The 72,089-nt window shown below is 36.7% G+C and overlaps 2 protein-coding genes and 1 long non-coding RNA gene across 3 annotated transcripts; 2 read left to right on the top strand and 1 right to left on the bottom strand.

Moving 5' to 3' along the window:
- Positions 1 to 37,405: 37,405 nt before the first annotated feature.
- LOC145777681 (uncharacterized) lies at positions 37,406 to 39,435 on the top strand. The gene is made up of 3 exons (XR_014290348.1): positions 37,406 to 37,539; positions 37,782 to 37,907; positions 39,197 to 39,435. It is a non-coding gene; the product is annotated as an uncharacterized LOC145777681 (long non-coding RNA).
- A 4,757-nt stretch (positions 39,436 to 44,192) lies between these two features.
- On the bottom strand, positions 44,193 to 49,401 carry LOC145776743 (uncharacterized). Its single transcript, XM_082587970.1, has 3 exons — positions 48,531 to 49,401; positions 45,904 to 46,020; positions 44,193 to 44,909 (listed from the first exon to the last, which is right to left on the bottom strand). The coding sequence occupies exons 1-3, from the start codon at positions 49,399 to 49,401 to the stop codon at positions 44,512 to 44,514; spliced, it is 1,386 nt and encodes a 461-aa protein (XP_082444096.1). The 3' UTR covers positions 44,193 to 44,511.
- An 11,522-nt stretch (positions 49,402 to 60,923) lies between these two features.
- On the top strand, positions 60,924 to 66,604 carry LOC145776742 (uncharacterized). Its single transcript, XM_082587969.1, has 2 exons — positions 60,924 to 61,332; positions 66,351 to 66,604. Exons 1-2 carry the CDS (start codon positions 60,924 to 60,926, stop codon positions 66,602 to 66,604), a joined length of 663 nt encoding a protein of 220 aa, XP_082444095.1.
- Positions 66,605 to 72,089: the final 5,485 nt, after the last annotated feature.

Genomic DNA, 72,089 nt, shown 5'->3' with positions numbered 1-72,089 from the left:
TGGACTGGGGTGGACATGTCCACCCCACTCCTATTTAGGGTCAATTTTGTAATTTGTCAAGATCCGATGAGAAAACTTGGGGGTGTATGCAGGGGGTTAGGGGGGCCTAGTGACTGCGTCATAAATTAATTTCAGCTTCTTACGTATGAATTACTTTTACAGCATTGACATAAGAAGAAATGAAGAATCTTCATTGTTATCGCTCTGTTGTATTGATTGATTGTAGTCTAATTTTACCATTTTGAGGTGATGGCTTTTATCACAGCTGAGACACAAGCTTTGTAAGACCTAATAGACAAATGCTTTGATGGGGCCACCAACATGTCAGGCAAGGATTGAAGGTTCACAGCAACACCTAGTTGCAGCGGGTGTCAAACTGTCGGTATATTTTCATTGTTTTGCACACCGATTACATCTTGTGCTTGAGCACAGTGTTGAAAACGTAGCGACAGTCAAAAATTTTTGAAACAATTGGTAACATCTACCACTTTATGCTGGACTGTTCTCCCAAGAGACATTTTTTGTATAAAGAGCATTTGAAAAGGGAGGGATCATGTCTGGAAAAATTGCATTGCACTCGTTATCTGATAGGCTACTAGATGGTCTACAGATTTAGATGATCTGGATGTTGTTATTAATGTAGGCTATATCCAGCACTGCTGTCAATGTTCCAACAAATGTCAAACGAAGGTAATGGTGTAGCTACTGGTTTGTTGTTCCTCGTCAAGCAAACTGAATTTGTTACTGCTAGTCTTATTTCTCATAAATTATTTTCGTTAAATAAACAGGCTTCAGATTATTTAAAAAGTGAAGAAATGGATCTCACCACTGGGGTTGCTGCTATCAACGACTTGACAAGAGCATTTGACTTACTGCGTTCAGAGAAAGATTTTAACAAATTGGTTTTCAACTCATCGCTGTTTGCGGATAGAAATCAAATTACCAGTGAAACCACCACGCCGGCTAAGCGGTGCCGCTATACCTACCAAGCTATTGCCGGGATGGTCAGATATTATTGATAGGTTGCAACAGTCTTCCGTGGAGTGAATCTGAATCCATTACAGAAAAGTTAAAAAGAGATTTTTCTTTACCCTTTGACAGAATGCTAAATGAACTTAAAAAGCGTTACTCGGATCAAGCATGTGAATTAATGTCAAATGCAGCTGCATTTTATTTCACGCACTTGTCTCCATCAAATTTGCCTAAAGTTGAGTATTTAGTCAAATTGTATAATTTCAATGAAAATCAGTTTGGGCAGCAATAGGATCTTTTTTTGAGGTCAGCTATAATTGTCACAAGTGGAAACTAGAATTTAAAAAACACCAAAGTGGATTGACCAAGACCGCGTGGTTGTGTTTGTCTTCACTTTTGAAATTGTGTGGACAAAACGATCTTAAATCATTTGTACAGCCATTTGTTTCAAATTATTGCTACTTTGCCCATGACTGTGGCGTCTTGTGAACGTATTCACAGCAAAGTTAAGACAATAAACAATTATCTGCGACCTGCCGTGTCATCACAAAGACTTGAACATCTGGTGCAGATCAGCAGTGAGCGAGACATTGCCGATAGCACTGATCTTCAAAAATTGGTGGAAGCTTTTAAGCTAACTTGCGAGCGCAAAATAAAACTTTAGTGCAGTGATTCTTAACCTATGCCTATGGGCATTATTGGGTAATAGGTAAGTTTTTTAAAATTCTGTTTAGGGGCCACCCAATAAATTTTTATGAGGCCGCCTATCATTGCAGTAGCTCCATGACATAAAATAACGACAAGCTTGCTAACATCAAGATCGTAGTCGGCAATTCCATGGACCACATAGGAAATGGGAGGGTTTGGCTCCATTCTATTCTTTTGTTCATAATTTAGAGTGCGCTCAATGGAAAACAAGCTTTCACCCCCTTTCAATTTCCTTTGTTTATTTTTCAATAAATTTCACAACCGAGCTGCAGTGAATCACTTCGCAATCGGTAATCTTAGTGACCATATGTTACGGTAGCATTTTACCTCGAAATATTTTTGTCCACTCCACTCATTTTTGGCTGGCGCCGCCCCTGCCCTCCCCTGTTGCAATGTCTGACCGACATGACAGAAGATAGTGCAATGGAAAGAGACGCACGTGCAAAGATAGCCTATTCAGCTTGGTAAAATAAGCACACACGATGCGGCTTTATTTTGCGATTACCTGCAGAGGTGAAGTTTTTCAGCCTGCAGAAGCCGTCGCTAGACAGCTCCAAACAAGAAGATCTCCGCTTCTTCAGCTTTGGATCCATCACCAGTTTCCGCGAACGGATCAAAAATCTCAGAAAAGATGAATCCGTTTCCAAGCTTGTGGAAGCAGCGAACGTCCCAGCGTCTGCCAATAGCCTAAAGACGCCAAAGGATTTCCGAGTGAGCAAAACTTCAGAAAAATTTTGAAACACAGAGGAATCGGATGCTTTGTCGTCTGCGGGAGAAGGAGCGTGGAAACGGCAATACATCAAAGCCCTTGAGTTGTTCAAGCTGAGCTTGATCGAAGATTCGACCAGGTGGATCTGCTTACAGCAGCCACCAGAGAAAAGGCCCTTCTGAGCTGTGCAAACGGTGAGGAAGGATCTGATACTGAGATCAGCTTACCGGATGCCATCAGAAAAGATCGCCTAAAACGGAACTTACCTTGCTCAGCGATACTGTATAAGTGGAAAAACCGCAAACTCCGTTCAAAAGGTTGCTGAGATACTATCGCAACCAAACCCTCCAACACTGATCTTTTCAAAGAATTAACGTGAAAATTCGTGGAGCTCTGCCTTTGCCTCCCGGTTTCAGCTGCATCATCAGAAAGTTCTTTTTCTGCTCTAAGACGTCTGAAAACGTAGTTGAGAAGCTCAATGACACAATACAGACTTACCGTACTCATCTTGCGTTGATGTATGTCCACCAAAACATTTTGAACACTGTCGATGTCAAAAAGCTCATGACACAGTTCATATAAGTTAGAGAAAAACCTGAGCGAAAAGCAATCTTCGAAAGAGTGTGAGAACTCATTTCCACAAACTGTCGTTTTCACATCACTTTCTAATTTGTTCGTTTACTTTTTAATTTCCTGAACAGCTGCTTTGTTGTTGCCGTTCTTCGTTTCTTACAACTTACAATGTGTGTGTTTTGGCGTCGTTTTACACACAGGAGGGACCTATAAAAGTTGCTACCAGTTTTAAACGTTCTCCTACACAAGGGGGGTCTGGGGGGCGAAGCCCCCCAGAAGCTCACAACACTAATGGCAGCTTCAGCCCCCCCCTAGAGAAAAATAGTTCCCGCGCCACTGCCTTAAACTGTCTCTTTTTAATTCCACGCTTGATTTTGTTGACCGAGTTAAGTAGCCTACTTATAAGTGTGCGTTTTAAGAAGTGACTTGCATGACGGTTATGCATGATTATGACATCACAAGACAAATTTGCTTCTTTTAATGCTCTGCAAATAAATTAAGAGCTAGATTTTCTAGGTGTTCTTAACTGGCCAAATATATCTGACTTCGATTGTATTGTATGCAACTATGATGCATATGCATGGAAGCCAACTATGCATGAAAGAAGCCTATGCATGAAAGCCAACTATGGAGTAAATTCTAGTGTTCATCGTCTTCGATTGGCGTATAACAATTTGTTTCGTATTGTATATCGACGGCCTCGTCACATCAACATCAGCGAGCTCCGATAGCTCAATTAGCACGTGACTTCGTGAATGAAGAAGCTTCAACATCAAGTTTCAAAATCGGCGCTGGTTCGACTCTCGGAGTGCGCGCTTGGGCAACGCATTCTAAGGACTGCTCTCCATTCAGCGGCACATAATGGATAGAATAATTCCCCGGCAACAACACTTCAACAAAAGAAAAACTTTAACTGTCAATCTCGGCATCCGGTCCTGCGTCAAAAGCCTCTACAAGTTTGCGAAACTACCAGGGATAGGCTACCTACCAAGGCTTTGTCAGTCTGAGGATAGAGATTCAAAACCAACCAACCAGCATCAATTCTCTTGTCGTATAGGGTAACTACAGCCTTTTTGCTCTTTAAGATCTCAGTTACGGTAATAGTTTAATTTTGTCGCTCATGAGATCGGATTGTTTCTTGTTGTTAATCTTTTCACGAATAGGCTACTACAAACAACCAATGTAGCTTATCTAGTATAACCTTATTCTGAATGTGTCTACTTGCTTAATCTTATGCTTGCATAGCCTATGTCGTATAGTGCATGTTGCATGCAAGTGAATTTGTTAAAACATTCTCTTCGCTTTATATAGATTCTTCTGAAATAAACGTTTTTAATAACCAGAGGTGGGCAGTAACTAGTTACAAAAGTAACTAGTTACTGTAACTAGTTACTTTTTGAGTAACTGTAACGGTAACTTCGTTACTATTTTCCAAAAGTAACGAAACGCGGTAACTAGTTCCTATTTTAGCACTTTTTCAACAGTTACAGTTACAAGTTACTTTTGTATTGAAATTTTAGTTTTTAATTGCCGTTTATTTCTCTGCACGTGTTTGTGTCTTGTTTAGTGCGTGTTTGCTGCGTTTTGCGCAATAATGCATTTTTCTCGCACAGGTAGCGGCGCAGCACTGCGCAATGCGCATGCGCGGTTCTACTTTTGTTTTGTGGTTTGGTGGAGAAGGGTTGCCATATTGGCGAATTTATCGCCAAAGTCCAGAAATCTGGCGATTTTTTAAGACGTTTAGCTTCATATTTATGATTTGGCTCTTTTTTGGCAATTTTTGATAACTGATTTGGCTAAATTAATTGTTTTTGGCGATTAATCAATATGTACCAAAGACAGGCAAGACACAACAATACAACAGGGTTGAGCATTATAATAATATATTTTACTGTACATATTTACAAATGAGTTTAACAGTCAAACATTTTCGGTTTAACTTAAGCCCTCATCAGGAACCCTGAAAATATTTACGTACACTTACGACAGTTACTTGCATGATTACAGTCTCTAACCATATGCTGGCGCAAACAATTCAAGCATTTGCCAGCTTTCACAATGACATCTCTCCGATCTTTAGGTGTCAAGCGCAAAAATTCTTTACAATTAGACAAAAAATGATATTCAACTTGACCACGTGACGAACAACAAATACATGCCGGCAGGTCTTTTCGTCTAGCCTCACCACCGCGCGGTGCGCCAACAGCAGTCGAGTACTGCGAACTTCCTGACATGACATTATCATGGGGTTTTACAGACGTCTGCCTAACCGGACATGAAGGCAATTTTCCTTTGCCAAACTTTTTAAAATGCTGCGACTCACCAGAATCGCCCATTAGCATAATGCTAAAATCAGTCGACTTGCGCGTTTCCTCCCGTACTACAAAATCAAACAAACTCTGAAAAGTAGGTTCCTCAGTGCTACCATACTGATCACCTAAAAAGTCAAGATAACGCTGCTTAGCGTCAAACGGGAGTCGCTTAGCCAAATCCAAAACAAAACGTCCTTCTAATTTATCACGCTGACCATAAGCTTTCGCGTAAAGCAAACACTGCGACAATTCATCTTTAAACTCTTTCAAATCACTGGAAGAGATAGAAGTCAATTTGCTACCATAGCGATACTTTCTAATTTCTGGTTCTGCGAAAAGACGTCCACGAACTCCAAAACGTTGGGACAAGCGAGCTAACGACATTTCTATCCTGTCTTCCTCTGACAAGCCAGGAGTGTCGGAAACCAAATTAGCAATCGTTTGTGCAGCTGTTCTAACACAAGCTGCTTGCAACAAAGTCAAACGAGTTCCCTTAAAGGGCGAAGCTGCCATCAAGGCCATAACACGATTTTTAAAGAAGACAAATGGCATATTGTTACCATCGTAACCAATCAAGGCCGCCTTATCGAAGAACGTCCTACTGTTTTGGTATTCAAAAAAGCAATCCTGCTGTTGAGAACTCGATTTAGCGGGAGAAGACAAGCTATATCCCTTAATGGGCTGAGTGGGCTCAGTCACATGCACAGCCCGATCACGATCCTCACATACGTTAAAATCAGGAGACACGATACGCCTCTCACAACCACCCAAATTACGTGTAGCTGGGCGATCAAAAACTAGAGGCGCTGAAAACTGTGAAGGGGGCAAAGCATTACTGCTAATGGCGGCCCCGTGACCTGTACGCTCTGGGGGAGGAGTTCGGTTGTAATTTGCAGACCTTGGCTCTACAGACTTCGGAAGACCCTTAGCCGCGGCCCTGAGACCTCCTGAAACAGCTGGAAAACATGTGGATTGTACAGGTCTACTTACAGATTGAACAGGCGTCTGGAAAAGGTTAGGTAAATTAAACTGCGATTGATGTTCACTTCTGGAATGCCTAGAAGAGCCCTTCCTAGAGCTACGCCGGGAGCCCAACTCAGAACGATATTCAGCTAAAACTACCTCTTTACGTTGTTCGGCCCTCAACTGAGCGTCTTTGAGTGCGTACTCAGCAGCTCTAGCTTCGGCTCTTGCGGCGGCCTCAGCAGCTCTCGCTTCGGCCTCAGCTCTCGCGGCAGCCTCTGCTCGTGCGGCCTCAGCAGCTCTCGCGGCAGCCTCTGCTCGTGCGGCCTCAGCTCTCGCGTCGGCCTCAGCTCTCGCGGCAGCCTCAGCTCGTATGGCCTCAGCTCTTGCGATGGCCTCAGCAGCTCTAGCTTCGGCCTCAGCTTGGATCTGGAGCTCCTCTCGTCTTAACTGTAGGTTAATTTGTGCAACTATCCGTGACGAGCTCTCAGACATCCTAGTGCTTACATTTGAGGCGCTATCCTCAGGATGTATGTCAGCATCCAACCTATCTGAGAACTCACTTTCTTTTTGTTCGAAGTTATTTTTTAACGAGTTAAATTCGGGATCTACCCTATCACGAAGTTCTGCTAAGATTGCAGAGTTAAAAATTTTACTCAAGAGAGCATGGAAATGCCGTAATTCCTCTTCTAAAGTAGATAAGTTAGATCGAAAAATTAACAGTTCCTGCTTATCACTCAAAGAACCTAGGGCCACAGAAAGTTTCCCAATTTGAATCAAAATATCCCGTCTAAGATGCCGGGCCTCTCGAACTGACTTAGCCTCATCGTTAATGGGTCCCTCCCCAGAATGGCCTGCCCGACCGCAAAGAACATCATCAGGCTTAAACTCAGTCGAGTCGACGGCGGTCGAGTCCCTGTCGCCACCGAGTGTAGACATATTAAATGTTGGGGCTAAATTTTACAATTAAAAAATTAAGTTACACAAACACACAAAATTATTACAGTAGTTATAAAAAACTTAACTGCAAGACCGTAAAAAATACAAAAAAGAATTTAAATGCACGATACCGTATCTGTACGAGTATGAAGTCCTAAAATCCACAAAACTTGCTTGGATTCTTCGACTTGAATCTTCAAGCACAGATGGATTGCCTTTAATCTTCTTTCTTGCCAATGAATGTCAAAGTTATTTTTCTTCAATACCAAACTGAGAAGAAATGTCTTTAAGTTTCTTTGCTTCTGTAGACTACCAACTAACAAGATCTTCTTTTATTATTTCTTTGCTTTTGTAGCCTACCAACCAACAACTTCGTCTTTTATTTTTTGCTTCTAAGTGCTTCTGTGCCAAACACTAGACAGAGAATCGTCTTTTATTTTTTTATGCTTCTAAGTGCTTCTTGGCCTACCAGCTAACAAAAACGTCTTTTATTTTTTATGGTCACAGCGGTAAACCATAATCTCTTCTTGGGAAAATTTTAACATAAAGTTCCCGAATCCGTTCGTCTGTATATAATGACCGAAGAAACACACACTTGAACTTCTTTTCAAACAGTGTATTTCTGTAAAATTAGCCCGAGGCTATCGAAAACGAGGGGGGTGCAACGCCGTACACCACTGAAAAACTGTCACTACAGAACAGATTACTTGGATAAAAGACGGAACTTTTGTCCAGCTAGCAAGCACTAAGCCAACAGTTAAATGTGCGGCCAACTTTCAAACAATCATTTTACGAATGACCAGAATAGATAGCAATATCTCAAATTCACGTATGCAGTACTGTGACGCAATAATGAAAGACAATTATGAAGTCATTCCAACAGGTGTTTAAAGCTGATGTAATATTTCCTGTTTAAACAGGCCCAAACAAGTCCAAACAGGTTTGACACAAGTCTATGAACGATGGTGCAATTTTGGCACATTTTCTAGCAACTTCCATGACGTAATATTCAGTAGACTTGAACGGTTTTTATATGACGTTTGATTAGGTGAACCATTGTCTGGAACACATCTATTACAGTAGATGCCACTAAATAGAGAGCAGTCCTCAACGTGCGTTGCTCAAGCGCATGCCCTGAGAGTCGAACCAGTGTCGCTTGATCTTGAAGCTTCTTCGTTCCAGAAGTGACGCGCTAACCAATTGAACTATCAGGGCGGACATCATCAATGACTGTAACATCTTCAAGCCACCTAACGGAGTGGAAGGTCTGCGTGTCATGAATGATGAAACCAAAGACTGACTGCTCTCTAGTAGCCTTCCAGTGTAGTCCGGGAACATTGTGAATCTGGGCCGGTAAAAGGATAGACTCTCGGCCCCAGAGGCTCACACGACGACGACGATTGGGCAAGGACATTTTAAAGCCCAAAAGGGCAGGCCTGAGTGACGAGCACTTTGAAATGCTCGTATTTCTCAAAGGAAATAAACATATAAGCCACTGAGTATTTTTTTTAAATAAAACCTTGTTGGTTTTGTATTTGTGCTGTTATGTTAGCATGGATGGCTCTAACACTATATATCAAACATTGCGGTTAAACTGGACTTGCATGCAGAGCTGGCCAGGTGCAGAATTTTATGTTCAGATTTGTGAGTAACTGAAAGTAACTAGTAGCTGTAACTAGTAACGGTAACTAGTTACTTTTTAAAATCGGTAACTGTAACGGTAACTCAGTTACTATTTTGGCCAAGTAACTGTAACTCAGTTACTTTTGAAAGTAACTTTGCCCACCTATGTTAATAACTAAGCGCCTATAGCTTCATGAAAAAACGGAAAGATCAAGCGTCGTTTTTTCGACTCTCGAGTTGTGCGATTGATTGCGCACGATATACGCCAAAATCAAGAAGTGATGGTTTTAACACTAGGGTGTGCCCTGGAGCAACGCAATTTTTTCATGATTAATGGAGCTCTCAGCTCAGCAACACCAAGTGGATGGAATAATTTACAGCGGAATACTTCATTTTTGTAAAACTTAATTCAATAGGCTACAATTTTTTTCTTTCTTTGCTGGCGCAAACATGTAGAAAACTTCAAAGTAGCCTAAACATACGCATTGACCTAGGTTGAACGTTCATCAGTAGTTGAAAGTCTTTAGGCTTACATCGCTATGAATATAGGAAAAAAAATTAAGCTACCAAACAGGCTCTTTCCGTTTGACAATAGAACTTTCCACAACCAACCAACTGATCCATGTTTTAACCTGCATCGGTCTAATAACTAATAAAAAAATCAATCATCATACTGTATTTGAAGAGTTGATTGGTGACACAAAACTTAAACATTGCGAGTAGAAGGTTACACATAGCTCGAAGTTGCAGGTTTTCGAGCTCATTTGTTAACTTGTATTGGCTGTTTATGGCACTGTTGTTTTTTATATTTTTTCTTAGTTTCATATTTCATTTCATATTCTTTCGTCCAAGCTTGCTGATATTTTGTTTTATATTTGTGGCCTGGGCACTAAAGTGGCCACACTCCACTTTCCTTGAGTTTAGTAATTCACTCCTACTTTTGCAAAGGAATATAGCCTTGTATATTTTGTGTATCTGTAAGTATATTGAATATTGTAAGCATATTTTGCATTAGCTATGTTACTCGGATCCCTAGTTTACAAGTGAAAGCGTCCTTTGTAACTTATTTAACCCTTAGCTGTTGCAGGCTTTTTTTTTGGTTTACCTGTCTACTTCATTCAGTTTGTTATTAGTTATCTATATTCTATACCCTACATATCGCAATTAACCAACACTATGCTTTGCGATCTTCTCAAAAATTACCATGCAGCCTTTCGTACCATGAAAACGACTGATAGCCTATAGCCATGGCGTACTTAACAGAGGCCAAACCAACGTGCGTGCTGGAGTCTAAACTGGAGGCGAACATTTTCATTGCCATATTGCATTGCAAACACAGTATATTTAAACCTAAAACAATTATAATGAAAATTTTGCTTTCAAATTTCAAAATGTAAAATACATTTTCATCCATGGCATTTCATATGCTTGACATAGTCTATTCCAATGAATAGTTGTTCCCGTGTGTGTTACAATAATAAAAACAATTACAATAGATGTGTAAGGTTTTAACTTTGAAGTTATTATTTTGTATAGAGCTGATTCACAAAAATACAATGTACCTACATGGTCAAAACTACTACATGAAAGGACTGTGGCCAGTAGCGCAACCAGAATTCTAGTAAAGTGGGGGGGGCTAAACCAAGCCCCCCTGGTTGCGCAACTAATGTGGTGCTACTTTAGCTCAGATAATGAACGAAAAAATTATCTGTTACGACAACTTTAAATAATATCAGTGCAAGGACTTCTCAGGAATGAAAATGGACATTTAAAGAAGTTCTATAACAGTCCTTACAGAAGTCTCAACAACAAAGAAAAACAAACAAAAACAAGTTTTTAATGCATAAGTTTTAAAATCTTTTGTTTTACTTCCTTTTCTGATACAGGTGAAAATAGACAACAATAATTTTTAAACATAATATTGGCCAATGTAGCTGCATACTTTTTGTTCACAGATAACTGGTATTGATCTGATATAAAGTGAAAAACACGACATAACGAGGTTCTGCAACAGTGGTTAACAACTTCATGAAACATGATATAACCATAAAGTACCCATTGGCAAACTGTGTCACCTGGTATATGCATATATATGGTATATTTCTCTTCAGGATTTCGAGGTAAACGAAAAGTTGTTTCTTTGTTTGCCTCATCATAATTTCCATGGCAATTAGTCACACATATATATGGTATATTTCTCTTCAGGATTTCGAGGTAAACGAAAAGTTGTTTCTTTGTTTGCCTCATCATAATTTCCATGGCAATTAGTCACACAACATTTTCTACCCATCTTAATTAAATATCAAATAACCTCTTAACATACTGTGAAATATACATGAAGATGTAATGAAAACTATGCCTGCACTAACTATCGGAATGGCCCGTTTCAGTGAGTCCGATTCGGTGAGTCCGATTCGGTTAGTCCGATTCGGTGAGTCCGATCCCTTAACGGGGGATTTTTTCAATTTTTTTTTTAAATTATCGGGTACCGTAGCCTAATTATCATTGCCGTTTTAGGGTTAGGGTTTAGGGCTTAAGGTTAGGGGTTAGAAGTTAGGAACTCACCGAATCAGACTAACCGAATCGGACTCACCGAATCAGACTCACCGAATAGTAGCAGACCCCTAACTATAGGCTACACTTTGCAATGGCACAAGTTTGACAAAATTAAGGTCAGAAATGATGCTTTGAGACCGCATGAACTGACCAAATTCAACTTATCAAACTTTAAGCAGCACAATTTAAATGCATAGTTTTTATAAGAACAATCTAAACATGGTAACGTTTTGCTTTTTTTTAAAAAACTTTGCTGGTCTCAAAATTGGAGACTAAATTTTTATTAATGCACACAAACTTAAAAGCGTTTGTTAGACTATTCCTTCTTATACCACATTAGACCATTCCTATTTATACTACATGCACAGTATAGAACAATCGGGTATTTTAGACGGCAACAAAATTTTAAAACCAGGTTCGAAAATAAGAGTGTCTCTTAATTCCTGGGTGCCTTCATGCCACATTTTTGCTGTACTGTTCTACAGTGTAGCAAAGTATTAGCCTGCACAAGTCTAGCCAGACTAAGCAATTATTTTTTTAAAGTAGAATTTCAAAATGCTGCATAGGATTTCTAGATTTGTCTGAGCCATGGCGACCTTGAAATACTGACCATGCAAGCAATTTTAGGCTCAAGAGCTGAAGGCTGACCCTGCAATCATGCGTTTAATATACTACACCTCTACTAAAAATAAAAACAGCTACACCAATTTGGAAAAAAAAAACAAAGCTAGCCTCAACAATTCCCATCATTCTCAAAGGTACCGTACAGTAAGTTACTTTTCACACAATTTCATAACACTTCTGGGTGTGCCCTCAAGTAGCCTAACATTATTTTACCAAAACCGACGCGGCTACCGGCATTCGCTAGCTAGCCTTCAGCCTCGGTACTCAATATTTGTTTGCATGGCCAGTATTTCAATAAATCAACATTTCATTTATCCAAATATCCTACCCTAAATAACATTTCAACAGCAAGCACCTTAAAAACCACCGCAAAACCTAATTCAATTATTGAACACAATATCAGTGTTGCCAGAAGTTTAAAACAATTAACTTTTTAAAGGAAATGCCATGAAAAGGAGTGCAATTTTCAAAACAAAGCTGAGTAAAATTAAAAAAATTGTTCAATATATAAATTATAAAAACCGCAGATAAAGCTGCTAAATGAAACGTTTAGTAAAGTTTCATCACATAGGAATTACATTAAAATTGAAAGAAAAAAAAAGTATTTTAAAAACTAAGACTTTTCTGCGCTTTTGGAAAGTAAAGATAGTTCTTGTAGATTTTTCCTGTTCAAAGAAGGGTATGTTAAAACAATTCTGCAAATTCAATAACAGAACAACGGGACAGTACCGATTAAAGCACACAGATATCTGTTGGGGTTTTCACACCTGGCAACTCTGCATCGTTTTAGTATGCTTGCGCAAATGGCGAATGAATATACAATTAAAAATTGATTTTCTAGCAAACTTTTTCATATAAGACAAATATTTAAGGTGAAAAACGTTCACTTCAACTTTTTATACATATCTTTTCAATATGGTATGTCAAAGTCATGAAAGCATGTTCGCCTCCAGTTTAGACTCCAGCACGCACGATGACATGGCCTCTGTTGAGTACGTCATGCCTATAGCCCACCAATGCTATTTAGCCACTTGAGAAGACAAACAGACACACATTTTACATACTTAAATTGCTCTTTCAGAAGTAGGCTACGCTGCCAAGAAAGATTGCATTTCGTATAAAACACCGCGCTGATCGACACAGGAGTATTTCTATTTGACGCTTAATTGCATTTAAATTTGTAACAGTTGATGTTCAGTTAGCTCTGAAATCGATAACATCTAAAATGTTTCTTTGTGATTTTTGTGCATTTGCAGTTTGCTATTTGCATTTTTTCGTTGTTTTGAAATGGACAGCTTTGTCTGATGTAAACAAATAATAAAATAATTTTCTTAAAATTATTAATTATAGAATTTCGTTTTGAAATAAATCAAGATAGTTTTGTTGTCGACTTGAATAAATTTAAAGTGATGTTGACATTGAAGTCAAAGATCTTGATGTTGACGCGATGCTTGCAAAAAGAGTCTTGGATAGTTATTCAGCTTTGCTGCTCAAAATAACAACAAAGTGGGCCTGATTCAAATCCCTATAGAAAACTGAAAAAATGAATATTTTGTTTCGCTGTAAAATTTCGTTACTTCGGTATCATTTCAATTTATGTCTTTCAAGTAATTTGATTTCGTTTCGAACCCATTGTTAGGTGGTACATTTTTTTTCGATTGCAACCAAAATTGTTGCAAACGATTGTATTGAAAACATTACGTTTGGAGAAGCACAATCTGTGTTTTTGGGTTGAGGCAATTGCCCCTCGCGCCCCATAAACTTCCATCCCTGATTTGTAATACAACAAAGAAATTAATCGACATTTTATCTTCATCGAAAATAGTTTTAAAAAATCAGTCTTGCAACCAGTCTAAGAGTGTATGACGTCACTTTGCAGGTAACCTGTAAGATTTTAAGAATGCAGCAAACGAGTTCTCATTCTAAGACTCAAGGGACCTGCATCATCATCGAAACTCTGGCACAGCCTTGAGATTGATGCAAAAATATAAAAGATACCACAACAAGTAAACACACGTTTAGAAAATTTCCAATTAATATAATGAAATGCGTTAAAGCGTTTTTACAAGAAAACATGCAAATTACTTCGACCCTTTAGTTTACGTGCTACCTACCCACTTTAAAATTCAAATGATCGAAAACGAAGATTTGAGATCAAATAACTCATGCAAACTGTGGCCTATACATAAACAGCGTTTGGTTTTTCCAAACATTTGTAGCTTCAAATGATCGAAAACAAAGATTTTGAATCAAATAACACATGTAAACTGTATACACAAACAGCAGCTGGTTTTTCCGAGTATTTGTACCTTCTCCTTTCTTTACAATGGTGTCGTGTGACGATTTTCGCTCAGTCGTGACCTTGCGATTGTGTTCACGTGATCCCGTCAACAAAGTCGCTTTTGTCCAACTCACATGGCATGTTCAAACGTTGAAAGATAAGGTTAAAACTACTTCAATGTGATTCCATAGCCATGCGAATGTAGCCATTAGATTTTAATGTGGATTAAAATCCAAAACAAGTAATCAACTGAGATTGATTATTGTTCATTTTCTTGTTTACAAGTAGGCTACAGCGAAATGTTTTTGTTTTTCATTTTTTTCAGGCAAAGAAAAATAAATTGAATTGAATTGATTCACACAGATAAGTTACGTGGTGCTGGCTGCAAAGTCGAGTGGCAAAATTAGCCATGGCTCGACGTTCGATGGGGGCAGGGTGCTAGTTTGACACCGCTCAAGAGAGCATGTGGCCGTGTCTTTGGCAAGACACTTGAAGGCATGCCGTCGATTGCGGAGTGGGGACCTTTCGACTATACACAACATCCCTTGACTTCTTAGTTCTTATGATAATGAACGGTACACTGTTCTAGAGAGAAATGCCTACGGTCCTTTTTAAGGCTATGGCCTACTGAACTGTTAGTTTTGTGGTTTCAACAGGCGCTTTACAGTGAAATACTCGCATGTTTGGCACAGGATACCCTGCAGTTAATACGCAACAAACCTTGAAACTATCACCATTAACCGGAAAGAGAGAGAAATGATATGGACGATTGAAGATCATCATCGTCATCGATAGTTTCTAAATTACCATCAAGCTTATGAATAACTTAAGGAACTGTGTTGTCAAAAACTGTTTTTTCTTATCAAAATATGAATTAAGTCTGATTTTTACAAAAGCCAAACATTGGCACATCTAGTCCAGACGGCACATCTAGTCCATCCAGACAAAGAAAACTGTTTCCAGTTCCAGCTTTTTGCTGTGTTCAATCGTGAAATCCTGAAAAAATTTCTAGATGATAGGCTACGCTTTGAATACTTCTGCTCAACAAATCATGCACAAAAGCTTTCAAAATTATCATGAGCATCAACAAAGGTTACATTTTGTTCTTATATCCTGCAAATCGCTATCGTATTTGAACGAGAAAAATATCCGGTCGGTAAAGTCGACCACCAATAAACTTTGTCACCCAATGTTTTCTGAATGAGAATCTGTGTTAAAAGGAATCCTTATTTCCCACTGCCAGTCAAATGCTCAGAATCAGGCCATCGCAGTGCCAAATTAAAACCTCTTAGTTACCTTATAATAGCTCGATGAAATATCGTTGTCGAGAATGCGAAAAAACATAATATTATCAAATTCAATATGCAGACTCAGTGGCGTACGCAGAATTTTCTCAAGGGGGGGGGGCATTGACAGTAGCATAGCCAGGAATTTTGAAAGGGGGGTTTTGACGACCGGCGAGCGAAGCCCGTGGCGTTTTCGCCTAAGAGGACACCCAGCGGCGGGGGGTCTGGGGGGCCTCCCCCAGAAAATTTTGAAAAATTACTTTGAATTTGGTGCATTCTAAGAGCATTTTCAACAAAAATGTGGGTATGAATATTCCTGAAAAATGGTGCTGTCAGGTGGCATAGCAAAAGGATAAGATCATGTTTTCTTCGGCATTTTTCGGAAATAAAGCTAACCTAAGTCTCTATGTTTTCTTGTTGCTTATTCCTGGCTGAGATGTTTAAATGTTCGGTATTGGCAAAACTCGCTCTTTTAATGCAGTATTGTTTAAAATTAGGTAAGTTTTTTTTAGACTGAAAGCATCATTCCCGAACATAAAGAGACTGAAAGCATGATTCTCAATATCGTGACGTCACACGCGTGCCAAAGGGGGGGTTGTAACCCCCAAACCCCCCTGGTTACGCCACTGGCCATTGATATCCTAGACATCTTCATGATATCCCAGTAGGTTTTAGTTTAGACTTTATCCATTTCTTTCTCACTATAATAGGCTTACAGAACACTATGCTATATTGGCATACCTGGGGTGGGGTAGGTGGATTGGGCCATGTATTTCGTATTGGCTTAGTCCATGGCCACCTAAAGATACGGCCTGATTTGTCACATTTTGCAGAAATTTCCCGGTTTTTCTAACTTTGGGCCAACGTTTAAATAAATTTTTCTAAAAATTAGATTTTTACGCTTTCTTTTCTCTTTTCCTTAGATGTCACAATAGGTTTTAACATCCTCACATGTTGAAAAACAAAGAAAATTTGATTTCGAAGATTTTAGTCAGACTGTTCATTTTTCAATAACAGTCTGATTTAGCGTTTTTCAACTTACTTTTTTTCATTTGCTGCTGCTTCCCCAAGGCAACAAAAAAGTTTTATGTCATTAGGAAACCTCAAAAAGTAAAAACATCTCAAAAAATATCAGTCAAGCACTAGCAGTAGCTGTAATCAAAATCTGCATAATGTGACAAATCAGGCCGGATCTCCAGGTGGCCATGCTTAGTCTATAGAACAACATTGTTAATTACTTTGACAGTGCAATCCAAAACATATTAAATGCCTTAATCTACGTTGTTAACTACTAAAACATTTTTAATGGGGGGGCCATGGCCCAATGCCCCCCCCCCCCCCCCTGCGTACGCTAGTGTGCAGACTGCTAAACAAATTTTATGTCCAATTTGTGTTAACTAGAAATCGTTTGAGCTTTCGAATGCATGCTGAAAATACAAATAAAACTCTCGGTCACATTCTCAAAAAGACCAAACTTCAGCACGTGACAATCTGTGACAAAAACAGAAAAAAAATGCTTTCTAGGAAAAGAATAGCTGAAGTTTTTAGAGTCAGACTATGTTCAAAACTGTTTTCTTCTTAGGCTATTGAGAAATGGTTAAAGGCGATTAAATCATGCTACGGGTAGAAAAAAAATGTGTTATAATACCAGACGTGAAGAAATACCTGTGGTTTCACGTCTTTCTTTTGCATATTCAAAACTCGACTCAAGTTGCAGTGCATAATATATATGTACGGTAGCCTACCAGAGAAGGAGCGTTTTTCCTGGCGTCAGCACTACCTGACTGCTCACTATAGAACAGCGAGCATTGTGTTTCGCTAACCATACCGGTCCACACTGGCCATCAAGACTTTTCCAAAAACATGTGTTTCTCGCATTCTCGGCAATCCAGTGTACAGTATAGCAAGAATCTACAGCGATAGACACGTGTTTCGCCCATGAGGCTCATCAGCTGTAGCCTATCGTACTACAAATCCATTAAGCCAGGCAGACTACTACACAAGAAAAGTGATTTTTATCTTCCTTCTACACTATAATGATACGCAATATGCTTTTAAAATTAGTTCATAAAATTATTAATATCTGAGCTACACTTTAAAATACGGAAACAATTTCCAGCACTACAAGCTACACTTTTTCAAGCAGGCGGTATTCTACCTTATGATCAAAAAGTGTACCTTATCTAAAAATTACATTGAATCGTCAACTCTAAGAATATTTTTTAAACAGAGACATCACAAGTTGTAATACAGAAAAAAAAACTTTTTTTCAATGCATGTAGGCTAATGCCAATTGTAACCATGTTTTTGCAGCACATTGCTTAAAAATGTAACATAAACAAAAGCATTTTTGCTTCATCTTACTGCACTTTTTTCGTGGTTTTTGTTAAAACTAAATACTAAACTCGTTGTACGCTACAAAGGCGTGTTTGTTTGAAACATTGCACCAACTTATCATTTTAACTCTCGTGTCCATTCATAGAATTACAGCGGGCGTTCTCAACCGGGTGTAAACTTATCTTACCTTGGCGGAAATTTTGCAAGAGAGACACTTTCATTTATTTTTTTTTTTTCAACCGTTCATAGGCTACAATTGTTTAAATATGAACGAATATTTTTTGTTGTTTCACATGTGAAAGATTGACCCCTGAGTAGTGAAAATATGTTCCTTTGCAGTTCTGCGTTGAGGAAATGATTCAGATCACACCACGCGCCTATCACATTGCCCAATGTCCACAGTGTAGATAGCTTTCAAGAGGTCGGGTTTGTTTCAATCATGTTTTTAGAATAGCACTGGTGCTGGTATACTCGTTTAAGTTTTAACTTATATTTGTTTTGAAAATGCCCTGCAGTGCTTGCTGAAGACGTAAAGCATACCGTAAAACTGTAAAATGATAAATCTTATAATTCAAACCATGGGCTCCGTTAGAGGGGGGGCGGGGGGGTGATTACCCCCCCACCAATCGGAGTGGGGGGGTAACTAATGCAAAATTACCCCCCACTAATGTAGAGATAAAAATTTCATTTTTAATATACTTTTTACTTTTGTGTTTTATTTTTATGTTTTTATTTTTTTTTGCACAACTTTTGAGGTTTTTGCTTGGAAACTCCGACTCGCAAGACAACGCCAAGTCCTCTATGGCCAAACTATGAATCCTGTCAAAAATATACGCATCGCAATGCGCTGTGTGTGACGTCATAGTTTCTCACTGCTACAAACTGTTTAATTTCGCTTTTACCACTCACGAACGAAACCCACTGCAGTTGCACTGTTTCAATGTTTTTATACTTTTGGTTGTTGTAAAAGTTAATGCATTTTAGCTTTTATTTTTATTTTTTTTGTGAATTGAATGTAGGCCTAGACCAGGGGTGCACAACCTTTTTGCTATTGTCGGCCGCATTCAGATTAATTCTACAAAGCACGGCCGCTAGTGAGTTTTAAATGATTTTTTTTTAATTTGCGTTATTAAAGAGAAGAATTTATTCGTTAATATCTACTAAACTTATCATACTTCTACCTAATAGCGCCATAACACTTTTTGAAATGAATTTATTCCGTCTGCGACATTGCAACAAGTGACTCCCTTGATTTTGCATACGAGCAGACAAAATTGCTAAGTTGAGAACCTCTCGAGATACAGTCTTAGTTCTAGTTGAGACTCCAGGTTTCCGTCCAACAATCGCGTTCGGTAGGCTACTCGTTTTTCAGGTAGGCTACTTCATTTGTGAAAAGGCAGACTCGCACACGTAGCCTAAGGGCTTCCGAAAAGAACAAGAGTTTCTCTTGCCAATTCTCGCAACATTGGATAATCAAGTGCACTTTTCCACATTTTCGACACAGATTTTCCTCGACTTGCCTAATTTTGCGTAATTGTGTGACATATGACGACGAAAATGCTGCTTTGCATTATCTCCTTTAACAGTTTTAACTACTTGACTGCATATTAGACACATCATAGTATGCGCTGCCGTCTCGATCATGAAATAATCCAACTCCCATTTGGAATTGAATACCCTTTTCTTCTCTGCTAGTGTTCTTTTTCTTTTTAAGGACATAATGCAATGTAGGCTAATGTTACAATGAAATTGGGTCGAGGAAAAAGTTTTGTCTCTAAACGATTTTAACAATACAGTCTAGCCTACAAAAAGTTACGATGAAAATGTTTTTCAAGCTCTAAAATTTGAAGGTATCCAGTGGTTCTAGATATCCTTGTAGCCTATAATATTTAAAATACATTTCATTTTTTTAATGAAATAATTTTTTTCATTTTAACCATAGGACACGGTCGCCAACACATGCTTATGAAATTAGGCTACGTGTTAACGGTCGCATAATTATTCATCGACGCCGCATGCGGCCATACGGCCGCAGGTTAAACACCGTTGGCCTAGACCCTAGATGCCGAAACTTTTTCTTTCACTGTGGATGTTATGGCACAGGTTATCGTGTTGTATTCATGCAATTGTAAATTAAGTTATAGAAAGCTTGGACCTTAACGCTTTTGATCTTTTTAAATCTAACCATTTAGCGTCTGAAGCGCAAAGTTTGGAAGACTTGAGCCAAGGAAGAATACAGAGAGGAATTTTTGCGTAGGCCTACGTCCCCTCTTCCAGTCAAATTTGTCTAAAAACCTCAAAAAATGTGGCAAATATTAAAGAGCTTTTGCTCGCGATTTTAGATTTGTTGAAATAATTTTTCGACCTTAAATCGTGCTGAAAGGCAAAAATTTTGCGCCTTCGGCGCGAAATATGCCGCCTAAGACGCTGTATAAGAAACTGAAGCTTTCAGTAATGCGAAGGAGGGTCTGGGAAGCGACCTCCCAGAAGTATATGTGATGCGATAATCCAATAAGCCCCCTGTCGATGTCAAAACATCGTTCCCGCTCTGCTTAAATTACCCCCCCACTCTCAGGAAGTGTCCGGAGCCCCTGATTCAAACTAATTATGACGATTATATTTCATAAAATCAATCACTTAGACTACTATAAAAAATTCAATTTGGTTTGTTATTTACAATAAAAAGGACACAATTTTGGGTAAGTGGCAGCTCTGCAGACTGCAAATATCCATTGAAACGTCGGAGCAATGTTTTCGAAGTGATGCTAGCAAAACCTGGTGAGAGTTCCTTTCGTCTACAGAAAACAAAGACATTCAATGGAGTTGTTTTTTGATAAATTGTACAAAACGTCACATGAGTATGAAAATAACCGTTATCCAGTCTCTCTGCCAACCGAAAGTTTCGATGCCAATCAAGTTGTGAAGAACTTTCACGTTAAACTGTGGCTTTTTGATCAGCAGATGATGTAATTGTTATAAGACAACCGTAGAGTAATTGCGCATCTGCTATTCAAAGCAGGTAGGCTATAAGCAAAGTCTATTCTGAAATACATTTATGAACGATTTAAAATTGGCGTAGGCTAGTTTCTGTTGTGTACTCAACAAATAAAGGCAACTTTAGTTCAAATGATACAAAAGCAGCCCAAGCAAACTTTTCTTATTCGTGAGATATGTTCAGTAGCCTAAAAAGCAGAGGTTTTTATATTTTTGAAGATTGAATGGATATTTTGTAAAAAAAAAACAGGTTTGAAACAGATTTAGACTTCAACAATTGTGTAAATGAATAGATCTTAGATAGTTTACTTTGTTGTGGACCTATAGCCTACCACCTAATAACAGCCCCATATAAAACTATGCAACACAGTTAGATTTAGAATTGTTTTATCTAGACATTAATTGTGCAACATAACACTTACGATTGCGTTACTTGATTTAGGCTTATATTATGTTTGTTCAGAATTGCAAGGATATTTCTATCTCAGCGGAATTGAATCCTGATCTGTTTATAAAAGCTACGTCTGATCAAATCTCTTTTCCGGGACACCAAGCTTTACAGCAAGTGTGCATTATCTTGGTTATTTCAAACTTGGGTTAGATCAGGTCACAAATACTTCATATCAGAAAAGTTCTGGATTCTAGTTGATGAGTAGGCTAGAATTACGTTGGTGATTGCATCATAGCGTAGTTTGGTAAAGCGTGGGCAACAGCCAATCAACGCTTTTCAAGTAGGCTAGTTATAAGCAATCGTGCAGTCCTAATAAGCAGACCTGAGTTTATTTCAATACTTTAGTTCACAAAATAAGCTCCAGAGATTGTGATCCAATAAGCTAAAGATGGAAAAGATCAAAATCAACTAATGCATATTCAGATATTCTATTGCATCATTTTTTTCACAGATTAGTATTCCGTTCTTTTGGGGTAAACTTATCTAGTTCTGCAATACAACAATGTTGATGATTTTTCAGAAAGTTACTGCATTAATCTTTCAGCAAAGCAGTTTATAGGAAGAGAATGAGCCAAATACTTTGAAAATTGCAACAAATCTGCGAGTTAAAAATCGAAATACGTATTTTGTCCAGATGGGTTCAATGTCAATCCGAGAAATATCTGTATTGCACTATTGCATTGAAAATAAGATGGTTTGGTGTTGTTTGATTCTTCGATACAGAAAGTTCTCATAATTCAATTAGCTTTGAAGGCAGATAAACCGACTGATACTGTAGCAGCATATTTTACTTTGTCAGAGAACAAACAGTAAAATTGTTTACATTCTGTATTTAGTTAACAGATTGGAAGTTTTACATATTCAAGTATCACCATCAAAACATATTGTGTTGACACTTAGCAGAGCGTGTTCTAACACAGAGTAAATGACAGCACTTTCGAAGAAATGATCGTTTTTAACGTCACAGCTGAAAGCGATCCACCTTTGAGTGTGTACTAAGCTCAAAATTACGTGTTGCGGAAACTTGTCAAATCAAGAGAGTGGGTATTTCCCTGGAGCTTCTACTTCTACTGATTCAACGCATAGCTATCGTTTTCTTGATTCTCCTTCAAGATAAAGCCAGCAATTTTGTTTTCAGGTGAAGCGTTGGTAAAGAGTAACGTGACCTTTTTTTTACATGTACGAGCTAGTATGACGATATTTCAGCGACCTTTTTTTCGATTTGTGCTGACTACAGCTGCCAATGTGGAAGCTGTGGCGGGCAGAGACATGACTAATCACGAAACTTGTCTATTTTCGATCGCTACAAAAAAAGCACTCAAATGTCCTGGTGATTTTGGTTATAAATATGATTCGTTTTCTGTAGTTTTCTTCACAAAGTGCATCAGACACAATTGTGAGAGCTTCATTTAATACAAAGTGTCAAGTTTAGAGCAAAATGCCGCAGCAGTGTCCGCCATACTTTCAACAAAATAAGTTATACTTCATCTTTCAACGAGGGATATTTTTATTACTACAATGCAATCTACAATCTATTCTTGCAATAATTAAAAATTTACAAAAATTAATGTAGTTGTTTAATGACAACTTCAATAAAGCATGAATAAACAAAATTTAAACTTCTCATTGCCGCTCAGGATATACTTGAGACCAAGAAAATTAATGTAAGATCATGACAATTTTAAGCGGGGTTATGTTGCCATAATTGGGAGGACTTACTTTTTAGAAGTCGGAGTTCGCACTCAAACAAATGCGAAGGAGTGGATTATGTTTGACCAACTGCAGCCCTTATTTGTGCGCAATATCTCCGAAAGAGTGCACAAAGACAACAATAAATGCCATTTTGTTTGCAGAAAGCAGTGGCGAGAATTTTGGACAGAGAAAGAACAACACATATAGAATAGAAAAGGATGTGATCTCTTTTATACTGTATATGCAGCCTTAACCCTGGGCAAGGAAAATAAAAACAGCTTTCACCAGCACAATCATATTTTTTAATTAAATTACTTTTTAACGTTGCAGAAAAAACTGTGTTGTATGTATCATGGCTAAATTTTCATGTGCTGTGGTAATGTTTCTGTTGTTTCTTACATCTAAAGCACTGGACACACAAAGATGCAGGCAAGATTGTTCAACTACAAGCACCAATCCACAAACGCCTCATCAACAAAATCCAATTTCATGCCACCTTCAAAATCGCCCATATGAGTGTGGAAATGTGACTAAACCTAACAAACCCATTTTAAAAAACAGTAGTAAACTCTGGTACCTTTATTCTCAGGAAGGAAAGCTCAAAATCGCGTTAAACATCTCTTGGAGCCCTTCTCCAGACAAATCGGTCAACTCTGTGAGAGGCTACCAAATAGTGATTTGGGGTCAAGGATATTTAAATCAACTTTACTATGGCATTGACACATCTCTCGATTTTAGAAAACATGCTTTTGCCTCATTTTACTACGATTGCTTTGGAAGGTCGAATCAGGAAAATATTAAGCCAGGACAGAAGTTTAATGTCATGGTAAAAACTTGTTCTGGTGTGGATCCTACACATTCACTTAGTTTTGAAGTGGAAATCCCAAACTGCAAAAACCCTGCAATGGAAAAGGCGCACGAATGCCAGATCCAAAAGCAAGTGTATCTTGTCGCCAACGATTCGTGCAAGAACAGAACCAAACGTGTGACTTATGATGTCCCTTCAGCATACGGAACCAAAGCCAATGCTTTGTTCTGTCGATATAATCCAACAAATTACTTTATCTGTTTGAATGAAATTCTTGTTTTACTTGATATTCCATTAAGTGGGTCTATCGATCTCCAATTGCCGGAGTCATACTTATTGAACGATTCTTACTCAATTCAGATTTGGGGAAATAAGAACAGGATACGTCAAATGAAGTTTCTCAATTTTAATGATTGCGACAAACCCGACAAAATTATTTTTTCGCCAAACTTAGTCTTAGAAATAGTCGCATCTTCCATTCTTGTGGTCTTCATAGCTTCCGTTATTTATTATACCAGTAAAGGAAAAAAGAAAGAAAAATCAACATTTTTGGTATAAAAACAGTTGTGTTTATTTATTCTTTAATTAATTGAAACGTCGACACTCGACATGACATTTCCGGAATTAGACAATTTCATGATAAAAATACTGTTTATTTGAAGAAAACTTTTAAAACCAAACTGTTCTGCATGCTACATTTAAACCCACAAGAAAGTTGTCACGAGTCACGACAATATCTTACTGTGCTGTGGCAAAAGTGCTTTTTCTGCATTGATGAATTGATAAAATTCTCTATAACCTAATGTAGGTTGATATGTCGTTTCTATAAATCGTATCCGATATGCATGTACTGTATACTGCCTAAGAATTGCCTTAAAAAATCTTCAAATTGATGCCTGTGGTCAAAGTGTTGGTGACATTTCCATTTTTCAGGTGTCCTGTAGCTGATTATCTCGACACATGAGCATTGAGCAGTGACGTATTATTTTCAAGAAGCTTTAAAGTGCGCTGTATTTTAAGCATTTTCATTGATATACAGTGATTAACATTGTTTCAAGTCAATTTGTTATTGAAGATTTGCTGGAATTGGAAAATATCATTTTTATCAGATCAAGCGAAATAACGAGCTTAGGCTTATTTTGGACCAGTGACGTAGCTAGAAAGACAATTTAAGGGGTGCAAAAGCAACTGTTGAGGGGACAAAGGTCATTCAACATAAATCCCAATGGAATTAAAAACGTTGTAATAGTATTAAAACATTTTTAAGGGGGTGCAAATAATTTTTCTGCGGGCGTTTTCCCCCAATCCTCTTCTTGGTTACTTCCCTGTTTTAGACTTGGAAATAAATCACACCAATATCTAGTATCGTGGTCGCCATGAATACAAGCTGCTGCGACCATAGTTCGCACATTTTCCTGTTTTCAATTAGCGCTAGTCTTTGTATATGTGGATGTTCGTATAGCTTATAGTTTATTGTACGTGCAGTATGTAATTTTTAAATTTTACTTTTCTCCTTTTTACCGTTTCCTTAAGCGCTACTCTGCTAGCAACAGTTAGCATTTTTACTTCGTTTTGATGTCGTTAAACGTTGAAACAATATAAAAAATGGCATATTTTGCTTCGAAACTGGTCACATAATACGTGGTTTGAAGGCTCAGTCAGTCAGACGCGTAGGCTATTATGTGACCAGTTTCGAAACTAGCGATATAAGTTCGAAAATTTTCTTAGAAACTATTTTAATTATTGTGTTTACTTTTATTTGCCCTGTGTCACAGTGTATTTTCTTCATTGTATTTTTACTTTTAGTTGAAAGAAATTTTATTTTAAAACAGAAAAATAAATTTTATCTAAAGAAAAACGCACGTTTGATAAACCGTTACAGAAAATAGTTGGTGGATTGTTTTTGTTGGAAGAACAAACACATCTTTTGACAGTCCATCCACTTTCTAGCGTAGGCTATTAAGCAGCCGATTTTAATGTGGTTGTTTCTTAAGTAGTTCAAAAGTTTCGAGTAAACATTTCTATCTTTTGATGAGTAAGTTTGGCGTCGTTTGTTTCTTTCGAGATTATTCAGTAATTCTTCGATAGAATTTTTTAAAGCAGTGCAGACCTGGAAATGCTAAAACATGTTTCCAGTAAGCTAACGAGGCTTTGGTGAAGCTATAGTAGGGCGAATCACCCGCTAGTGATAAAACTGAGTGATCACGAAATGTCAAACGAAAGACGCTATTTTTAACCCAACTGGTGCGAAATAAATTATTATCATTATTACTTAAAGATTCATAATAACTCAGCAATAAAGAAACCACATAGTGATTTAGAGTCCAAACTTTCTAAGCCTTGAAGATGAAAATCAAATTGCGTATTTACATTTTGTAACAGACATTTTGTTAGTTAATTTTGGGTTAGTACTTTGAAACCGAACTTGACATGTCATTCGCATGTTTTAAATCATTATGATTACGATTAGAGTGATTGAGTTTTTATATTTCATATTACATTGTCTTCATGTCAATGCGAGAGACAACCATCTTCTGCATATCGTAAACATGCGCACATGTTTCAATGATATAAACTATTATCCAATCAAAATACAGAAAGGTGCCGCAGTCGGTTACAAATTGGAAATTTTAACTCAAATTTTGTTCAAGACAAACCAACTTTTACGCGACCAACAACCGTTTGAAATGAAGCAAAGTTTGAACCAGTAAACTTAGTTTGAAACGAAACTAATAAAAAGTATTTTTTGTACAAACGAAACTTTGTTTCAAAATATTTTTAGTTTCGAAGAGTTCACAAAGAGTAAATAATGGGCGCCACAAACATGACTGGAAGAAATGATATCATGCATAGCCTACTCATCATTAAGCATCGTGGCAGATGCGGCTTCCGATAAACTAAATGCTGAGCTTGCAACTCGTGTCAGCATTTCCATTGCGTTTGCAATGTTCCAAAGTGTCCTAAGTGGCTTAATTGTAAATGTTAAAAATTAAACAAAATAGAGTCATGCCTCGGTTTTCAAAGATTGCTGCTACGAATTCACTCAAAGTTATGTTCGGACTCAATTTTCAGACATTCAGTCCAGTCAATTTTTAGTTTCGGGTTTCTTGAATCGAAATGCTCAATTGGGTCAACAATGACGTTTTTTTTTATTTACATTTTACCTTGACGATTTTCTTCGTCAGTCGTGTGACTCTTCTGGCAATGTCATCCTCACGCAGTATTTTTTGCTTATCTCAACAACTATCAAGCGTTCACGCATCATTGCACTAGATTTTTACAATGACGTCATTGTTGACAAGTGCAAGAACTTATCAAAACTTACACACAAACCAAAATTGTTGGAAGCTCCAGTGAATTTCAGTTTTCAATTTGTGATTTGCTGTGTCTGAATTACTATTACCTTTAAATGAACAACTCGGGGTGTAACGCAACGCATTTCAAGGACGACCTTTACAAGTAGGCTATGCAAAATTGCCAGGATAAAGCTATCTCAGTCCGAGGAGAGATATTTCAACAATCAATCCAGGAATTCAATCGATGACTTTTGACAGCGCATATCAAACGCGTGAGTTCAAAACATTTTGAGAACTTACATATCGTCAAGTTCATGACAAGGCTCATGTGGTTCAGCTTCCAACAAAAATACAACTTCTCAGCAACTCCATGAAATGGTTTGCATACCTACAATCGAAACTTGATGTTAAATAGGGGGAAAAGTAGAGTTTGTTTATACAAAAAACGAAACAAATTGAATGACCTTTTAAAAGGTCAGTGAAAATGTCAAAACTTTTTCAAGCGGAACTCTGACTAATCTATCTTTATCGAAATGACGTGCATGGCCCTCACAGCCCCAGTCTTTTGTGTGGGAAAGTTCAAATTGACTTATCAAGTTTGTCGTTCAGTACTAAGTATGATTTTATCTAGAACTTCTTTATTCTACTACTCTAATATTATTCTTTATACTAAAATAATCAACGACAAACTTGCTGAAAACTATTTTATTCAAAAAATATATTCAAAATATAAGAGTCAATGCTTTGAACAGTCAGTGTGAACAGTGCCGGTCTTTGGGGTGTGCAAACCGTGCGATCGCACAGGGCCCGCAAATTAGGGGGCCCGCAATTCACTCAGAAAATGCAGTAATTTAGTCATTTCCAATGGAAAAATTCAACAAGTGAGTTCAACAAAGGAATTAGCAACAAGAAAACATAGAGACTCAACGGGTGCAACCTATTTTGTCCCCTGAACATTTCGTACCCTGAAAAGATCGAGCAAAACAACAACAGAGCCGAAGTCGCTTATCGGAGTTGCGGCAAACATTTCAAAATTTCTCTCGATCTTTTCAGGGGACGAAATAGGTCGAAATTTTATTTTGTTACTTCGATTTAAGGGTACGATATAGGGGTACGAATTTTTCAGGGGACGAAATAGGTTGCATCCAGACTCAACATAGAGAGTTAGAGACATAGCTTTATTTCCGAAAAATGCTGAAGAAAGCATGATCTATCTTTTTGCTATGCCACTGGACAGCACCATTTAACAGTAATATTCATACCCAAATTTTTGTTGAACATGCTCTCAGAATGCCTCAAATTCAAAGTAACTTTTCAAAATTTTCTGGGGGAGGGCCCCCCAAACCTCCCGACACTGGGTGTCGCCTTCGACGATCACGCCGTCAGGCTTCGCCCGCCGAGCGTCATACCATCCCCCTCCCCTTTCAAAATACCTATAGCTACGCTACTGAATTGGATCATTGTCATTGGGGCCACCAAAGCATATTCCGCACAGGGCCCGAAATACCCTAAGACCGGCACTGGTGTGAAGCTTGTGATTGTTTTTATCTCGACAACTCATGAATATGTGGAAGAGTATTGGAAAGAGCACAACGAATATCATTCTCCACGTATAAACTGTTTTTCTGTTATGTTTTCATTAGCAAAGGAGTGTTAAATTGTAAGGAAAAAATGTTTTACATCGCAAGTTTGGGCCCTATATAATATCTTGATGGCATAAAAAAAAAAACCATTCCTTTCCTACTGTATCACTGTATCAGCTACCTAAAATTCTTTGTTTAGTTAGTGTGTGAAGCATGTTAATTTAAAAATGATTTGAACACGCTCTCAAGCTCTAGTCTAGGCCAACTTATTAGGTTTAAAATGCTTTACAATCTTAAAACCAAATTCCCCCCTGCGAGTTGTACAATTCCCCCGTAGTGGGAAATTCTCCCCTAGTTGAGAACCCCTAACCTAGAACGTAATATCAAGGGATGCAATCAATTTGCAAGGGAACAAAAAAAACTCAAAATTAGTCAAGTTGTGAATGCACACAGTAAATCAAGTTCAGAAATAAAAAAACATTCCAGGAGAAACTTCATCTCCCTGGCTTCAGTTTTTGACAGACCCGTTTTTGGGGATCCATCTGCGACATTACACATTTTTTTCTATCTTCAAAGGGTTTTGTAAGCTGGTGTAAAAACATGAAATTACAACTAAATTTATTGAGTATAACCAGGTTTTCTCCATCAATCAAAGTTGACAATTAAAACCCAAAAATTGACTAACGATGTCCTTATAGGGGTAATTAACCTTTAACCGAGTGGTTCTCAATTTTTTTTTGTTGCGACGCCTTTAAAAAAGTTTTGTTGGACTTACGACGCACCCAGCTATAGGCATTGCAGTAGGCTACGTTTTGTTTGTGTCTCCAGCCTTCATTTGTCTCGCTGCAAAGTGAATTAGAATTGTTCAATGTGATTGTTAAATCACAATCAATCCCTACAGTTTTGTAATAATGAGCTCTAATATCGCACACGTCAGGGGATGACATCCGTAAGCATTTTATTACGCAATTGCGTTTAGATACGAAACGTAATCATTGCCGATGCACTTGGAAACTCAAAACGACGCACCAGACCAGAGCGTTGGGACGCGCAGAGAATCTCTGACCAAACTTATTCGCACAAAGAAACAAGTCACATGCCATGTGTGATCCAGAATCTTTTTTGGTTATTGCTGCTTTGTTGATGGATTGGCAGTCTTTTGCATCTAAACTTTTTCACCTCCTGTCGTTCCTTGTCACATATATGCAATATCGAAAACTAGTAGCCTAAGCAAAACTATAACGCAGGCTACAAATTTTAAAATAATTTATTTTTTTAACGATTTATCAAGGTTTCGTCTTTCGATTAATTAGAAGACATAACATTGCGCAAAAGTGAATTAATAGATCTTTTGTGTTCGCCGCTTTTGTGTTCAATAGCGTTCTACAAATGCACGCAATTTTTTTCTAAATAGAACATCAAACAGAGATAATTATGGTATTTAAACAAAGTGAAGGCATCATACCATGAGAAAGGCATAATATGTTACCATAAGCTAAGAAGCACAAAAGTTCATCTGCATACACTAGATGTTCCACTGTAATTTTATCACATCTAGTGGATCGACTTAAGGGTAATTTGCATATAACATTTGTACGTTTTCAGTAGTACATCGATATTTCTCAATATTTGCATAAGCTTCAGAATCTTGGATCAACATGTCTATTCCTTTACTTGTAGGATTGTCACGCACAGAGTTTAATAAATCACCATAATAATTTTTTCACCTCTCAGTCGCAGCAGTAGACCCAATTGCTCCTCCTGCTGTTGAAGAGATAGGACCTTTAATTCTAGAGGACTAAATTTTTTGCAAAAATGATTTTCGCGAATTTCATAATGAAGAGCTTCAGCAAGAGAATCAGCTTTAAGTCTTTGATCGACATTGCCGTATGGCATATTTAAAATTTTTACTAGTTGTTTTCGTCTTGTTAATTGTCTGCACTTAAAACAAGTTGGCGTTCATAAGCGACTGCGCAGTCTTGAATTGTCATAACAAATTGTAAGTGTAAACCAGCAACTTTTATCTACACTCACTACAACAACACTTGGTGGTCACGAATCACGAGTTATGGCTATGGCGCAGTAGCGTATTCTCCATGCATGCAAGACATGCACTGCATGTCTTACAATTCTGATGAAATCAGAAATCTCTCAGGAACAACGAATTTATGCGTAGAAATTGAAAATGTTAATAACAGAACCTCCTCGCTCTCTTAATTTCAATATTCGAAACAACTGTCCGTTTTCAAAATTTGGTAACTTTGCCGACCCTGGCAACCATGCATGCTGAAGAGAGCTCAGCATGCGTTGATAATACAATTTTCCTACTCACCGCTCTTTTACAACACCATTGCGCAAATGGAGCCAAGGCATGCAGATTTGAGATTGCGTGCAAAACAAAATTCACTATCTGGAGAAAGGGTTGCCAGATTGGTTTTTTTAAGGCCAAATTTCAGAAATTGGGGATTTTTAAAAAGTGTTTAGCCGGACTATTTTTGTTAGGACGTTTGGTCTTTTTCAGTTTTCCTATTGGCATTTGTTTGACCTTTTTTCGTTTGGTCCTCATAGTTTATGTCCTTGCGGTTTTCTACTATAGATAGTATGATATTGTAACTCTACACTACAGCCTACTGTATCAAAGTTTTCACTCAAATTTCGGCATTGTCGATGTCACAGAGCACCAGGGATCGTTCGATTGGGTGATCAGTAAACTAATCCTATTTCAGCTGGTCAGGTTTAAACTGGTATTCGTTGTATTGCATTGGAGAAGCTTTAATTAGCCTAACTGATTTTGAATGTTTAACATGGCATCTTCAAAGAAGTGGAAGCCAGCTTACGATAGTCATCGAAAATATAATTCTCAGTGGGAAAAACAATTTCCACGGTTAAAAAAAGCACCCACTGAACTTGATGAAGCCTACTGAAAGCTGTGCCATTGCACTTTGAGACCTATACGCACAGTAGTTTAAAAGATCATCAAGAAAGCGGGTCGGGTGTATGCTGAAGGCCATACACCGCTGCATATAACGTTTCAAGTCCGCTTTCCTGCAATGCAGGATAAAGATATAAAATTAAAACATTGGATTCATGGTGCGTTCCAAACCTCATTTTTTGCTAAACAGCTCAAACAATTATCAGTTAAGTAAGGCTCAGATTGCAAGAAAAGCTATAAAACCTAAAGCAAATTTGCAAAAATTTCCTGGGGAAGCATGCCCCCACACCCCCCTACACTGGCTATGACTCTCTTTTCATTGCATGAATATTAAAATCAACTAGGATACGCCACTGCTATGGCGAATATCAAAATCACCTAACAAGCAGCTACGAAGAATGCCAAGGCTATTACTTCGTTTTCCAGATTTTCTCATAGCACAGTGTAATGAACAATATAGCAATCATGATGCTTTGCACAAGGCACGTGTGTCTCTCTTAAGTTTTGTTTTTCTAAAGTTCTGTTGCTCTTGTTTTATCAATGAATCATATCAACAGCCATTGACCTACCTTCTCTTTCAAGAAGAATGACTTATAATGCAAAAATGTTGCTGTAAACTTTCATCAATTAAACCATTGCTGCAAACATTTCTGTCTTCACAGCAACAAGCAAATACCCTTTTTCATCTCTATAATAGGCCTTATAGATAGAATATAGTTCATGATTAGGCCTAAGCCAGAAATCGAACCAGGATTCATTAGAGCCAGATAAGAAAATATTTCCAACTTAAAACTCGACGAAGAAAATACTGCATCATATATTGTTTCAGTTGCATCATCTTTATGCATCACCTTATATCTGATGCAGTATTTTGAAGTAATGCAAAAATCGTCATAAATCAAGTCTGGTCTAAAAGTTTTGGCCACAACTATATGTACCTTGTGACGTCACAGCGAACAGAATCACAGCTTGATGCGCAACGAGACCTCGCAAACGGGTATCAAACAAAAGCGGCCCTAGCGAGACGAGGGCAACAAAATTTGGATTTTTTTATTGCTAAAACGCATGTTGTACACAATGACATCACGCTGAAACAAAAAACTCGCAAAGTTAATTTGGGTTTCCCCGCCCTTTAAAAATAAAAAAATATTTGGTTAGTTATTTGGTTGATTTAAATCTTCATCTTCGGATTGAGAAAATCTTTGATAGGTTGTTCTTGGCAGTTTCGCATACTTGTAAAGGCTTGAAACCACTGCGCAGGCCGGCTACGAGATAGACAGAGTGAAGCTTTCGATGGTTGAAGTGTTTTCATCTATGAATTATTCCATCCACCAGGTGCCGCTGAATGGAGAGCAGTTCTTAAACGCGTTGCTCAAGTGCACACCCCAAGAGTCAAACCAGGGCCACTTAATCTTTAGGTTTCCTCGTGTACAAAGTGGGTGAATAACCAACTAAGCCATCGGGACCGACCAGTAAAATACGCAAACAATTACATAACAAGAAACAAATTTTTGTCAAAAAATTCATCGCGAGCAGACGGCGCACAACTCATTGCCGAACTGTGACCAACAGTCTGTTGGTCTTTTTGAATTTGCTGGATTTTCACATCGTTCTCGCGAAAGCTGCTTCTACTTTATTTAGGCATTCCACTGATTTTTTTTTGTATTTCCATAACTCACTGTGTGACTGTTGGTGTTTTGGAAAGTTTTGTTTTTGGAAAAATTGGAAATACTCTCTGTTTTGTTATGAACAGTCCGTTTGGTGCATTGACCAATTTTGCTAGAAAACTTGGAAGGGGTATTTTGCATGACATGAATGTTATTTTGTAGTAGCTTATGAGAGTTGCATACCAATTGATAAAGGTTACTCGATGTGCATCCAAATGTTGAGAGAGCATGTCGTCTCATTTCAAACCTTGAAAAATTAAAATAAGTTAGTTTACTTCGTGAATGTGAGTGAAGCCATCGCGTTAAATAAATTCGATTGTGGCTAACGTGACTTTATTCTTTTCAGTGTAAGTTATCTTGGTGGATTCTTATCCCTTTGATCATTCAAATCTTCAGATCTAAATTTAATCTGATTTTTTGACAAGATTTTCTTTGTGTAGTGCCTCTACCCCGAAGGCAATTTCGAAAAATAATCTATAAAACACTGAAAAGCATTTTCTCGAGAAGTGGAAATGAATCACAAGGAAAACATGTCAAGAGATAGAGATCTAAATAGCACTTTGTCATGTTTAATCTTCACAAAACGAAAGTTCATCACCCGCAAAATTATAGGTTACGGACTTACGGTACAGTACACGGGAAGGTTCAATATTCGTTAGCTTACATCTTTCTTCAATATAATGCTTTGTCATTTCAGCAAAAAAAAGTTGTTTTTTTACTTTTAGAATAAAGTAGGAAAAACCATTAGCTACGAGTTCAATTAAAATTTCAGTTCCTTGTCCAACTGTTTTCCGCTTCTTGGAAGAACCACAATGTAGTTCTTGGAAAATTCTACAGTAAAGTTCAATGTACATATCAGCAGGAGGGGCAAAGGGGAAATTGCCCTCCCCCAAATTATTTTAAATAAACATTTCAACCTGTGTTACAGCATCTTTTGACAGAGTATTACAATTTAGTTAGGCTGAAAGTATTCTCAGAATGTGCAATTTCAAAGCATTTTTCAAAATTTCCTGGGAGTGGTTCCCCACACCCCCTCCGGGTGCTTCGCCCCACTCCGAAAACGCACTATATCCAAAGAATACAGTGTGCTTTTTTTCAAACTCTTGGGCGTTTTGGAAAGATAAAATAACTTTAAAATCATATCAAGAATACAAGAGTTCTCGACGAGACTGCTTGGTTTACTCAGGGAGAACATTTTAACTCTTGAGGCAAAATAATTCTTGTGTAGTGTATTTTGCCTCTTTTGTTGACACTGTATAAACAACCCATAAATTCTATTCAAATAACATACTTCTTCTTTTTCTTTGTTGTATGTCACACTGCCGTAGCCCAGAGCATCACGCAAACTCTTGCTCTATCGTTGAACTCGGCTAAATCCTGTGCAAAGCATCTTGCTTTTAGGACAGGGCATTTGAGTTGGTGATGCATCGTTTGTTTCTGCCCACATTTGTAACTTGTGCTTTTTCAAGAATACCCCCAGTGTCGCATCAACGTCTTACATCTTCCTATGCCAGTTCCTAAGCGGTTGAGGCATTGCCTATACTTCCAGGGTTCACGCTTTTCGGGAGGAAGGTCTTCTGTGGGAGAGAGCTCCATTGAGAGGCAAGGATCTTTACTATAGCCTAGCAAATTTTCGGAGCATCAAAGCAGCAAAAATGCGGTTACACAAAAAAATGCTCCGGATTTCCTGCACCAAGAATGGCATCAATGTAGAAGAACATATGTTATGAACGGAATAATATTCGACGTCAATACTTGAAACATATTGACAAGAAAGAAGAAAATGAAGATGACTCTCTGCACTAGTCAATACCTCGGGCGGAGTGCTTGTGGCAGAAACCAAACAGCAATTTAGAGATATTGTTATCAAAACAAATCAATTAGTCGACCAATGAAACCTCGGACATTACAAGGCAACGGGAAAGCTGGCAAGATTAACGAACTCAACATCTAGTTCTAGGTAATCAAGGCCACGTTGGGTACGAAACGTACGACGACAACATATGTTGTGCTGTGACGTACTGTTTCATTGGCTGCCTGGAACGCCACGATTTGGAAATGCCGCTGGCAACTACGTGTAAGGAATGTGATGGTGAAGCAACAGCTATTTCTCATATCCTATTCATCGACCATTAAGAATTTCTACATGACCTTCATAGAAGTTTGCTATATATTTTCTGTTTTTATGTTAATTGTTTTACTGTATTATTTAGTAAGTAACCTATGTGGTTCAAAACCATGATAAGGATGAGAGGTATCTCAAGAAGTGCCAAGGAGTTTAATACAAAACATAGGTTATTGTTAGTTGTCACAGACCATAACAACTCTATTACATCTTGCCACCAACTCGAGGTTGTTGTTTGTTTGGCTCTGTAAGCTGCTCTCACTTCATCAAAGTAACCCAATTTCATAGCACGATAATATTGCTTTTACCTTGTTATTGGATTGGGTTTCGATGCTAGTTGTTTTCAACCAGCTAACAAACGAGCTGTCACTCACGTACTTAAGTTTCGTTATTTCTTGTAGTTTGTTTTCTGGCCATTACAACGTGTCAGTTCAGTCTGCAATAATTTATTAGACGGGGCATTCTTTGTCATCAAATCAGTTCTATACCACATTATTTTTTCAAGTCTAAAGAAGCTGAATCATTGTGAAGAAGACTGAATAGCTGACTGGATCTTGGTTTAAAACATCACCTGTTTTTGAGTGTTCTTATGATGAAATATCAAAATGATTTGTAAAATTCCAGAACTTAAGATGTAGGTTGCATGTTATTTTTCAAATTTTTGTTCAACTTTTTGTTAAAGCTCCATTGGAATGAATGCATGCTATTCGCACGATTTTCTTCATTTCTCCAAAAGATAGATTATTGTCACACACCCTAGCACACTCACTTGATACGGACCAGTGTTGACCTGCATAAGCCCAATTAAGTTGAAAAGCCCAATTAACAGACAAATCTTGCATAGGTTTGTTTGAGTCCAGCTTTTGTTTCATAATTTGTTAGTTGTTTTACTAAATTACAGTTACTTATTTAAATAGAATTGATGCCAGGGATACCTTGATGCAAACAGAGCTATTTCGCATGGTATAGCATCGTTATTCTATCAGTTTGCATGAAAAAATGCTGAATGCTTTGAATAACAGTATTGCTGTATTCACAGGCAGTGTCTGCACTTAAAACAAGTTTGAGTTCATAAGCAACTGCGCAGTCCTGAGTTGTCATAACAAATTGTAAGTGTAAACAAGAAACTTTTATCCACACTCACTACAACAGCATTTGGTGGTGACGAGTCACAACAGAAGTAACCTGCAACATTCTAACGTGAAAATGCAATGAACAAAAATCACAAAAACATTTTCGACCTACAGGCTAATCGAAGAATGTATAAACTGTGTCTGTTGCACATTTAGAAACCACGTTAGAAGCTTCTTTTTCTACGTTAGACTTGCGTCACCTTAATCACAGTTTATAACAAAGGAAAGTTCCTTTTCTTTTGTGTGCGAAGATTCAAACACATTTAAAATGTTACACAAGTCCAGACTAAATATCAGTAAAATTTTATGACCTACTTACAAATATTGGGTGCAACTGGAAAAGCAATAAAATTGATACGGAATGTGAGATGAAAGAATATTATTAATTCAACTTGCAGATCTTTCAAACGTGTAGCCGTTAGATGATGCTAACGAGAGCACACCAGCATCGAACGAAATTTTTGCATCAAGAGATGTTGAATTTTTACAAATATACGAACGTTGCATACCTGGAAAACTGAAAACACATAATTCATACAATGGGACTTACGATTGCATGGTACAGCAGTTGATCATGTGAGCTGTGTCAGACCATAAAAAAACTAAACGTGCGTTACAACCGCTTGTTTGCCGAATGTTTAGCCCTGCCGTGGCTAAAGGCTATAAAATGTCCCATAAAATAGGAACAAAATTTTCTGTCAATTATTTACTGAATCTTTCATTGTTCCTTTACCTTATCATTTGCTTTTTAAGCCGTGCCAAAGTATGCTTTCCGTATATTAACATACTGACAAATTGGAAATCGTACTGTACCGAAGCTTTGGTAAAGTTCAGCTGTAGTAGCCTATGTGCAGAAGGCTACAAAAGAATAAAAGTTTGTCTACAAGAAGAAACCACTACTGGCTAAGGCCATCAGCAGCTCACACTGTTCATGTTTGCTATTTTCCACTAAGAAGACTCATACAAATAGAAAATGTAAGTTTGTTGATTTATTTTTTGTGTTACGTTTATAATTTCATCACTAAGGCTGTTTTGTTCTTTAAGTGGAAACTCACACTCAATGTTCTTATTTTGCATAGTGTTTTACTTTTGATGCGAAATGGCCCAAATAAATTAAAACAAACTTGTCAGGTTTAGATTAGTTATATTTACTGTAGCTGGGAATTTATCAGATAATTTTGCATTATTGTTATTTAGAAGTCATTTTGTATTCGTAGACATGGAATGCAACCTGATGTACAAAATGTTGGGTTGAATTTTCACAGCGATTCTTCTGTAGTTAAGTTATTTATTGCCTGCAAATTTGGCAACAACTTCTGCTCTTGTGCTTCAAAGCTATCATGGTAACAACCATTTTATTTCTTGTTATTGTTTTTCTTGATAAAAAGCCTAACTATACTTGTCTAAAGGTTTAAAATAAATGGTCTACACACCTACATATAAAAATTTACTCTTTTTTTTATTTTGCACAGTTACCAAGAGTAAAAACTGTTTAACAAACTCTGCATTGGTGTCGTGTTATTTCCTTAAATTTAAATAATTCAGTAAACCATCTGCATTTTACATACTAGAAACAGAAGTTTCTTTTGAATCGCAGTTGCTTCCCAATATTTGAAAAATAATTTTTGCTTAGTCAGCACAAAGCTTAAAGGTCAAAACAACTGAAGCCTTTAGTCTTAGCTTATTTGTCATGAGACCTCACAAATCGTAAGATCGTCATAGGTAGTTTTAAGTTGTGGATATATCTTTCTCTCCATGATTTACAACTTCCTAGAAAGACTTACGAAATATCGTCTTGGATTCTTCAATTTACTAACAGATCGAAGAAACATAGCAAGATTTTTGTGCAGTGAATGGTAGGCTACACTTCAGTAAGATCAAATATTTTAACAGGATTATAAAAACATTTTGGCCCAAACAGTTGATCAACTTCTTGGTAATGTTTTTAAAGAATGCTTTTATAATGAAAAATAAATGAGAATTTCATAGACTTTGAGTCGTTTTACCCTGCAGTTGTGCTTTTGCCTGCACCCGCCAGGTGGCGACAAAGGCAGCACGAGTGCAAGGTTCAGGGAAGCAAAGACCTGTCAACAGAAGATAAGTATCAGGACTATATTAAAATGCATGTCGAATTGTCAATTAATTTAGCATTATGTGTATTTAAAATAAATATGGCAAATCTTGTATTGGTTTGCATGTTTGTGGCAGTCTAGAACTTTCAACAAGAATTCCACTTAGGCTACTTTGAAAACGATTTACAAAAATGATATTGCGTCCTGTGTTCAATGAGATGCAGCATGTTCCTGTAAAACACTTGTATCAACTTTTTAGTAGCAGAAAATTTTCAGCTTCCCGTAGCCCGACCCATGTCATCAAGTTATCTTCTTTCTCGATTAAGTTTAGAATGTTAACTTTCACGACAGTCACTTACAATCACCACTTGCAGTTACATAACCAAAAACACATAGCCAACTAAAGAGTGAATAAATTGAATAAATTGTGAATTAAATTGGAAATTATTGTAGTGTTTATTACAAGTGTAATTAAAAAGTCAACTTTTTGTAAAAACATTTTTGAATAGAAAAAAAGATGACATTTAATTGCTCAACTTAACTTGTTGCTTTTATTTCAGCAGTTACAATAGTTTAGTATTGTCTCGCACAATACGTCAGTGATTGGGGAGGTTTACTTATTTGTCAATAATGTCATGATGATGCAAATTCGTCGTCATGAAACATTGAAGACAACATGACTCACGTTGGAAAACAAAAGCTTACCCTGCCACAAAGTCAAAGCCCAGTCAATAGATAAAGTTTATTACTGCTGCTTGTACAAATATACACTTATGCACCAAATAAATTGAACTCTAAATCATTGCAGTGATGATATTGTGTAGTTGAGCGAGATGATAAAGCGCTATTGAAAACTGAATTGCTGGAAGGTAAAGATTTGAAAGAAAAACGAAAGAAAAATGAAAGGTTGAAAGTTTAACTTAATTTGTTAATTTAATCATTTTTTGTCACATCGAGTTCGTTCAAACATCTTTTGCTTTTGTTTGAAAAGTTCTTTCTGTAAACTGCGTTTCATTTGGGTCAGATGTCTGGGTATTCCGCGAGCAGTCACTTGATGGTAAAGTCGTCTAGTATTGACAGACCAACTGCCCTTGGTGGAGTAAACGCGGTAAAGCCGTGGAGTAGCCTTTGTGGTCTGCAGTTTGATACAACATGGTGTAGGAATCGGAACGCATGTACTTCCATTGAAAGTGCACTGGGTGAATGACAAAGCAAGTAGTCAACTTTTCAAGACAACATCTTAACTTTCTTTTTAATCTTCATGGCACTGAGCGTTGTCACAAAATGTAGTTTTCATCATAAAACTTTAAAAAGTCAATATTTGGAGTTACGGTACTAAAGTACTATCAGATATCAATACAACGTCAGGTTATTCTCTTTGTTATCAGCTATATATATCCATGCAATGCGTTACTGGACTAGGCCTATAATGTATATCGACTCACCCTTTTTCTAAAGCTATTTAGTTAAAGATTGATATCATACGCTATCACATTAAATTTTTCAAATTACTTGAAGTGGAAAATTTTAATTTAAGATTAAACAAAAATGCGAAGTCGTTCCAAACTTAACAACTGCCTTGTTTGAAAACTGTTTCCTCATAACGTTTTGCTTTAAAAGATCTATTTGCGAGAATGAAGTGCCTGTAACCTATTAACGCTGAGGTCAGGTCATAAACTATGTATAGTTTAAGGATTCACCGAAAACGAACATTGATATTGCTTATCCAAATTATAATTAAAACACAGCATATACTGTAAATGAGACCGACATGAGACATGACATACTTTTTTTAATCACCAGCAGTAAAGCCTTTTGTAATTGCTAAGGATTGGTACCGAAGGACACACAACCTAAATCAGTTTCCCGGTTGCAGGTTTTATGCAAATACTGCGTCTCAGTAGCGTAGCCAGGAATTTTGAAAGGGGGGGGGTTTGACGACCCAGCGGCGGGGGGTCTGAGGGGCCTCCACCAGAAAATTTTGAAAATTTACTTTGAATTTGGTGCATTCTGAGAGCATTTTCAACAAAAATGTGGTTACGAATATTCCTGTAAAATGGTGGTGTCTGGTGGCATAGCAAAAGGATAAGATCATGTTTTCTTCGGCATTTTTTGGAAATAAAGCTAAATCTCTATGTTTTCTTGTTGCTTATTCCTGGCTGAGATGTTTGTTATTGGCAAAACTTGCTCTTTTAATGCAATTTTGTTTAAAATTAGGCAATTTTTTTTAGACTGAAAGCATCATTCTCAATATCGTGACGTCACACGCGTGCCAAAGGGGGGGTTGTAACCCCCAAAACCCCCCCCTTGGCTACGCCACTGCAGTGCGTCTGCATTGATTGTGGAAATTTTTACCCCCGGTGAAAGTCAAATAGCTTCTTTGTATGTTTTTCTCAAAGTTTCGCATATTTACAGAAGGCCCAGACATACCGATAAACATCTTGAAGTTTTCATTTGCTGTTGAGATCTTGCCGCCAATGAATTTTTTTTTTCACTACGTATCGCTGAATAAAAATCTGTTTTCGAAATACGTTGCTCAAACACACACTGGAAATTTGAATAATGGCTGGTTGATCTTACTGCTTCTTTATTTGTAAAATCGAGCGTGTATATAATTAAACTTTCACGGAGGACAAACTTCATCTTCATCTGGAACTCTAGCCTTCAAACTAAAGCTCGATCTCGAATTCTTTGCAATTGAGATAGTTCTCTCTAGAAAAAATACTAAGATTTTAGTTTGTTGTATGGTCATGATCATGCAGCAGAGGCGGCTAAAGCCATTGTGGTGAATGACTTCTCTGTCCTCTGTCTGCCTGCCACCAGCGATGTAACTGATGACAGGGGTCGAGAAGGAACCACCTGAGAGAAAGAAAATTGCACACTGTGCAGCAGACACTTGGCCCATTTACTCGTGTAAACTTTTTATTTCAAAAACGAGGCATTTGCAATATAAATAGTCAGTGGATCCTCTTTCAACATTACGCCACTGCTTGTCTCAGTTATCTTACTTAGTTTTATCATTTTGCATATAACGCGGCAATGATTACTATAAAGTCGTTAAACAGAACGCATTAGTTGTCATTGAATAGACATCAATCAATGTCAGTTTGAAAGAAAATAAAATCTGCAGACCAGAGTGAAAGTTATTTTTACGATGCCCGATTAGGGTGGTAAAGAGGATCCGGTGGTAAAAAGACTTTCCTGTCTCTCAGCTGTCCACGACTGGGAAGACGTGGATAAATAATTGCTGCAATTTCAGTTCTTCACCGGACATTTCAGTGTGTTTAAGAAGCAGGGAGTCATTATTTTACGACAAGTTAAGTGACATTTTCAAACGCAGTGCAAACACAGCGGCTGACAGTTCACTGTGTATAGTTGTCACAACCCAACGCAAATTGCAGCTTTATACAGGCTTTACAATTGTATATCTTGAAAATATATGCTAATTTTATTAGGATGTATCAAAATAATTGCTTTAAAACTTTTGTGATCATAACAGCCATTGAATAAGCTGATTAGAGCAGTTTTCTTTTTTGTAGCCTACGGTGCAAAAATTCTGCAACTTCACAAATCAATAAATTGTTAACAGAGCAAAATGCTTTTCTCAATAGAAAAGTTTTACTGACTGGTGACATCATTTGATCAGTATCCGTCACAAATGTTTTGTCTTTGTTGGATATAGGCTTGATGATATCTTCTGAAGAAAAATCATCAAAGACATTATGTAGAATTGTCTATTCCCTATACAGTGTTTAGCAAATTATATGCATGTTTTATTTCAAACTAGGGCAATTATAGAACGACTTCTCACGCTGCCAAGATGTATAGCATCTTTCTGGGGGTTAGATTTCTCTCTGCTGCGCGTCCAACACAGAAAAGCGATTGACAATTGATTTTTTTTCATTGATTTTAATTACAGCCGCCTTTGATATGTTTGTTTGATCTTTCGGCCCTTGTTTAATCTTTTTAATTGAAAATATGTTAATTACTTCTTTTGAGAAAAGTTTCAACTTTGGCAGCAGCTGTAGAATCTGTCCTACAAGACATGCCCTTTCCAGAGATCAAATAATAGACCAAAAAATAAAAACAATGCTGATAAGTATCAATCAGTTTCTCTGGATTCGTTTTTGACAAGAAAATGCAATGTCACTTTTTGGTAGTGATCTGTCATTTCCGCTACATCGATAGCTTGTTGTGACAAATTCCACCACCATAGCTCAGTTTGTCAGAGCCCGACTTTGTGCACGAAAACACCGCAAGCTCAAGCGGCGCTGGTTTGACTCTCGTAGTGCGCTTGAGCAACTCATATTAAAGACTGCTCATATTCAGCAGCATCTAGTTGATGAAATAATTCACATACAACAAGTGGAAACTTTCCTTTGTCAATCTCTGTGCCCCGGCCTGTGTCAATGGTTCAAAACCTCTACAAGTCTACAAGTATGCAAAACGGTCAGGATTAGGCTCTCAAAAAGCTATCTCAGTCAGAGGATAATAATTTTCCACAATAAAATGAATAAAATTCAATTCATTTATGCAAATTTGCGCGAGAAGATTTGTTGTCCTATTAAATTCACAGTTTTACCAGTAGTTTAAAGTTACAAAGTTGTGAGTGACTCACAAGTTACTTGTGACCATGGTTAGTTCTTGAACACAGGATTTTGAATGCAATCTGCACGTTCCCGCTAGGTAATTTCTGGTTTTTTTTAACTGCAGTAGGTCAGATGGAAATGCAAATAAAAAACTTTATCGAAAAAGATCTATAAACGTCGGCTACAATTATTCCGAGAAGAAAGCTATTCCTTATTAATAGCTATAACAAAGCAAATTATTACGCAGCCTACAAGGAATTGTGTTCTAGAGAAATATGATAAATGTTTTCAGCTTAAAGAGTGGAAAAATATGCAATATACAATAGGCTTAGTACTCAAAAAAATTATAATTTTAAAAATCATCTCAATTCGCTGTCGATGTATGATTTTTATAAGCTATTGCATTTTGAAGTAGCCTACAGAGAGGCATTATAATATAAAACATTAATGAAAATGACATCGCTTTTTTATGAAAATTTTTAAAATCAGAAATGACTTTGAGCCTTATTTAACAGGCAAAGGTAAACGTAAAGGTCCGACTCATTACATTTCAATGTTTGATTGCGGTAAAAATCTGGAAAACCTGTTAGTAGGTGAACTATTTTTGCAAGTTGAATGCTGACATACCGTAGATATCAGTAGTATTTTTTTTCGTGTTTTGTTCTTCATTAACCGCTATATTCTTGGCTCTTGCATGTAAATGCAAAAATTGTTTGCTTTAATCAAAATTTTGAGTTCAAAGTTCGGTCTAATGGTGTACCAATACTGCAGAAGTAATTTTACTGTGTTTAACAGCATAAACTACATTAATGACATTAAATTTTTTTAGTATAGTAAAAGACACAACCCAGACATAGCAAATCAGTCGTTTTTTACATCGATTCAACGTCTGCAGATGTTGAATTACATTCAGATGTCTACAGACGTCTGAATGTAAAAAACGACTGATTTCGTGCCTTGGAATGCATCTTAGGGTGTATTTTACTATTTGTGATCTCATAATTATAGTAGACTTTTGCAAAAATAAAGAAATGAATTATTTTAATGCTTTACGATTAACAATATTAAACAAAACGTAAAAACAAATTCGGTGTACTGTATTTTACATCGCTTGCAAAGCGTATAAAGTACCTTCAACCATTAACAACAACAAAAATGCATATTGAAAATACACCTAGTAACCAAACTATCTTTAAACCAGCTTTATCTTGGATGAGGTTAAGGCAAAATACATAAGTAAGTGGCAGATTGCCGGATAAATTTAGAAGAATTAAGCAAACATTATGCTACGAAGATAGAAACGTTTCATTGCTATGCATCATTTGTAAAGTTCTGGGCGTATCGGTCGGACTCTCGTCTTGTTGAAAATCGTCTTCTTCTTCGGGAACCGCTTCTCCCTTATTTTGCATCCTCTTCTTTTTCATTCTGCGATTTTGAAACCAAATTTTCACCTGACGGTCACTCAAGTTTACTCGACGAGATATCTGCTCTCGCATTTCTCTGCTGATAAACTCATTTTGAATAAATTCTCGTTCAAGTTCCGCGAGTTGATATTTGCTATAGGGTCGTCTCCTCCTTCTGGTATGACCCGACTTTCCAATGATGGTCGAATATGACTGGCCTGAAGCAGTGTTTGAATAATTGTGAGGATACGCACTCGGGTAGGAAAGAAGCTCGTGTTGAACTGCAAAGTAGAAGAATACATTGAGCAGAGTTAAATTAGTTTGTGCAAGGTAAAGTTTAATAAGGTTGTGTTATATTGGTTTCAAAATATATTAGGTTCGGTTCGTCTATTTACAGTACATTTTAGTAGTAGGTTCATTCATACGATTGCCTTTTAGAGTAGCCTTTGAGAACGGCTTCCACTACATCGGGTTTTACTCATTGAGCGTAGACAGTTCCCAGACATCAAAATTCTTCATTTTTACATTGATTTAACATTTGCAACATCTGCAGACGTTGAATCAATGTAAAAATGACAAATTTTGCTGTTTAGGTTGTTTTCCAAGTGACTTCGCTGAGATAGTTTTTACAATAGAATCAAGACGTTTGATTACAGTATATTGACTTGTTATCTTTATTTTATCAAATAAAACCACAAAATTTAAAATCAACAAAATCAAACGGTATGTTATCATTCACATACGGTACAAAATATTGCTGGAAGGAAGATATAATCACTTAATCAAGTTTTTTTTTTACATTTTATAAAATTTAAAAAACCAGGTATGGAACACATTACTTTTGTTTATGTTAAAACTGCAGTCGAAGAAAAGACCATGCGACAATCTGACTGGTAAAATAATCGGTAAAAATCTCTCTGGAAAAAGTCTTTCAGAACAAAATCTACCCTTGCAATGTTCATCTTAAGAATTTTTACCTGGGAAATATATTTGCCAAGGTAATATATTTTTTCAGAGGACACTTTCTTCAGAGGGAGATGCTTTTTTCAGCGGAAGAAATTTTTCCAGGAGAATACTTCCGAAAAGAATTTTTTCCAGGAGGGTATTTTTTGGAAAGAAATTATTTCTATGGGGTTATTTTCCGGGTGAATATTTACCAGAGGAATTACTCTGGGGGAATATTTACACGAAAATTATTTCCGGGTATATATTGACCTACATTCAACTTAAGGATCCTCTTACACAAAGTCCTAGAACTGGAATACCAGCTCTTACCTTGAGAAGAGGAAATAAGTTCCGATGCTACTGGATTACCGTGGATCGCAGATGGATAGTTGTAGTACGGATAGTTGAAAGCTTGATACTGTCCCATGTGATTCGAATACGGATCAACTAAACAAAGAAGTTATTGGTAACAATTTTTTCCTCGTAAACGTTAGCATATACAGTAGTGTTGTACTGTTAGATTCTTTGATCATGCAGAACTAAAACAACAGAACAATTCAACATCACAATAGAAGTTTGTTAACACAACAGATGTCTTGCTAGATGTTTTTATGTTAAGTTTCTTCTATTCATGTTTTTCTATTGTCTAAGCAAGCGTAGTTGCACAAAATGTTATGCAAACAAAGCCTCTCTAATTTTGTTTAAAAGTACTCAAATATCATCTTCTTGCATAGTCTAGGGTGGCAAAATTACAAACCTTTGGCCCCACAAGCTAAACAAAGCAACTCCTTTCTGTGTTGCCAAAGCGTTTTGTTTAAAGACTTTATGCCATCTTGAATAGATTTTAAAAGTATGTTGTGTAAGTTAAAAAGCTATTTTTTCAACTGTATAATTTTGTTGAACTTTATCAGATAAATTTATTATCTTGCATTGAAAAGGAGTGCCGCATAGGCTATGTGAGGACATATTAGACTTTAAGCATCAAAACATTTTATTCTTTCCCTTCCATCTATTACAAATTGTTCACATCTTTTAAAAAACTGTGTGATCAACTAATCCACGATATTTTCAATTTTAAGAAATAACTGTCATTACTTTTTTCTTTCCACCCCAACCAATGCATTTAACTTATGAGTATAGAAAGAAGTAATTGTCATATTTAATGCTTTTGCAGCTTTGTTTGGTTTCTTTTACATAATATAAATGCAATATCGATCTGCCTCAATGTTTGAGCATAGCTTCTAGATTGGGTTTTTGAGTAAGTTAAATAAAAAAAAAAATACTATTAAATTACAGTAACAATGCCATCACATTTGACTGTTTCAACAAACAGTTTCCCGCTTTTTATCTCATTGTTTTTATCTGGATACTAATCACTGTATTTCATTAAGTACAGTATAAACCCACCTTAGCTCAATGAAGAAAGTACTGCTACTTTGCATTCATCAAATGCTGACAGGAATTTACCAGAACCTACATTTTTATTTTCAAGATATATTTTTGCAGCTTTAATTTGTTCATTTTTTTTTCTAACGATTTCTAATTAAAAGAAGCAATAAATAAATGAAAGTTCAACTTTTAAACTTTTTTCTTATCAGATCATTTTCACGGTTTTTCTTACATCTACTGTACTTGAAAACAAAATGGCGAAAAATCGAGATAAAAATATTTACAAAATCAACCATCGCATCGTTAAAGTCATTTACGATAAATTGAACAATCGAAAAGTTCAATGCTAACAGTGCTTTTGAAGTTTTTGTTTAATGTTGTTGTAAAACGACAAAAATTGGCACTTAAACTAATACAATTGCTTCAAATAATAATTAAATAAACATGCCTTGAATGACACCACACAATCAAGAATCGGACCATGCCATTGGGGTGAAACGGAAATTTTCCGCTCTTCACACTCTGAGCATCTCGTCTTTTTTTTTGTTCATCGCCATGCTAAGCTTAAATATCTTCAATTTTATTTATAGAAAGGTTCTTTTATTCTTTTACAGTATATGGCGAATCTTTTCCACACGTTCAGCCGAAACCATCAAAAATGTCAGTTCAGAGTTCAAGTTGTTCAAATTTTAAATGATTTGTTAAAACATCATACATAAATATTAATGCAAGGGCACTAATTTTACTGACGTAATGCACACTGTGACACAAAAATAATTTCACAAAAATATTTTCAAACATTTGTTAAACCACGTTTAATCATCCGTAACTACAATATTCTTCAATGTGGGTTGTCATATTGAACCAAATATCCCAAACTTAAATCAACCAAAGTGATCTTCTAGAATTGTTGAGTAACACTGTTCTGAGAAGACAACATTCAAAGGAACAAGTTTGGAAGATATGAAAGATTTTTTTCATCCTATGTTGAAATCTTCTTTCCATTTCATACAATATCTTATCAAAAGCGCATCCGAATAATATTCTTCGGACAGCGTACTTTTGATAGTTAAATTATTGTTGTGTCAGAGTGTGCATTACGTCAGTAAAATTTGTGCCCTTACATTATGTATGTATGCTCTTACTTACTATGCTGTATACGTTATTGGTCTTTACAACTGTATCAGCATAGAAATAACTTTAATTTGTCGACTTTCATAAAAAATTTTCATCCATTTAGAAAACTGCTGAGGTTGTGATCTTTTGACAGTTTGAATACCGTACCACTGTTGTGTGTTGAAATAAATAATTGCTATCAAATCTTGGCCCAGCGACTTTTTATTTTTTACGGTAGGTTTTGCTGGCAAAACAGTTTTCAATCGTGGAAAAAGTTCATACAATTCTAAATTCACTTGTTATTTGTTTCAAATCGGTTGCACTTGTCTCAAGCCTCTGACAAATCAAAAGCAGAAATAAATGTGACCTAGGTACGAAATTGAATCTAACAAATATAATTTTTTTCTAAACGTTCACTGGAAAAAAAACAGCAAACTCATTCTATTACTTACTCCCTCCAGAAATATATATTCCTTCAGGTGTAGACACGGAATTGGCGTGAGCTGTAGGATCACGAGGATAACCAATTGAAAAATTATGGTGAGCGACTGGGTAGCCGCTGTTGGATAAATTTGGATTCATTGCAAAATGACTGGAGGTGACAGTATTTTTAGCATGGTAGTCGTCTTGTATGGACGCTTGGCAAGGTCGATAACCTGGTATCACTGTATGAGAGTCCTTACATGTGGGCACTCCACTTCTTAGCATACTCAATGCTTCAGTAGATGGGTTCAACGGCTGTGATCTCTCGTTAGATTCTGAGTTTTGTTTTGTTAATTCGAGCCGGTTGCCATTTTCGATTCTTGCAGCAGGCGACGAAGCTAATTTTGGCGATGGTTGTTGCAATGGTACTGTCGGACTGTTAGAGCTCTTGTACATGTTGTGCTTATGTCCGAAATTCGACGAAAGATGACTGTAAGGAGGTGCCGAGAAGGGATTTCGATTCGCTTCCTGTTTCCATTGCTCTTTTATTAATCGTTCATCAAGTTCTTTGCGTGAATGGCTTTGCAAAAGAGAACTTTCCACAGAACCGTTGCGTGATACCGGAGCTTCCGATGCATGGTAAGGCTGCCAAGTATTAGTTTCAAGCGCAGTTCCATAACCCGACTGTCTGTCAGAGTCAAAAACGTTGTAATGACTATGCTCGAAGCTTGGGTTCCTTTCATACCGTGAAGGTGGAAAGACAGGTGGGGAGTGTTTAGTCTGGTCCGGGTGGAGAGGATTGGCTTGACCAACACTCCCAGAACTCGATTCGTTCGAATGGATGGGTCTAGTCTGATTAGGAGGAAGTGAATCTTTTGTGTTTCTGATCAGAAAATTCATCTTCACATTAAAGCTGATGTCGTTAATCACAAGATTTGTCGAAAATATTCTACAGAATCTTTACAGCTTGACAATGTGCTACATTTAGCAAGCCTATATTTTACAAGAAAGCCTGTATCAAAAACACAACGTTAGCTTGCGAATAGTAGCCTAACCCATCTTCTACAAGGATTTTGACTCTCTTATATTTTAACTTCATTGGACGTTTTAATGAGACATTAGACCTAAATATTTCAGAGAACTCAATACAGGCCAAGAAGCAAATACGTCTGGTTTGCTAAATTAGAATAAAAAAGTTGCCATGCCGTGTGGAGCCAGCTGCATACAACCTTCAAATAACATTTTAGTCACATTATTCTAAAAACAAGGAACTTGAGGATTATGAGTTGTAGGTTAATATAACTTTCGTGATAAGTTTATGATCGTGATACAATCCTAATAAAGTTCATCACTTTATCACTGGTGCAAGTTTGTTTATTTTAAGGACGAGTAAGGTATTTTGTCCCATTAAACCAGGGGTCACCAAACTTTTTTCTCTGAGGGCCGGATTGCTGCGAGATTAACAGTTGCATGCCGGATGCAAATTGCGAAAAAATGTACAACTATTTAGAATTTCCATTGACTTGAATTGAGCACAATAAATAACAAAGTCAGCGGTGAAATAGCAAAGTTGTGATGAAAATCGAAAGGTTTCTTGAAAAGTTATCTCCTGCTGTGATACACTATAGGGCATCGTGCTCTTGAAAAAACATAAAAACATTACATCTTTCCAAATTTGGCCTAGGCTGTCCCATTTGTGGTGGCCTAGTGATAAACAGCAATGTCAGTCCTTTACAAAAAGTTTGGTAACTTTTTTTCTTAACAGTTGTAGTGCAGTTGTTATTTCCGCAGCACGTGGCGGCGAATGATATCAGTTTGCGGGCCGGTTCCGGTTCCTTCTGTGTTTTAGGGCAGGTGATCACCCCTCCCCCGTAGACTTAAACCCTCTACACTACAGTAGCCTAACTTTCGTCATGTGATTGCCAATGGAAGCAGTTTATTTTCTAGCGATGCTGCTCATGCTACCAATTCCTATTTAGTTGCCTTTGAAACCTTTGCTAAAATACTTAACAACTTTGTGTTGTTATTGTTTGGTCAGTAGGCCTATAGTGGCAATGGTCAGTAGGCCTATAGTGGCCCACACTTTTTTTGGAACAAGAAAAGGCTTGTTACTTTTCAAAAAATATTTTAAGGTAAATTAATGTAACTTGTTTTAGAAGAAACGGCTAAAGCTTTAAAAGCTGGTATTTGAATTCAAAATAGATTTTATCGAAAACATTTACAGTAGTTGAAGTGTGGCACTTACATTCCCAGCTGTGTTTCTGGCAATACTGCAAAAAATGTGGAAACCAAAAGAACGGAGTGTACAAAGATCGACTGACAGAATATTATGAACAAGGCCGTGTATGCACCATTTCACCCCCCTTCTCTCCCCGAGATCCACTAGTGGGCTCCTATGTTTAGTGATTGCTTTTAAGAATAGGACCAAAAAACGTTTTGGGCGACAAACTCTTTCAATGTGGGAAAACAATTTACAAAGCAAAATTTATAACATAAATGAACAATTCATAGCAAAACTTAATGTTCAAATAAATGAAACGTAAAGAGGGTGTGGGGGGGCTTGCCCCCAGGAAATTTTGACAAATATAATCTTGTTTTGGTCACTTTTTAGGCATTTTGGAAGCAAATTTTTTTATCAATATGCACACTTTGTATGTAACCAAATTTACCGAATTAAAATTGGATTGGGGTAAGGGTTTTGTTTAAAATTTTATTTAGCTTACCATCTCAAAATATTTTTATTCACAACCACAGAAGAATTTCAATAATTTATTTTTGAAGATTTGTAGAGCTTAGTGTGTTGTAACCTTTCAGTAGGATAGAACTTCGAAAATTTTACCTGAAGTGCCCCTATTTTCTCAGTTAACATTTTCACTTCATAATCTATCTTGATTCACATTGAAATTTATCAATTTAATTATTATTAATTAACCAGGCTATTTGAGTGAGCAGTGTTTACTGAAAAATATTGCATTATTTTGTTAGTTTTTTTTTTTGGACACGTAAAAACTTTTCACTCTCTTAATCCCCAACTATGCTTGCGCAATATTGCCGCGATGAACAAAATGCGGTTGAGCGAGCGGGAAAATTTTACAAAAATGGAAGAAAAAATCTAAAATTACAAACTGAAAAACGCTGCATAAATCAAACATGAGTGGGCCCCTAGCTAAAAGTAGGCCCTCAATCCGGGGTTTGGAAAGCAGTAAATACGGCCTTGCATGATTTAATTAGCTATTGATTAGATCGAGCTTCTCTCGTATTTTTTAATTTTTTAAACAGTCAAAAAACATTAGACAAACTAAAATGAGTGGGCGCTTAATCAGCCGTAGACCCCCGGTCATGGGGTAGCCTACGTGGGGCTGTTAACACGGCCCTGATTATGAGCATTAATTTTAAACTCTTACAAATTTGAATATTTGGAACCACTAAACCCTACTAGATTGCACCAATGTCATGACAGTACATTTTTTACCACAAGTCATTTGAACATGGTGAAAACAAATTTCAATAACTTTACTTTGATACAATGTCGTCAAACCCTGGCCGGGAAAAGACGAAGATAGTAAAACGTTACTCAGCGAACACTATTGATTGTCAAAATAACGATTCATTTGATGTTAGTTAAACGTTGCTATGAGTCTATATGCTGAAAATTCATTTTGAAAACAAGTATATTTAAGTTTGTGTGTACAGAGGCAGATAAAAAATAAATGTGGATATCGAAATAAAAATGCAAGTCACCACGATGTCGTGTTTCGTTCAAATTTTGTTTAGCTTCATCACGCGTTGTGGTACGTTTTTATTGGAACTTGTTACTTTTGTCATATGGGGCAACACTGTCTGGTGACCGCCGAGCATAATTTTGATGTTTACAGAAAGTCTAAATTTGTTGAGCAACAAAAATTTCTAAATTTGATTTCAAGACAACAAAAGATAATGTCTTTTGAATAACACAAAGGCAAGCAGACTTACACCCGAAATCTATCCGCAGTGAATACAAAAAAAAGAGGAATCTTCAAAGACTTTTAAGCTCTTATAATTATCACTATATCAAACGATCACCAGCTATAATTTCTAATGGGTTAGTGTTTTACTTTGTTGCAATAGCAGAGGATATACAGTATTTGTATCTCTATGATTTTATTAAAAAACAATTTTTACAGATTATGTGATTTATTGAAAGTAATCAAAATTCAATGGTTGAAATAATAAGAACTTAAGGGAAGTTTTTAATTACTTAAAAATAGGCAGAGTCTAATGTGCCTATATTTAAAAATTATTACCATTGCATTATTAAGAATTTTATATATTTTACTTTATTTGAAAAACTTATTACTTCAAAATGAATCTTCATATGGATATTAACTGATTTATAAAGTTTATTTAGCTTGCTTAGTTTGTTGTGAATCAGCTATTTTAACAGTATAGCAAAAAGAATCTATTACCATACATATTACTCAAACTCTAAGTTAAAGTTAATCTCTTTACAAACAGTTAGTGATAAAAAATCTTGTTACATAATTGAAGGATAACATTCTCAGTTCAAATCCCTTGAATGGTTTAAGGATGATGATGAAATGGCTCTTGTTCAACGTTTTTTCGATGCAATTATATCTCAGAAAACATGTTAAATTTTTTACTCACATGAAATGGATAGTTATTTTTCTACGGAAATTAAATTGTATTGTTCAGCAAGTTTAAAATTGTGTAAAACCAGTAAATGCACTTTTTACGACTCTCATACCTTATTCTCTTATATTTAATTCATTTCGGGTTTAGCCGTAAACATTCTAGTTAACTGCCAATAATTATGGCCAGAAAAGGAAATAAAGTTTGATTACTCAAGTTACTTACTACATAAATCATTTTATTACTAATTGATGCGACAACTTATAATAGAAATCATTAAAATGGATTTGCTGAAGGTTTAAAAAATTCGTTAGAATCCTTCATCTTGTGACGCTACGCAAATCGATCCTCTGACACTAAATAAAGGCAAAAATGGCTTCTAAAACTTTTCCGTGCTGTCGCTATTGCTGTCAAAACTAACTGCCAAACAGTTCCAGCATCGATAATAGTAAATGATTACCGCCATGTCGAACACTTCTTGATTTATGACAGCGTATACAAAAAGACAAAGCCCACTGCAATTAATGCTTTCAAAACAAAGCTCTCCAGAGAAGGTGGTCGGACCTCCGCTTTTACGACGAGAGTGGCGAGACGGGTACAGTAACTTCACTTTGCATTTTTGTTTCATGTGCTTCTCAAACGTATGTTCACTTCAAAGCAATTTTTAATGCGCATAGCAATTGCAACTTAACAGTTTTTCATCTTTTTTTAATAAAATTTTGTTAAACTAAGATTTTTGTTCGGAAAGTGATTTAGACACTCAAAAATACTCTACAGCATCCTGTCATGTCGTAAGATATGTGAAGTATTTACACAGCAAATGCTGAAGATTTTATTTTCATTTTTTTTATTATCTGAATAAGACAATTAGTAGATAAATTTGTCACCTTAGAAAAAAGGTTTCTGTCCCTTTTGAGTACCTAGCTTCAAGGACAAAATGGCAACTTAACCAAAAAATTATTTGGAAAATTTTTCGCATAAACAATACACAGCTGTCGTTGTGGTTTTTGAAATACAAAAACATCATGAATATCTTCACAAAAATTTTGTTGGAATAGAAACCAAGACAAAGAATTTTGAAATGAAATTTTTCGAGAAATTTTTGAAATATTTTTGTTTTGAACAGTCCCACTAATGTGCAGACTGTCAGTTCAGAACTGTATGACACAAATACCCTAAACATTAAGCAAGCTTAACTGAATTAATTCTTGTTAACGGTGCATTAACTTTACATGTGTCAAAAGATGAAAAGAGATTTAGCTGCAATATCAACGCAATTTATTGCTTGTTTATTGAATTCTAAATGTAAAGACATCTTTGCTCATTTAAAAACGACTACATGCCGCAAGTTTGCAAAGTAAATAAGCAATGCTGGGTCAATTGACAGGAATAACAATTGACAAAAGGGATTTATAGCGATCCTGTCTTTATGACAAGTCGAATCTTCAAAGGCTTGCACAAGAGCGTGAAACATGGAGATCAGGCAAATTGTGCCACATTGCTACATAACATGTTTATAGATAAAGAGTGTTTATTGTGACATTTCTGAGCTAGAATATTTTCCCACCCTTCCTTCGTATGCTACCTTTTCCAAGGCACATGGCACAATTTATTGATGTAAAAGAATGTCATCACCACAAATGTTCGATTAAAAGAATATTAAAGCAACAAAAGGAAAATATTTAAAGTCCAGCAGGGAGAAAAGTGATGATGATACTTTATCAATCATTTGGCCTTTGAAGTTTTAAAAAGATTAAAAATTTTGTCACGCAAATGTTCCATAAAAGCATCGGATATTGGTTACCGATATAAAAAAAAACATCGCAATGTTTAAAGGATTTTTGTTTATAAATTAAATGAGCAATGTCTTGAATCTAAAATTAGTATTATAAAAAAATGAATAACCGACAAAAGGGATTAGCGCTTTCTTTAATCAACTTAAGACCCTGGTAGGTTGCCTCATGCTAACTAAATAATGATGGTGTTGTTTCTGGTTAAAACAGAAACTGGTCAAATTTTTGAGACTTCCTCCATCGCGTAGATTTACATCTCGGTAAATAGGCAGATGTTGGCAGGAATTTTGGTAGCATTTATAATTCTAACGTGTTGTGAATTATGAGAGTTTATTAGACGGCAAACAGTTGCTTCATTTTAGCATTAAATCAAGCTGTTGATACAAGGATCGTAAATGTCACTGAATGATGTCATACGAAAACGTCACATAACTCGCAAAAGTATTTTGCTTTACATCTGATCAACGTAAGCAGAAAATATGACCATTATTTGATCTTCAAGTATTTTTGCATACAATGCTGCAAAAGCGCAATAATTTACCTCATCATTTGATGGAAAAAGTGAGGTAGTGCTACAAATAAAGATGAGACTTTTCTTTATAAAGGGAGCCTTTTTCAGTTTTGAAAGCATTTTTGTAGCCTTCAACAAAACGGAAAATTATTGTATTGTTTTTTTTGTTTTTTGTTATTGTATTGACTCAACAAAGTTTTCAAATCATACAACAAATGAAACGTATAGTAATTCTTATATGGTATTTTTATTTTTTGCAATTGCTGTGAATTTGAAATCGTGTTTTCAGCTTAGCCTACTGATTGAAGTAATAAAAAAGGTTTTGAAACCAGGAATGGTCGTTGCTAACCTGAGGACGATAACGTCTCGTTTTTGCAACGGTTATACTGTATAAAAGATGGGTCTAACCGACACAATAAAAGTAACATGTATACAAATGGGAAAACGTGACACGGAGGTATATATCCCCGTGGCCATACACATTGTACATACTTCACTGAGGAGGCCGGAAGGCCGAAACGTACTTCAAGCCGTATTTCAAACAAATATAAAAAAAATAACAGCATCAAACAATCGGTGCTTTTGCAATATTTACCTGTTTACCCTCTCGGTTACATAGCCGAGTGGTGAGAGCCCTGATTGGACGTTCGAAAAAGGAGCATAGGTCTTTGGCAAGACACTTAAAGGCATGCCTGAAAGTGGACACGAAGATTGTCTTCCTTGCCTTCTTGTCCACTTAATCTAAATCTTCATCTACAAGGCGTAAGTCTGGATGCAAACAAAATAAAGCTTACTTAGTCAAGCAACTTCCTGCTCGAAAGAAAATCAAAGGAGGAAAATATAACAGTTTTCTAACTTTGTCAGCACTTGCTTTTTTAAGATTTAATACCCACAACACCTTCATTCCCTTGCTTTGATAAATTGAACAACTGCACTAAATACGCTGTCAATGAATCGGTTTATTTTTTATTACAAACATCGAGACACGAATCACAATATGCACTTTATGCAGTAGTATTTTATAGTGATGGGTCCTTGTTCAGTGATCATTTAGTGTAAAATAAAACTACCGCAGGCTTGTGTGGGTAGGGCGAGGCTGACTGAAATGATCATCACAATCATGTTGAACACAAAAAATGTTAATTTATCTTGATCAGGCCCGGATTTAAGGGGGGCAGAGGGTGCAGGTGCTCCGAGCCCCCCTTTTGAAGGGCCCTCGACGAGGAAAAAATGTGATTTTGTGTTATTATTTTTATTTTTTTCAGTCTTTGAAGTTTCTGCAAAATGTTTTGCAGTGCAGGATTAATGCTACCAGTGATGCTACTTTAGACGTAGAGGTGGTTTTTCGTGCTATCGGGGCGAAAAAAAAATTTGTACAGGGACCCCCGATCTAAAAGTGCCCCGGGCCTCCATCAGCTAAATCCGGCCCTGATCATGATGAGTTGGAGCAACTGGCCAATAGACTGCTTTTGGATTAAGCAATCCATTCAAAATTGTCCACATCAACAAAACGTTTAACTATAACAAGCACATTAACAAAAACAAAACCTATATGACTTTTGGTTATAGAACAGCAGTTAAAGATAAGCCTAGTGGTTGCGTTATTATGTTACATCAAATTAATTAAAAACCAACCTACGACATTTTGCTCTTTGATGAAAGAGAAACTGGCCACAGCGGTTCAAAGTTAACTTTTCACTCCTTCATCTGTTATTACTTTGTGGAACAACATTTCCACACATGGTTGGCGTGAATAGCTGCCACGAGAAAGCAGTTATCGAGTACCTCAAAAACCACTCGATTTGCTATATTACAAATTTCACTGTTTTCAATTTTTGAGGTGTTAATTCTCATCTCTGAAATGAAGGAGTAGCCTATATTTACTGCAGTAGATGGGTTCTAAAACCAAACAAAAATCGTAAGCTATTAGGCATATAGGCTACTTGATCGTGTATTAGCCTACAATGAAACTATTTCCATATTTTTGATGCTGCACTGAGCATAGGCTTAATGTTTGTTAAATGCAAGTTATCTCAATTTCCATCGGGATATTCAACTTTTCATTTATTGAAGTTGAGAAAAAAATTTTTGCATAGCAAGATTTTTTTTTAATTTTTAGGTAGCCTGATTGAATGTTGTTAAGCGGGTGTAAGAATGTTTTATTGATGAAATGTTCATTTTTTTCTGCGTTCGGAGCTCACGTGGCCAAGCATCTCCTCCGGCTACTGCCCGTTCTCATATCACCAAAAAATAAAGATGTCTTTAAATTGACATGAGTTTTTTATGTCATTAAGTGGGCCTGTCAAGAAATGCTGCTTTTTGCTGTTGACAATTTTTATACAAATTACACATTTTTAAAATTTGTGATATCGATCACGTGCAATGCTTTGTAACACAATCCTTATTGGTAAGAAGTATAAATCAAAAATTCTTCAATAGGTAATGCTCTTTTCGACCTGCAATAATTAGGCTACAGTTATTTGTCACAAAAAAGAACAGGCAGTAAAGATTATTCCTTGTTACAACTCGGTGGTTCACGGGCGGCTTTGTGTTTTTTTTTTTAGTTGAAGGAATACCAGCAATACTGAAAGTGCGTTGTTGTACAATGAGGAAAACTAGATATTGTAGACAGGAAACTAAGCGAAAGGGCTTCTATTTGGAATTTCAATTTGCTGCCACTGCAAAAGATATGTTTGAAGATGGCTTGTTGTGTTAGATAATTATTGTTGCATAGAGTAGACCTAGCCGACGTCCACCACCAAGCCCACTCCTTTGATTTGTCCGACAATTTGTTTGCAGCGCACTGACTCCCTGATAAGTGAAATTGTATTCGAACATTTGAGCCGGGAGGATCATTTCAAAAAAGATACAGCAAAGCTTGCACCAACAACTTACAAGGCTAAATTCCGATTTATATTTCTTTACGTCGAATCCACTCAAAAAAATGAAATTTCATAATGTCTGATTGAAAACGAGGTTACTAATATTCAGCTTAAGTTGAAAGTGTTGCACAAGGAGTGATGGTTTCAGCAAAAAATGCTATAAAAGCAACTTCCGATTCCTGTCGCCATTTTGAAATGAATCAGAATAGAAGGAATGACGTCATCGAATGACTTAATGTTAGCCAAGTGATATCGAGCAAATACAAGATATGTGAAGAACAAATTGGGTATTAGACGATAAAAGAAGTTAGTTAAAAAGTGCGATTTAACAAATTCGTTGTCGGCTTTTCAGTTGAAAATTTTTTAGCAAGATATAAGGCATGGGTTAAAAAAATCATCGCAGTTTTAAAGTAGTGAGTTCGGAAAAGCAAGGAAGCTTAAAACAAAAATTTTAAAAAGTTATGTCAAAATAAGCCAATAAACGAGTATGTTTAGTGCTTTGGTGGGTTCAGTTATAATTTTAATCGTCAAAAGCCGACCTTTTTTGCTTAGTTACCTGACGATAAATAAATGCAACGTAGATAGTAGGCTAACCTCTAAGCTCTTCAGGCTGTGAAGAATGATAATGGATCAACACTCTGCTAAGTGGCAGAGTGGGTATCGCCTTCGGCTGTAGTGCTGGTAGGTCTGAGATTGATTCCAGGTCGGGTCATACCAAAGACTAAATGGTGGCGATTGTATTCTTTCTTGAATCAGTCGGGTAGGCAAATAATGTGATGACATTGTGAATCTGATACAAAGTTTAAAAAAAAAACCTGTTGCAAAAAGACTTTAGCAATTGTAAAGCGACGATTATTGAAACCATAATATTATTATTGTTATTATGGTGGGTGAACAAGTCCAAATGAATCTGGTGTACAAATTGTAAAGGTTGTCAGTTCTGTACCCACAGTGATCAGGCGCTTATCATACTAATTTGTCATCAAGACGTTCAATGCAATTTGTAGGGTTTTAAAGTGTTCATATTCACAAGAAAGCTAATAAGTTAATTACTTGGAAAAAACATGGTTGAAACAGAGCATAGTATTTTGGAGGTTCGATATAATATTCATTCTTTAACTTTATCTATGACGCATTTTGTGTTATTTACCGCCGACCATGTCAACCAAAGCTCAACCAATAAATGCAATTTACTTTCAATTATCGCCTTTTTTGACAAGAGAAGCCTAGCATAGATAATTGCTTTCCATTATAATGTCATCGAAACAGCATTTGCCCCAAGAGGTGGGCTCTAACGGACATTAAATAGCGATTTGTTGATAGTTCTATAAACATAAGTTTTTCATTTAACTAGCGCTTTTTGTTTGCAACTTTTTTCTATTACTCAAAAAAAGACAACAATAAAATGAAGATTGTTGAAACAAAGAATAGTGAGTTTACTGTACAGCTGCATTGAGGAGGCCTGTAGAAGTAAGCTTCTTATTGACAATTGACATATTGTTTTTGTAAATGTAGGAAACCGTAAAAAAATCTCGTAAAATAGAAGCTTGCTAGACGACGATTAGGAAGCAGAAAGATACAACTTACAGCAAACGATACTGTATACCGATTGTATAGTAGAAAGGTTACTTGTTAAGCTATTATTTCTATCTTCACAATGTAGATATTAACGACCTGTTTTAGCCTGATGCTGCGAGTTCGCTGTGGTAATAGCGAATTGCACTAGCTTTCGGACCGGGACTTTCGGAACACAGTTCGCCAGTCAATAGTCATGTGCTATGACGAATGGTAATGAAGTCAGTGAGTAGTTGTTCTATGCGGCTCTTTTATTTGGCTGGAGGCTGCTATCCTGAATGCTGTCTGTTGAGGTTCTGTGTTGTTAGGCGTTATTGCTGTGAAATTTTGTTCAATTTATTTTTATGTTGCAATCTTGTTGATATTCATTTCAAAACTTTACTCTGGTTTACTCATCACTAAAAAGTCATTAAATCTTTCGTCGGTCAGGCGACACAAGTTCAACTCCTCATACTCGTACTAGCACCTAGCTTGAAGAATATATGATATTTCAAGCTATCTAAGCAATGAAGAGCTTTGGTTGATAAACAAACGTGTCTCCATGTGCAATGCCAGCTGAGGTTTCCATAACACTTTTATTCATTACGTTTTGTTTTCTGCTTCTAGTAAGAATTAAAACAAATAAAAATAATTACAGTAGTTCAATAACTTGCTTTTTGGCAATCAACAATCAGATTCAAATTTTCCTTTTTTTAATTCGCTGTGATAAAGTATAAAAAATTGCAATAATAGAATAATACATTAAAAACTGAAAGTGCCAGTGTAAAGTCATGTCGATAGGGAACTAACCGATTTAGCTTTAAGTTCATTTATATAATGTATTTTTGACAAGCTATAGCCTAATATTGAGCAATCAGTTGAAAACGCTTAGTTTTTGCGTGGCTTTCTTTCATCAATTCTTTTTTTTATTTTGCAGTATCTTGCTGTATTAAATAATTTGAATAAACGATGGCCAAAGTATATAATTTTGTTTTTTAGTCATTCACAAAGAATTTCGATATAATTTGCAAACTTATAAGTTATTGGATGTTTATGGAAAGCGGTGGATGTTCGAAAGTCCAGATGCTCTCCACGTCTTCATATTCTTCCAATCCTTATTCCGGTTGGCATCCAGAAACGCAGTTTCCTCATCACATGACTAACGATGCATCCCAAAAAGATTATCTTCATTTTTCTGAGACCGGCGCAGTCACATCTCAAATCAGAGCAGAGAACCAACCAAATCTAGAAATGCTCCACTTTCATAATCATTACCTGCAGCATCAAGCAATTGAAAACTCACTTTGCAACCTACCTTCTGTAAAAAGCGGTGTTGAAAACTTCCCAGAAACTTACCATCAAGTTCCAACGATCAGACATCTTCCACCAATCAATGATGCTTACAGCAGTCAACTTGCAATGAGTGAACGCTTTACGTCTACCTCCTACAAGACCAATGAATGTAAGTAGGTGTTGTTTTTTTTAATTGGTTTATATTAAGATAACCACAAACTACAAAAAAATGCATTTTAGAAATTTTACAATTCGCTTACATACGCCAATCGCTTACATGAGCCTATCTCAACCAATAAATAATTTGATTTCGCCAAGGCAAATGATCGTAAAATTGCAAAGCAATGCTCCAACGCTCGGCTTGTGTAGTATGTAGGACTTGAGGTGCCAAGAAAAATATCTTGCGTTTTAAAATGCAACATGTAAATTTTGTAGCACTGACTTTCAGAGAATTTTTTTGCCGTATTTCAAAATCCCTGCATGCAGACAAAACAACAAGTTGTTCTTTGGCAACGATAAGATGTAGCAGAAAACATTTTTATGGCAACTACAAGTCAGATTTGTGTACTTGTGTAGGCCATAGAGGAAACGTTTGTTTCGCTTATGTAATAGATAGAAAGTTAAAATAGCATATAAGTTTACATGTTCACAAAGGTAAGGCAATTTCAAACACATTTACTTCATACGAGATGTAAAATTATCCTTTCAGTCATTTTCTATCAAGCAAATTACAGTTTAATTAGTAAAAACCTACCAGACTGAAACATATACATCATTGCTTTTCTGAATTTCTTTTATACAACTAAATGATGCGACATTCAATTAGACTTGAAATTTTCAACAATGCTTTTCGCTTCAGCAATTGTAAATTGTCCTTTAATTTGTTTGCTAAGATCCACTTCGCTTGGAATAATAATAACTGCGATCGAGAAATCGTACAATAGGTTGCTGTTAAAATTCACAAAATATTCTTCGTTACAGCAATGTAAGGTTTGCTTACTCACTTGTATTTCACTGTCTAGATACTCTCAATTGTTTTATTTAGTTTGCTAAGCACACAATAAAAAAAAACACGTTTTTGTGTTCCGCATATTTTACGCTTCCTCAAGCGGCTGTAGAAGCACGGACATACTGTATTAGTTATTCTAAATGGGTAGTGAGAAATGAGTTACTGAAACACAATTGGTGATACCAGAGTAAAAGCAGAGGCTGGCATTCGCCCATTTGCCACAATATTGATTCGAATGCCATGATTTTAACGCAAAATAGAAGCAAAGAACTACCCCAGCTCGCCAAATGCTAACTTGGTCATAAACCTTCACATTCCAGAGAAGATTGCAATGTTTGGCTACGTCGTCTACAAAACAACAAATTATTTAATTTGTACCAAGTGCAAGCAATGACTAATTACATGGAAACTTTTTATACGTATAAAAATATATTTTAAGCACTAAATTCTAATTGCACTGTAAGTTGTCATTGCGACGTTTATAGCAACTCGATTTGTCTAAGGTAAAGCTCATTGTAAAAATATGCAATTGTTTAATTTGTAATGAGAACGACAGTGTCGCGTTAATAATATAGAGACAATCGCCCAGTAGTTGGTGGCAAATTAGCCATAGACTAAGTACAGGCCTTGGCCCGGTGTTTCTCTATAGCTCATCTAGTAAATTTAACTACAAATACTCAAACACTTCTACAACCAATATAAGTACATGATTTTAAATCAGATCAACAGGCCATAGCTCCAAGAAGAGCCGTAAGCATTCCTTTCAAGAGCAGCATCCTGTTCATAATCATAGGAGGATGAAGGGCTATAGTCGAAAAGGCGAGACTTCACAATCGACAGCATTCCTTTAAGTGTCTTGCTAACGATGTAGCCATATGCTCCTGAGCGTATCGAACCGGCGCCCTTTCAAGCGTCAAACCAGGGCTTTCACCGCTCAGCTATGCAGCCGACATGGCGTCATATCAGCCGAAACAAAGAGAATTTCGATGATGAGGAACTTTTGACTTTGTTACCCGCACTTCCGCTTTGAATTTGGCAGTTATCACAAGTATTAGCAATTGTTTCAGCACTTTTAACCCCAACATTTGTTTACCTTGGTTTTATTTTAAATAAACCTAATCCAAAATAGCCTTGGTTAACAGTTAGTGATTAAACAATGAGGTAAGCCCCCACAGCCCCGATTCATAGCCTACATTGTTTCTTCGGACTTCAACTTTTCCATTGCACACTCTCTTTTGAAATTTTTGTTTTGTCTGAACTTTGGTGCCCCCCCTAATTGTTTTTGTTGATCTGATATTGCATATTAACTGCAAGTGTTGTTATTAATTCTATTAGCAGCGTCTTTTCAGAAAATAAGCTTCCTTAGATAAAATAGGGCCTCGAAAGAAAATCAACATTGATCGAGATACAATACGAAAACTGGACCCCAAAAAACAATTTGGTGGTAAAATTGGCCCTCTCACAATCTAAAAAAACAAAAAACTACTCGTTTTTTCTTTACAATGTTATGCTAGACTAGTGGGAAAAGTTGCCTGATTTTCCCTCATTCTTGGAGCCCCTGGGTAGAAGCAAGTCGCTACTTTTTCACATTCATCCTTACCAAGTATCGAACCAAAAATGTACAATCAAAACACAAATACATGATCTGCCTTAACACAATTAATAGATATAATTTATTGATGCGCAGCATCACATGGTCTACCAAAGTTCTTTCCAGATAAATTTTACTGCCTCTTTTTGTATAAGTGGCAAATCTTTACGGTGTTTTGGAGAAACCATAATAGTAGGCTAACCAAATCAAAAATAGCAAAAAAAAATCATTTATAATTTTATGTTGCTTGTTGTTGTGGTGTGTTTGGCTTTGAGCTTAGAATACGTTTGTGATAAAAGGTAGGCTAATGATTGAAACATTTAAAATACACACAACAAAATAGTCTAAAAAAATATTTGCTGTGGTGTTTTTTAAGAATCACGATCTTACTCATTTGAAAGCGGAAAGCTTTCGCAGTTTTATTGTATTTTTATTTCATTGGATTTGTTATCGCAAAGTCAGTGTTTTACTGCAATCTTACGAGCATAATAACGAGGTAAGCTCAGAGCCACAGGTGCCTGTTCTTCTGATCTAAATTTTAACTGCTTGGTTTTATGTCTAGGCAAACTCTGATTCCTGTTTAAACAGCAGGTACTCTGCAAATGTCCACGATTGGTTTGGGCATTTTTCAAGAGTTGTTAAATCTCGTAAACCTTGACGTAATATTTCCACAAACGTGGCAGCAAGCTTTTTGGATGATTTATGTATCACATGCAGACGTCAGACTGCAAAATTTTTTCTGATAGCCAATTATTTGTTGAAAGTACCATACAAATCTTCAACACTGTAATTGATTTTCTCTGTGATCAGTTTTTCTTGATGATAATAGGTTTTTTCTACTCAATAAACATCAAGTAGCCCATGCAATGCACGAGCTTAAGAGCTGCTGTTGAATTTAAAACAAATGTGGCTTAAAAGTCCATTTCTTGTGGTTAAGCCTATTGCGGTGACATAACAGTACCTCTCTGGCCATCGGCATTAACACACTTCTCCAGGAAGTGAAGGCATACTTTTTTATCCTGGTGATTAATAGGGGTTTTTAAAAAGCTTTTTTAGTCGAAAACAATTTACTTGATATAAAGTGGTTCGAAATAAAAACGAATTTGTTATAAATCAAAGCAACCAATAAGCTAGTACAATCACATTTTTATTTGCGCCTATTGCGACAACGTACAGTAGCCTACACTGCAAACACAGATGCAACTTAACAGACAACAGAAAGCAGCGAAGGGACTTATAGTCTTTGTCAGCTGCTACCCTTATTTTGGTTTTGGCACGCCGTTAAGTGTTGCTTAGACAAAGCCGCGTGTTCTTCAACGGGTTTCGAACCGACATCCTCTCGAATGCCGCGGAGACCTTCTCACCACTCCATAAATAAAAACCCAAAAATAATTTAAAACGAAATTTTTGTTTTTGTTTCCAAATGTTTTTTTTTGCATATTTTTGTCTTACACAATAAGCCTTTTTTATTTACTAAGAAAGTTAAATCGAAGTCAAGTCACCTAAAATGTTTGCCTCAACAGATTATTTTTGAACAGTCTTAGTGATTAGATTACTGACTATTAATCTCTGGAGTTGTTCTAAATTAAACGTTTTTGTCGAAACGCCATAATATACCATTCTACGTTATAAGCAATAATTCCAAACAAAACCTAGGCAATGGTGTATTCTTGCTAGACTTGTATTTAATAAAAGACAGAATAAGGCAAAACAGCCAAAATAAGTTGAAGTGAAATATTGTAGTCGATTGCACTACAGTAGTAGACTCACCTAATAATAATAACTATGTTATGGTTTATTTATTGTCGCTCTGAGTCTACAACAACGAAAGTCTATTAGTGACAGGGCTCATTTTTAATTTTATATCAGGTTTACATACGATGTCATCACTTTATGACCCGACTTGTTTTCACTGCGCTATGCAAGAAACAACACAATCAGTACCGTTTTCAAAGTCTTCGGTTTGACCTGATCTGGAATTAATCTCAGATCTACCAGCATCAGCGGAAGGCGAAAGTGTAGGCGTAACTACTCGGCCACTCAGGTGATAGTAGACTCACCACGCAATAAATACCGAGAAAAAAAGGAAGTATGTAGTTGAGGTAAAGAGTACAAAGGCGCTGATTTGATTGGAACGCCACACCAGCAATAATCAGACACTTGTTCCCTGTAAACAAAAATGTTAAGTTTAACTAACGAAAGACCAGAAGAAAAGATTTTGTTTACAACTCTCATGATATTGCACAATTGGTCATTTTTCGACAAAGATGGCTTAAAATAAGTCTTTTTAACATTGATTCATTGTCTGCAGATTGCAATGAAAAAGGCCTGATTTGTTGGCTGGGATGTTCAATCAACTCCATATTCTGAAAATTTAAACGAAGTGAAAACTTTTCAGACAACTTGATTTTAGCAAAAATGGGGAGTTGCAAGGCATTCTCTGATTGACATAGGCGAGACTTATGGCGCCTTTTTGATGGATTTGTTGACAAATTTAAGTTTTATCTTTCTTTCAAAAAATCAAATATTGCTAACGCTACAAAGCAAAAACCATAAATTGTGATGAAATGTTTTGTTTTATCCTTAGTCTCCATGAGGCAAATGCAACGATTACGGAAAAAAAGACAACCCTACAGCAAGTCTCAAATCAGCAACCTTGAGCAAGAATACAGACACAACAACTTCGTAACTCGTCAAAAAAGGGAGCTGATCGCCAAAAGTTTGAAGCTGAGCGACAGACAAGTGAAAATCTGGTTTCAAAATCGAAGAGTGAAAGATAAAAAGATCAAGCAACGTGAAATCAAAGAAACACAGCAGGCAAGAAAGCTGCGTATCATATAAGTTATGTGGATAACTCTACTCTGTAATGGTTAGAATGTGTTCTGTAAGAATCAAAGCTTTATTTAGTCCAGGGGTTACCAACCTGGGGGCCATGGCCCCCTAGTGGGCCATAAGCCTTTTTCAAGAGGGCCTTGGAAAAATTTGATTAATAATAATTTTTTAATTTATCCTCTCTAAGTCCACTCCAACCTATATAGGCCTAACAAAAGAAATAAATTAAAATTTAATAAAAATACTAGTAGGCTACTCTTATATCACTTTATTATTCTAACTACCGGTTACTGTATAAACAAGTTTTTTAATTAAAATGGCGTTTCTTAATGTTTTCAAATGGTTGAAAAAAATAGGAGGGGCCATTGATTTTTCAAAATTTTTAAAAAAGGCCACGATGTAAAAAAGGTTGGAAACCCCTGATTTAGTCAAACCCTCATGACCGAGTAGCCCGCCAGCAATTGAATTTTTTTCGATAACTGAACTGTGGTGTAGCCTTATATTTAATTTGGAAGCACTTTCAACAAAAATATGCAACACTTTACGGCCTGAAAGAGTATCGGCTAGATATGGGGGACTAGTCTTTTGTGTTTCTTAACAAAAATCCAGTGAGTTAAAAATAGAACTAGTTTTATTTTTTAATTTCTGGTTTGGTTTATTTTGTTAATCTGCTACATTTTAACGAACATAAGCCTACTCTAATAACAATTATAACCCTGGTTTTACCAATGCGCATTATGCAAAGAGTGTTTTTGTCAATCAATGCCTGCATTTCACATTTGTGACACTGTCTTAGTAAATCTAAATAAATTATAGACATGTCACGCTTTCGACTCAGATTAACGGGGCGCATTTTTTAGGTAAGGAATTCAATGAATCATCCGCATTGTTGTATGGGGCCAATTTTTGGGCCGCAGTTACTCTCACCAAAAAACGAACATCCATTCAACTGTTTCGAAAACAAAAAAACTGTACATTGACTGGCAATGGAAGCCAAAAGACGAGCGCACATCTACGACATCAGAGCTCTGCCGCAGATGTGCCTGGGCACAGCAGTAACATCACTTGGTTATCAAAATAAAACCAAGGCGAAGGAATATTGGTTGGTTGGTTTTGAATCTTTATCCTCGGACTGACAAAGCCTTGATTGGTTATTCCTGGTAGTTTCGCATACTTGTAGAGGCTTTTGACTCAGGGCCGGTTATCGAGATTGGCAGAGTGAAGTTTTCCGATTGTTAAAGTATTGTTGGCGGGGAGTTATTCCATTCACTAGGTGCCGCTGAATGGAGCGCAGTCCTGAAATGCGTTGCTCAAGCGCACACGCCGAGAGTTGAACTTGAGCCGCGTGATCTTAAGCCGGGCACGTAACCACTGAGCTAACGGGGCTAAATATTGCTTCGAAGCAAAGTCAAATCAAGTTCATTTTTATTTTTACAGAACAGTCATATTATAGCAAATGGCCACAGAAAAGAAACCGTCAAAACTTCTTTACCTTTTTCTCATCAGTATAGCAGCTCCCTGTACATACCACGCAAGTCACCAGACTGTCAAATCACAAGAAACGACGCAAGTTTGCCCCGATCAATACTTTATAACCAAAAATCGTTCATATGACTGATTTCAAAACACGGCTAAAACTGTGAGCTACTGTTGAAAACAACCATAATTCATTGTATTATGTTGTTATGTAACCATTGTTTGATTACACAATCGTAATAGTTTTATTTCAACATGCAGTTTATTGTAAATAAGTCTGTTGATGTTTTCGGTGACTTTAAAGTTACCACAAAATGTCTTGAGCTATAATTCGGATTTCGGAACAATAATTGCATTTAGCACATTCCGAGCACAGTTTCCATTGCTCGGCAAAAGGAAAGCTGTTCCCAGGGGCGCCGGAAGCGGGGGGGCAGGGGGGCGGATGCCCCCCCTGCCATCAATTTTTCTGCAGATGGAGGGGCAGGGGGGGCAATGGTGCCCTTTTAAATTCATGTAAGCTACTGCACATTTTGCAATATAACAATTTCTGCCATTCGCTTTTAGCCTAATTATAATCTTTCATTTTTGCCTCAAAATAATATTTACGGCACAAAATTTTGCAACACAGTACAGGCCTTAAAACTCGTTTTTTTTTCGGCAGCCATTGTGGCCTACCTGGAGCTCCTTCTCGGCGGCCAAATCTGCGTGCTTGGAGGCCAAAATACAAAATAAAAATAACGATAGCACAAGTAAATAGAATTAAACTTGCAACAATGCAAAAATGATCACTTAGCGTTGTTGAAGTCTGGGCCTGGGCGACGTCCTACAATAGAATCGTTGCACCACGCAATAACTGCTTTATCGGGATTGTAATCCAGTACTGCGGGACCATCTAACGACACTCGCACGAGTGTCTCCAATGTAGCTGATTTTAAAGAAGTTCGCCACTCCCCTAGAATTCTTTTTAGCAACGAAAAACAACGTTCGACATGTGTTGACGATGACGGCAAGGTAATAAGTATTTCAATGATGCGAAGGACATTACTAAAAGAAGCATAGTTTTTGCAAAATATGATCAAAAAATGTTTTCTCCTCACATGTCAACTAACCTAGTTCTCCTTTTTAACAACGATTCAATGTCCGACAACATCGAATCGACATAAAAACGACAATATTGCCAGCCGATGTAAATTAGCACTTCGGATTAACACTATGTTAAAATAAACGTCGGGAATTACAAACAAGACTTACAGCGCTGATGATCGCAGATGGATATATTCCATCAATAACAAATATTCCCGCACAATGCAACAGTGGCGATTATGACGCGCTGACCTAATTCTGCGTCACTCTTTGATACTACATATTTTCGACAGTTAATCCACGATCATTCTATTGCGAAATTAGATAATTGGCTAGAAGAGACCGGCGGCCAAAACTTGGCGGATTGAGGAGGTAGCACCGGCGGTCATTCAAGCACTACTTAGCGGTCATGGCCGCCGGCTGCTTTAAGGCTTGACAGTAGGTTACATCGTTATAACATAGCATGGTGCCCTCCTTTGTATACCGGACACTTGTAGGCTATCATTACTCAATACATAGTGAGCTGATAGATTAGCATTATCGCTATATCTTATTTTAAAACTTGAAAAAAATTGGCCTTTTAGTAAACAAAAGTGCCCTTTTTTTGTAATCCTGCTCCCCCCAGTCAAAAATCGTTCCGGCGCCCCTGGCTGTGCCAACTAAAATTCTTTACAAGCAACACTGCTTATCCATGAATAGTTGTGTTTTTTGACTTGTTACTGCTTTCATTTTGCGTTTGGCAAGACTTGTTCATCTGCAAGAGACGAGACCAGGCAGTATATGATGTATATCATAATCTTGCATAAATCATAGCGTAGCTTTTACATATTAGTAGCTTTTACATTACATATTAGTTAGGCCTAGGCTACTACTACATACCAAAAACATTCTCTTGTTAAAAGCGTAGTTATTCGTCAGCACCCGGTAAGCTAAAAAAGCTTCGAAGACACTGTCGTCGAAAAGCAAGCCAGGTAATTTACAGGTTGTAACAAAGATCCACGTTTTCATTTAAATCAACAACGACACCTAGCGGCTCTTTCACAGCTGTCGAGCCAAGCTAGAATCGATTGTCAACAGTTTATTTTATCACATTGAAGTTTGTCAGCCACTTAACCGCTTCAGTTTCACAACCGTTTTAATGAACCTCATCGTTTTGTTTGTTCAATGCAATGTCTGTCGTGTTTTTGCTTTTATTTCGTGTAGTTTTTTTTTTCATTAATCTGTCACAAATGGTTCTATTAGCTGTAACACCTTTTCAACTGCACAAAGCACATCGATTGATATATAGACTCCTGCAGCAAGACAAGTCAATGGCAACTGTTTTCTTCGTTTTATTTATTTGATTTCAATCTGTACGTGATTTTGTTTGTTGTGTGTTATATTTAATGGTTGGCAAGTTGGCTTTTCTCGTTTTACTGAACACCAGAATACATGGTGAAGAAAGGTTTATGACTATTATGTAACTTCGCTGCTTCCTGTCGTCTGTTGCATCGCATCTGTGATCGCAGTGTAGGCTACTGTATGTTATCGCGATGGGCGCAAACAAAAAAGAATAAAAAAAACGATTATTATTAATTATTATGCAATGCAAGAAGTATATAACCACTCTATCCCTAAACTACAGTTTCCCAGACTGCAAAGTCTGTCATCTTTACTTAAAAATGACTGATTTTGCTGTCTGGTTATTCTAAAGAACGAACTTGACGAGACAAACAACACAGCCATAGACAGAACTAGACACCGTCAGCAGTAACGCAATTGAAACTGAACTTCCCTTGACATGCCCAATGCTAAGTGAGCAAAAGATTACATTTCAAAAGAAAAACAATAAACGCGTAAGTAGTAGTAGTAGTAGGCATCCTTCCATCTTTTCAGATGATGGTAGCACTCTGGGTACGGCAAACGCGTAATGTGACAATATAATACTACACCGGGGCAGATTTTTTTCGTGGAATTATTGCCCACATTCAGAAAGATCGTACGCCGTTGCATCTTTTGTTCGAACCTATGACAGGTAACAAAAAATAAAATAGATAGGCCGAGTATTTTCAACAGTAAGAAAATAATTGCGTGGAAAGGAGCGTTCTTTCTTGCAGTCAGCACAAAGGCTGAGTACTCGCTGTCAATTCTTGTGACTGTAGGCTACCCGTTAGCTGCCGAGAAACAAAAAATAACGATGTCACTTTAATTATTATTATTCTTAGCTGTTGCGTCTTCGAAATAACCTAAATCATTATTGAGAGATAAAAATAATTCTAATGCTGCATAACTTTAAAGATCTTTGTCTCAAAATTTTTTTCGTCTTTTGTTTCAATTAAGACTTGTTTAAAAAATCAAACTCTCTTCAAACATCACATGTAGTTAGTTCGGATATATCCAGCTCGGATATATCCAGCATTGGTATAAATTCTGCACCCTCGTTACTAACAAAAAAAAAACGCTTTTTAAATACCTAAAGTAGCCTACCTCGTGAGGAGGGGCTGCAACTCCTCCTGGATTGTGAAAGAAAAAGTTTTTTTTTCAACTTCTTTTTATGTCTAAATTCTAATTGAAAAGATTTGACCTAACTTTAAAAACATTTACATTTTATCTACCTTGTCGTATTAACTATAGCAATCCCTACTTTTTTGTTGTTTTATTGGCTCCGGTTTCCTTTCTTGACTGATTTTCCTTATTTTATTAGTGAATTTTTATTGAAAACGACGATGTATGGGAAATCCCCAGCTACTTCTATAGCTTTCTGTTAAACTTGCCGAGTCACTGGGCTAGCAGTCCATTTTGCAGTTTCACATCTTTGCTGGTTCTATGTTGTGGCCGAATTCGGAAAGTGACTCGGCTGAATTCGGATGTGTCATTTTTCCGGTTTATTTTTAGGCTAATGAAAAACAGCCGTGTCTTGCTGAGAGCGTTAAAAAAAAAAACTAAATGGTTTTGA

This window comes from Aplidium turbinatum, chromosome 9 (genome assembly GCF_918807975.1).
Source record: "Aplidium turbinatum chromosome 9, kaAplTurb1.1, whole genome shotgun sequence".
NCBI lineage: Eukaryota > Metazoa > Chordata > Ascidiacea > Aplousobranchia > Polyclinidae > Aplidium > Aplidium turbinatum.
Note: the sequence above shows the minus strand (reverse complement) of the source record. Positions and strands in the feature narration are given on the sequence as shown.

Excerpts from the sequence above, each read along its gene's own strand:
- LOC145776743 (XM_082587970.1), bottom strand. The coding sequence starts at position 49,401 with ATGAATTTTCTGATCAGAAACACAAAAGATTCACTTCCTCCTAATCAG. Across the intron at positions 46,021-48,530 it reads AATATATATTTCTGGAGGGA|TTGATCCGTATTCGAATCAC; the intron begins GTAAGTAATAGA and ends TTCTTTGTTTAG. Across the intron at positions 44,910-45,903 it reads ACTTATTTCCTCTTCTCAAG|TTCAACACGAGCTTCTTTCC; the intron begins GTAAGAGCTGGT and ends TCTACTTTGCAG.
- LOC145776742 (XM_082587969.1), top strand. The coding sequence starts at position 60,924 with ATGGAAAGCGGTGGATGTTCGAAAGTCCAGATGCTCTCCACGTCTTCA. Across the intron at positions 61,333-66,350 it reads CTCCTACAAGACCAATGAAT|TCTCCATGAGGCAAATGCAA; the intron begins GTAAGTAGGTGT and ends TTTTATCCTTAG.